General features: G+C 37.7%; 6 protein-coding genes across 11 annotated transcripts; 2 read left to right on the forward strand and 4 right to left on the reverse strand.

The window, feature by feature from the left end:
- Positions 1 to 17,667: 17,667 nt before the first annotated feature.
- LOC110733308 (protein CHLOROPLAST IMPORT APPARATUS 2-like) lies at positions 17,668 to 29,620 on the forward strand. Of its 5 annotated transcripts, none has more exons than XM_021913323.1 (6): positions 17,668 to 17,844; positions 17,976 to 18,073; positions 22,102 to 22,216; positions 26,401 to 27,524; positions 28,150 to 28,329; positions 29,116 to 29,620. In XM_021913323.1, the coding sequence occupies exons 4-6, from the start codon at positions 26,442 to 26,444 to the stop codon at positions 29,176 to 29,178; spliced, it is 1,326 nt and encodes a 441-aa protein (XP_021769015.1). In that variant the 5' UTR covers positions 17,668 to 17,844; positions 17,976 to 18,073; positions 22,102 to 22,216; positions 26,401 to 26,441; the 3' UTR covers positions 29,179 to 29,620. The 5 variants fall into 5 exon arrangements, with proteins under 5 accessions (XP_021769015.1, XP_021769017.1, XP_021769018.1 ...); XM_021913325.1 differs by having other exon boundaries at positions 22,159 to 22,216; XM_021913326.1 differs by lacking the exons at positions 17,668 to 17,844; positions 17,976 to 18,073 and having other exon boundaries at positions 19,559 to 22,216.
- Positions 29,621 to 31,322: 1,702 nt separating this feature from the next.
- LOC110733310 (peptidyl-prolyl cis-trans isomerase FKBP20-1-like) lies at positions 31,323 to 38,171 on the forward strand. Its single transcript, XM_021913329.1, has 7 exons — positions 31,323 to 31,582; positions 31,903 to 32,032; positions 33,681 to 33,814; positions 33,910 to 33,989; positions 34,196 to 34,288; positions 34,373 to 34,523; positions 37,746 to 38,171. Exons 2-6 carry the CDS (start codon positions 31,924 to 31,926, stop codon positions 34,521 to 34,523), a joined length of 567 nt encoding a protein of 188 aa, XP_021769021.1. The 5' UTR covers positions 31,323 to 31,582; positions 31,903 to 31,923; the 3' UTR covers positions 37,746 to 38,171.
- On the reverse strand, positions 34,834 to 37,735 carry LOC110733309 (laccase-17-like). Its single transcript, XM_021913328.1, has 6 exons — positions 37,106 to 37,735; positions 36,844 to 36,995; positions 36,516 to 36,760; positions 36,278 to 36,406; positions 35,231 to 36,193; positions 34,834 to 35,126 (listed from the first exon to the last, which is right to left on the reverse strand). Exons 1-6 carry the CDS (start codon positions 37,217 to 37,219, stop codon positions 34,996 to 34,998), a joined length of 1,734 nt encoding a protein of 577 aa, XP_021769020.1. The 5' UTR covers positions 37,220 to 37,735; the 3' UTR covers positions 34,834 to 34,995.
- Positions 38,172 to 40,174: 2,003 nt separating the features above from the next.
- Positions 40,175 to 42,790, reverse strand: LOC110733311 (laccase-17-like). The gene is made up of 6 exons (XM_021913330.1): positions 42,639 to 42,790; positions 42,361 to 42,512; positions 42,027 to 42,271; positions 41,792 to 41,920; positions 40,756 to 41,718; positions 40,175 to 40,627 (listed from the first exon to the last, which is right to left on the reverse strand). Exons 1-6 carry the CDS (start codon positions 42,753 to 42,755, stop codon positions 40,497 to 40,499), a joined length of 1,737 nt encoding a protein of 578 aa, XP_021769022.1. The 5' UTR covers positions 42,756 to 42,790; the 3' UTR covers positions 40,175 to 40,496.
- Positions 42,791 to 54,867: 12,077 nt separating this feature from the next.
- Positions 54,868 to 57,397, reverse strand: LOC110733312 (laccase-17-like). Its single transcript, XM_021913331.1, has 6 exons — positions 57,234 to 57,397; positions 56,978 to 57,129; positions 56,649 to 56,893; positions 56,412 to 56,540; positions 55,374 to 56,336; positions 54,868 to 55,276 (listed from the first exon to the last, which is right to left on the reverse strand). The coding sequence occupies exons 1-6, from the start codon at positions 57,345 to 57,347 to the stop codon at positions 55,146 to 55,148; spliced, it is 1,734 nt and encodes a 577-aa protein (XP_021769023.1). The 5' UTR covers positions 57,348 to 57,397; the 3' UTR covers positions 54,868 to 55,145.
- A 1,160-nt stretch (positions 57,398 to 58,557) lies between these two features.
- Positions 58,558 to 64,076, reverse strand: LOC110733313 (E3 ubiquitin-protein ligase SDIR1-like). 2 transcript variants are annotated; one of them, XM_021913333.1, is made up of 9 exons: positions 63,604 to 64,076; positions 62,957 to 63,097; positions 62,675 to 62,729; positions 62,503 to 62,555; positions 62,183 to 62,411; positions 61,914 to 62,028; positions 61,349 to 61,394; positions 59,506 to 59,631; positions 58,558 to 59,095 (listed from the first exon to the last, which is right to left on the reverse strand). In XM_021913333.1, exons 2-9 carry the CDS (start codon positions 63,029 to 63,031, stop codon positions 58,976 to 58,978), a joined length of 819 nt encoding a protein of 272 aa, XP_021769025.1. In that variant the 5' UTR covers positions 63,032 to 63,097; positions 63,604 to 64,076; the 3' UTR covers positions 58,558 to 58,975. The 2 variants fall into 2 exon arrangements, with proteins under 2 accessions (XP_021769025.1, XP_021769026.1); XM_021913334.1 differs by having other exon boundaries at positions 59,506 to 59,628; positions 63,604 to 64,075.
- Between the last annotated feature and the right edge of the window lie 6,103 nt (positions 64,077 to 70,179).

Raw genomic sequence — 70,179 nt, forward strand, 5'->3', positions numbered from 1 at the left:
AATAGAGGCTAACTTTTGCTCGTATTAAGGGCATTTTCGAATAGGCAAGACAATACGAGCAAGACCTAAGGCAAGGCAAATCATGATTAAAGATTGTGTCTCATATTCATTTAAAGTTTATTTTCATCTTGGATGGAGCTTGAAACTTTATGGTGCAATCCACTGGTATAAGATTAGTCTCCAAAAAATTATGTGGAAAATAGCATGTCATAGAAAAGGACATGTGATTAGCTTATGATACTAAACTTTTTCATTTGGTTACTATATATAGGAGGAAGTATCCTCTTTTCTCTGTGCCCACCTTAGTTTCACAACCTTTCAAACTCCCATCATACATCTATTTTACAAGACAAGTTATCTATTCCTCTAAGAAATTCTAATTTGATTGTTTATTTTATTTTTCATTCTTAAAAACTTTATTTTCTTCCCTCAATCATGTATAGTGACAGAGTATGAGTCATAATTTTGACATTATGTTTATGAGGTGACAACAAGGTATTAAAAATTTTAAAACAGTTTATAACAATATTTTTATAAGAGAAATAGAAAGAACTTATTGTACTTCTTTTTATTTATTTAGGAACCTTTTATTTATATCAGGGTTACAATTACTAAATTACACCTTAATGCCTTCCACAATGACATACAAGAAAATTAAGAAATTTTTTGTGTTGCTTTAGTTAATTTTTAGCTCTTACTGTATAATTTATAGATGATGCAAAGTTCTAGATTTAATTTTATAAAATTTGGAGTTCATGCATTTTTAAATACAAAGTATATATTTATATATGATCAAATCATGGTTTATTTTAAACAGGGAGAATCATAAGTTAGACAAGATAGGCTACCAAATAAAGGGGCCCATAAACTTAAGAGAGTTGATATAATTAAAAAAGGGCCACATGCAGCAACCACGCCATGGTTGCAAATGTAACATATACAACCAATGTGACATGTCCACAATCAGGCATGAGCATTGGTGTGCGAATGAATACAAATTTGATATGCATGGAACTCGTAAGTTGTAACCTAACCAACGTTATTATTGCTACCATTCTAATCATTCTATAAACTACTCGTATTGTTTTCAACATACGAGTAACTATTAGTATCTCTAAAAATACATATTTAAATGAATCTAATATGATCTCGCAAGATTATGTTTTTGTTTATGTATTAGTAGCTACAACGATGATGAAAATAGATTTCATGACGAGTGCCAAAAGTCAAAGTGTTGAAGAATTCTGGCAACAGAGGTAGTACTCCGTAATCCGTATTATTGATTAGGTCTACACTCTACAGTATAGAGAAAGTTCAAGGGAAGGAGGGCCAGCTCCCTAAACAGCAAAGCTCCAGCTAAATACATTAGTAGTTGCACTTATTTATCTGTATACTAGCCAGATCTCAAAATTACAAAAAAGATAAAACTAAGAAGAAGGCCCACGATCTGGGCTTTTGCCTTTCTTTTGTTCGCCATGAACTAATTGTTCACGTGAAGTCCAGGTCAACTATTCAACATGGCCTTGAGGCCCTTGACCCAATCAGAAAAAGCGTTTTGTAGGCCCACTTTACACCAACCAAGGTTTTCTTGATAGCTACTAAACACCCATTTCCCTCTTTAATTAGTCTCTGTTTGGGTCCAATTTAGTCCAATTGGACTTAGGCATTAAATGATCCAATTAAAAGCCCAAGGTCAAGGTTCATCTCTCCAATTGTGCTAAAGTCAAAGATCAGTCCTCAAGGCAAGCCAATTGGGCTAAGGCCCAACTTCTCCATGTATGCAGAGGTATAAAAGCCATCAATATTACATTTGTACATTCATTCAAGCAAAGCCTCAAGCAATTAATTCTCTTGCATAGTGTTCTCTTTCTACGCACTGTACTGACTTTAGCATCGGAGGGGTCTTCCTCGGCAACACCCCCGAGGCTAGTTTACGTGTGTTTACTGTGCAGGAAACCTTCGGCCCAACATTACTTGGATCGAATCTAGTTTTCTCCACTTCATCGGACCTTCGACAAGGTCCCATTGTTTTCACCCGAAACAATTTGGCGCCATCTGTGGGGAACGACTTTCAAAAATCTTTAAGCCAAATTTCTAACCAAGATCATCTTGCAATTATCTTAGTAGCAATGGCTAAGAACCGCAAGAGCAAAGGCCTCCGTCAAGGAGCGGGCGAAAAGCCTAAAACCCCTACACCATCACCCTCGCCGGACCGGAACTCTCCCAAGGGTGCCAGCTCGGGGGGAGGATCATACAGGGAGGATTCCCTTTCTCCCGTAATTCATAACTCTCATCATAGGCCGAGTCACTCTCGGTCTAGCAGGGGTGAGTCCGATCATAGGACACATTCAGTGCCCCAAAGCCAACCATCGACTGTGCGCCCTCATTCCCATACTCGGCCGAGGACCCCTTTGACGGGGCCCAGCTCGGAGGAGGTGGCAAGAGCGCTGGCAGTGCTCATGGAGGCAATGAGGGCACAAAATATGCCACCACCTCGTGATCGAACTCCTCCGCATACCCGGCATCAACGGAGGAAGGTAAACCATGATGGTGGGAAGATTCCTACCTTCCGGGAACTGGAAGAGTGGGAAGAGGATACCTGGAAAAATGAAAAAGAGAGGAAAAAGAACCCTCAATTTTTCAAAGGATCCTCATCCTCCCGACCAGAAACGCATAAGAGCAGCAGCTCAGCTTCTCGGCCAGAATCTACTCACCGAGAACAACCTGAGACTGTTCGCCGAAGCGTCCTCGACCGACTCGGCGGCAAGGAACCGAGCGTGCACAGTCGCCTCTCGTTCCCTGTGGCCGAGGCCCAGACTTCCCAGTCAGGGACGAAAACCACTCCTACCTCTCTAAGAGGGCGGAGCGCGGTCCCATCGGCCAGGAACAAGGGCTAGGCCGTTATGCTACCTGCCAGTTCGCCATTCGAGCAATGGATACTGGAAGAGCACGTGCCCACGGTTAAAATACCGTCGCACATCACATATGACGGGACCTCGGATCCGAAGGACCACGTGGCCTCGTATGAGACTCATATGCATCTTTGCCCCAGATTCGAAGCGACTTGGTGCAAATATTTCCCAACCACTCTCAAGGGGGTCGCGCAAGCGTGGATCTCCAAGGGAGTAAAGCAAGGCTCCATAACAGGGTGGGATGACCTGTCCTCCAAATTTAGGAGCAAGTTTTCCACGGCAAACCGCCGAGAGAAGACTACTGCAGAACTCATGAGTCTGCAACAGGGGGAAACCGAAAGCCTCCGAGACTATCTGACCCGTTTCAGTAACGAGTCATCCAGCGTCTCTCAGCTGGACCAGGGGCTAGCCGTTTTTGCAATGCAGAATGGCCTTCAGCCCGGGAAGTTCCTAGACTTCATGGTCATGCATACCCCGCAGACCTTGGAGAAAGCTCTGAATGCCTCGGATAAGTTCATCCGAGCCGAAGAATGGAACAAAGCGAAAACCCAACCTCAATTCGGGGGAGGGAAACAAAGAACAAATACCCTTGTCTGAAGGCCAAGGCCATAAGGAAAAGGGAAAGTCAAAGGCCTCGGAGCAATCTTCGGCCAGCGACCCAAAGAAGGAAAAATCTGCCTCATACACAGGCAGATACGAGTCCTACACTCCGCTCTCTCTTCCACGCGCCAAAATTTACAGCGTGACGAAGGAGGAGCAGAGTTACCGAAAGCCGAGACCACTCCCAGAGTGGTATCAGCGAAAAAATAAAAATCAGTGGTGCGAGTTCCACGAGTCTCCGGGACACAACACTGAGGAGTGTATCCAACTGAAGGACCAGATAGAGGACATGGTCCGGAAGGGATACTTGAAAAAATACATCGCGGATCACCGCGAGAAAAAAGAGTTCGAGAAGTCAGCAAAGGACTCTCGGCAAGACCTCGACTTCCCCCGGAAGAACAGTAAAAAGCCGGAGGGGAAATTCTCTCCGATCAATGTTATCTCGGGAGGAATATGCTCTCGGAGGGAGCACAAGCGACACCTTAGGGCTTTGACTCACCAGGTGAACAACGCTGACATTCAGTCTCCCCAATCGCCGGTGCCGAACATGACGTTCACAGCCGCCGACTGCCGGGGGATAACGTTCCCTCACGAGGATCCGTTGGTGATCATCGCCACGGTGGCCAACCACGACGTCAGTAAGGTCCTTGTTGACGGTGGCAGCGGAGAAAACATTCTGTTCCGAAAGGCCTACAATCAAATCAAGCTGAAGCCCAAGCACCTTACGCCGGTACCCTACCCGGTTTCCGGGTTCAACGGGGCTTCAACTTATCCAGATGGGAAGGTGACACTTCCTATCACCATCGGCTGCGATGAGGCAGCCAGGAACATCATGATTGAATTTTTGGTCATTGACGCTCCTTCAGTGTACAACGTGATTTTGGGGAGACCCATAATTCATGAGATCCAAGGGGTCGTCTCAACTTATCATCAGCTGATGATTTACGTCTCAGACGCCGGCTTCCCCGAAAGGATACAGGGCAACCAAAAGGACGCCCGAAGGTGCAACTACCTCAAGCCATCCAGTAGTCTCCCAGATGACGACAAGGATGAGGAGGAGAAAGAAAAAGAAAGAGAGCCAAGCACAAAAAAGCCGAAAGGCCTAAGTGCTTCGGCCCAAGGATCTGTACCCAGAGGTAAAGGGCCCGAAAGGGAAAAGGCTAGATCTTCAGCTGAACAGCAAGACTCAGAGAGCCAGCCGAAGAACAAAAAGACTGGGACACCTGCTGACATAGGCAGCAGGCCAGATTATGAAGAGTCCAGTCCATCAGCAATGGACATGGACCAACAGACTAAAACAGTTGAGTTGGCCGAAGGAGACGTTGAGAATTGTGTAACAATCGGGATGGACCTTGATCCGAACACCCGTTGTGAACTTATTCAGCTCCTTCGGGACAACAGAGATGTGTTTGCTTTCTCGGCAGCTGATATGCCCGGGATAAGTCCAGACCTCATCTCCCATAAGCTTAATGTTGACCCAACGTGTCGACCAATTAAGCAAAAGAAGCGGAATTACTCCGCTAATAAGAACCGAGACATCGCAGCCGAGGTCAAAAAATTGCTGGAGGCAGGCTTCATCGAACCTTGCCAATATCCAGAATGGCTGGCAATTGTGGTGATGGTTCAGAAGGCCAATGGTACCTGGAGGATGTGCGTTGACTTCACGGACCTAAATAAGGCTTGTCCGAAGGATTTCTATCCCTTGCCGAGGATCGATCAGCTAGTTGATTCGACAAGTGGCCATGCCTTGATTAGTTTCATGGACGCATTCTCGGGGTATCATCAGATCTTCATGCACCCCGACGATCGAGCAAAGACAACATTCGTCACGAACGCTGGGGTGTACAATTACAAAATGATGCCCTTCGGATTGAAAAATGCGGGGGCAACCTATCAAAGGCTGGTGGATCAAGTTTTTGCCGATCAAAAGGGCCGAAACATGGAAGTCTATGTTGACGATTCGATCGTCAAAAGCAAAAAACCTGAGGACCATGTTAAGGACCTGGCTGAAACTTTCGCCACCTTAAGAAAGCATCAAATGAAGCTGAATCCGAAGAAGTGTGTCTTCGGCGTGAAGTCAGGGAAATTCCTTGGGTTCATAGTCAGCAAAAGGGGGATTGATGCCAATCCCTCCAAAGTCAAAGCAGCGCTCGGCCTTCCTGAGCCGAAAACAAAGCGGGATGTTCAGCGGCTCACCGGAAGAATGGCAGCCCTCTCGAGGTTCATTTCCAGAGCTTTGGATAAGGGGTTACCTTTCTTCAAAGCCCTGAAACTCCCGAAAACAAAAGAGCTCGTTTGGGAGGAAGAGCAAAAAGACGCCTTTAAACAGCTTCGGGAGCATCTGGCTCAACTCCCAACGCTGGCTAGCCCAGCAGAAGGAGAAACTTTGTACCTGTATGTGGCCGTTAGCCCAGCCACCATTAGTGCAGTACTGCTGAAGGAAGAAAGTAAAAGTCAGCAATCGATCTACTTTGTCAGTCATACACTGACGGATGCCGAGACTCGCTACCCTCTACTCGAGAAAGTCGCTTTCGCGGTAGTAGTAGCTGCTCGGAAGCTGAGGCCCTATTTTGATTGCCATCAGATAGTGGTCTTAACTGATCAGCCGTTGGAAAAAGTTCTTGGCAAGGTTGAAAAATCTGGTAGGCTAGCCAAGTGGGCTTTTGAGCTCACCGAATTCAGCATCAGCTACCGTCCGAGGGCTGCCATTAAGGCTCAAGCTCTAGCGGATTTCTTGGCCGAATGCTCATACCAAGAAGCGCTAGACAATGAAAAGAAAGTCTGGACTGTGTTTACGGATGGATCTTCCACCGAAAACGGTTCGGGGGCAGGAGTAGTGATAACTTCTCCCGAAGGAAAATCCTTTGAGTATGCACTAAAATTTTCTTTTAAGGCCTCGAACAACGAAGCCGAATATGAGGCAGCAATCGCCGGCCTAGAATTGTGCATCTCCCTGGAAGCCGATCATGTCTGCCTGAAAACAGACTCTCAGCTAGTTGCATATCAGATTAGCGGCAGCTACGAGGCCAAAGAGCCCTCCATGTTAGCTTATCTTGCCAAGACCAAGTCAGTTATTGCAGAGCTGAAAACTTTTGAGGTTCAGCTGATCCTAAGGGGTCAGAATACTCAAGCCGATGCACTCTCCAAACTTGCCAGTTCAACTCTTACCGAGCTGAACAGATCTGTATATGTAGAAGTGCGTCGAGAGAGAAGTGTCGACAAATCACCTGAAGTGTGCTGCGCTGACCCAGAGCCTAGTTGGATGGACCCCATCCTAGCTTTCAAGCTTCGGGGAGAAACTCCCGAAGATAAAGCTTTGGCCTCCAAGATGAAGAGAACCAGCTCAAGGTTCATTGTCTTCAGGGGGGACTTCTGAAAAAGTCCTTCTCAGCCCCATTGCTGAAATGCGTGGGACCAACAGATGCAGATTATATCCTACGGGAGATTCACCTCGGCATCTGTGGGAACCACATTGGGGGAAGGACCTTAGCCCACAAGGCATTGAGGGCTGGATATTACTGGCCCACCATGATCGCAGATGCTAAGGAGCTGGTCCGGAAATGCGAAAAATGTCAAAAATACGCTCCAGTTATCCACCAGCCAGCAAGGGATCTTCAACCGATCCTTAATCCACTCCCGTTTCCCCAATGGGGACTGGATATACTAGGACCATTTCTAGAGGCTTTGTACCAGAAAAAATGGCTGATAGTTGGTGTTGACTACTTCAGTAAATGGATCGAGGCCGAAGCAGCTTCGAACATTACAGAGCAAACTGTCAGAAAATTTATCTGGCAGAATATCATTACTTGTTTTGGCATCCCGAGAGTATTTGTCTTCGATCATGGGAGTCAATTTGATAACTTACCATTGAAGCGGTATACAGATCAGTTCGGCATCAAACTGGCATATTCAGCGGTATGCCACCCGCAAAGTAACGGACAAGCCGAAGCTGCAAATAAACAGATCCTAAATGCCCTCAAGAAGAGGGTGGAAGATCAAAAGTCTAAGTGGCTGGAGGAGCTCCATGGAACCCTTTGGTCCCTTCGGACAACTGAAAAAGAGGCAACGGGCTATTCACCTTTTGAACTGGTGTATGGTGCCGAAGCCGTTCTTCCAGTGGAAATTGGCTCTGAGAGCCTACGAGTGCACCACTTCTCGGCTGAGAATGAGCGACTGATGAGGGAATCTCTCGATTTCCTCGACGAAGTAAGAGACTCAGCCCGAGACAGAATGGCCGCTTATAAGCAGAGAATCAGCAAATTTTATAACCGAAGGGTCCATGCAAGGCCTCTTAAAATTAGAGACCTTGTCCTTCGAAATGCTGCTGCAGTTCAGAAAGGCCGAATCCATGGGAAACTCACAGCTGCATGGGAAGGGCCTTATGAAATCTGTGATGAGCTTCAGCCAGGGACATACCGACTTCGGCAGTTGGATGGAACTGAGTTGAAAAATCACTGGAACGCTGATGTACTGAAAAAATATCATGTGTAAACCCTTCGGGACAGGACAATCTTTGTAAGTACATTTTGAACTAATGAAAGGCCTTTGAGCCACCATTTATATAAATGTTTGCAACTTTTTATCCTTTCAAAGTTTTCTCGATTCTATCTACTCTTTAAGGGTTTTTTTTTATTCAGCCTCGTCTGAAACCTTCGCCTTCGGGTAACTGGGTTTCAGATTGCTGACAAAACTCGTCTTTTTAAAGAACACTGGTCTTTCAGCTGAAGTCAAACTTTAGTAAGACTTGTTCTCCAAAGACATGAGTCCATGGACAATTCAGGGATATTGCATTAACTGAGCCTTGTATCCCAGAAAGCCATTATCCGAAACATTGCCTTCAGTTGGCCCTGTGTTTCGGATATCCATTTTTCAATGATAGACAGAAAATCAAGGATAACAGCAACTGTTGGAAATTGTTTATTCAGCCTCGTCTAAAACCTTCGCCTTCGGGTAACTGGGTTTCTGATTGCGTTGGCCCTGTGTTTCGAATAACCATTTTTAAGAAATAAAGAAATTGTTTATTCAGCTGAAGCCATACTTCAATTTCTGGGGGGGGGGGGGCAAGAAGCACTACCAGTGCAAGTTTATGTTCAGCAGAATTGAAGAAACAGTAAAGCACTAAAAAACAAAGCAGCTGAAGAAAAGAACATCAAATTAATAATTTATGCTCAGAAATTGAGCTACAAGTTCAAATAAGTTGAGAAACTATATCGGCAGCCGCCCACAAGCGGAAAATAACAGCTGCCGAAATACGTACAGAAGCAAAAAAAACTAAACTGTTTTGTACGACAAGGCAAGCTGAAGCAAAAAACAAACAAGGCAAAAATTCAGAAAGCGACAAGTCTAAAGTTGAGCGCATGATGAACGGCAAGATTCTGAAGACGACTGCCCGAGTTCCTATGCTTCAGCCCGAGGATCAGACTGGTCAGCAATGTTGGGCCCCATGGTGGTCTCAGCCCCAGCAGCAGAAGAAACAGGCTTTGCACTCTGCCGAGCCTCCCTTTCCCTCTGTTCAGCCTCCAACTCCATTCTCTCAGCTTCTTCTTCGGCTTCCTCATCCTTAAGGATTTCAGCTTCGACTGGAGTTGCATACTTCATATGAGGGTCTTCGGGATCCTGGACCCATTCAGCACATTTGGATCAGTCCAACTTCGGCTCAGCATGAAGGCAGACTCTTCGGCACACTCTGAACCTGTTTCTGAAACCCATTTCATATTCTTCCTGGGTATAGACACGGACTTTGAGTAGAGCCTCAGCATCAGCCAACTTCTTCTTTGTCTCCTCCAAGTCTTCCTTGGATTTCTTCAGCTCATCGGCGAGCTTGGAGGAGGAACCTTTCAGCTCATTCAGCTCCTGCTGAACTTGGGAAACCTCTGTCTGAGCCTGGGCCACTTCTTCCTTTTTGGCCATCAGCTGATCCTCAGCTTCTTGGAGCTTAGCTCTCTGAGCTTCAGCAGCAGCAGCAGCCTCTGAGAGTTGGACATCCCGGGCTTGGAGCATCTCTTCAGCAGCCATTCCGCTGGCTTCAAGAGCTTCTAGCTGTTGCTGCACTTTAGCTTGTGCAGCAGCTCCTTCCTGGATTCGGCTCTCAATGGTAGCCTTGAATTTGGAGATGTCCACTCCCATGTGCTCTTGGAGGAATTTTTCCCCTTCCATCAGTGGGGGAAAAACTTCCTTCTCCATAGCATCGCAGAAGGTTTTGAAGGCTTCAACAGCTTTTTTCTTGTATTCTTCACCCTTCTGCTGCTTCTCTTCAGCTGCTGCTTGCTTCAGCTTAGCAAGCTTTAACTCCTCTTCGGCTACCTTTTTGTCGTGCTCGGCAGCGTCTACCCTATCTTGTAGGGTATCTATCAGCTCTACAGTGAGAGTCTGATTGTGCACGAACTGAAAACAGGAGCACAAGTTAAAATAAAAAATTGAGCTGAATTTTAGAGGAGATAAAGGCAAGGAAAATCACCTGCATCATCAGCAGTTGGTTAGACCTGGCTGGGTCAGGAACTGATCTGCTGGATTCGCCCATCCCAGCAGTGGCCTTCAGCGACCAGATTCTTTCCCTATCGACTTCGGATGTGCCAGCAAAATCGCCGAAGTAGGCTGCAGCACCTTCTCGGTTCTGACCCCATATGAGGTCCCAGATGTGATCTAGGATTGGAATTCGGGGGGCCGAGAAACCCATTTCTCCAGATTGCAGAGTCTGGAAGGAAGGAAAGGATGACGACGGAGCTTCTTTAACTTTGGATGGCTCAGCATCCTCCTTCTCAGAAGAGTAAATTATTATGACCTCTTCTTCTTCAGGGGTGAGGACGAAAGCCTCAACCTCTCTTTCAATGTCTGCCGTGAAACCCTCAGCACTGGGCATCACGACATCCTCATTCTTGTGCTCAGCAGCACTCTCTTGAACTTCTTCTTGGACCCCTCCCTTAGGTTCGGGAGTTTTCTGATCCACCTCCATCTCGGGAGGTGGCAGAGGGGTCTTTGGAGGTGATTGAGGTGGTGGCCGGGGAACCCTCGGCGATCCATTGCCTTCCTCGGGTTCCCTTATTTCGATGCCGATGGTCATCGGCCTCCGCTGAAAGTCATGGGGGCCGATGATGGCCATTCTTCAGCGCCTTTTCTGAAGCGGCTGCTCGTCCATGTCTGATTCTGAGGACTCTTCTTGTATCTGGTCTTCGGGACGAATAGGGGCTTTCCCTTCTCTGTGTCTATTACTCTCTTCAGACTGTAAAAGACAGGGGGGAGGAAGAATGTGAGTAAAAACAAAACAACAAACAGAAACAGACAAAATTAAGTCTGAAAGCTCACCGAGGTCTTCAACAAAGCCTCGTCTTCTTCAGCTGCCCTAGCTGCAGCTTCTTCTTCAGCAGCCCTGGAGGACCCTTCTCCTCCTTCACAAGCTTCAATAACCCGTGCAACCTCTTCGGCCGTACGGGCAGCTTCAGCTTCTTCGTCCAGCAGCTGAAACCAGGGATCTCTCTTCTTCCACCAAGGCTTCTGCCTTTGATACAGAGCAACAGCCTCAATTTGGAAGTGGGAAGAGTCTAGATGAACTTCTCTATGCCGCGGTTCAGTGATAGAGGGGGCCCGATCAGTTACAACTCGTTCTCGGTTGACGCCAAGACGAGCGTAGTTAATGTCGACGTTGGTCTCGTCCCGCTCTGAAAAAGAAAAGGGGAAAGGTCAGTTCAGTTAGGTTGGCACAGCATAAAAAAGCGAAGGGAGAGGAGAAAAAGAGATAATTAAAAAGCCTCGGCCCCAGCCGAAGAAGCTTACCATCCTTAAACTTTCGGCTGAGGCCGACAACTGCTAGTATGTTCTCTTGGAAAACATAATGCGTATCGGGGAGCCAAGTCTCCGGGATATGCTGCATTCGGCCGCTGCCCCCCCGGTTCGGCAGCTTGCCGAAGATATTTTGTTGATTAAGGTTTGGATCTGGGCCGTTATCTGCGGGGGGACCTAAACTTCCCATGTCGGGATCAGGCTCAGCAAGGTACCGGGGAGCGCTGAAGACGCAAGGGTGGCCCGGGTCCGTGGGTGCCCTAACCCAAATCCATTGACCTCTCTAGTCCTTGTCTGAAGAGTCGTTCAGCCACATGGTTAGGTACTGGGGCCAAGACTCAATCCGATACCACCCAGAACCATGACTTCCGTGCCCACTTTGAATATTTGGCACTAGCCGATGAAGCTTTTTGAAGCAGTGCAGGTTCGGCACATACCTGAAGAACTTGCAGACCCATAAGTATGTCATCACCCTTCGGATGCTAGTAGGAGTTAGCTGACATAGGGAAATATTGTAATGGATCAGCAAGTCTCGGACGAATACGTCCAAAGGGAACCTCAGCCCATACTGAAGTTGTCTTGTGTACACCCCCACATACCCCGGGGGTGGACGATGGATTCTATCGGATGCCACGGGCATTCGGCACCAATACCCATCAGCTTCAAGGATGCCGTAATGCAACTCAATTTGTTCGCCAAACCGATACTGTTCGGCATTCTCCACCCACCATAAGTAGGGGCGGTTCTTTATCATGGCCGAAGCTACTTCGGCATCCTCCCACTCTGAAAACCCGGGAAGGATATCCCAAAGGACAGCGGGAACTTCATCGTCGCGCCCAGAAGCGCTCGGCCCCTCCGTTCTCTGAGGGGGAGCCGAGGAAACTGGAGTCGCCCTGATCCCTTCAGCAGGGTCAGACTCTGCTCTTTGTCCATTCCAGGTCCCAATCCTGTTCCTGGGATCCGGAATTGGCCTTGCTCTTCTTGGAGCACGGGCTCTACCCCCAACTCCTCTCGCCATTGATAATTTCGAAGAAAAAAGTCGAAAAAAAAAGGGAAGGAGTTCAAATTCGAAGAAAAATAAACTAAAATAAAAGGAATTTACCTTAATCTGAAGCGAAAGTTGCCGATTTACGAATTGGTAGTGGCAAGTATCAGTTTCTAAGCTTAATGCTCGGGGAATTTGCGAAGTTTTGATGCGGGTTCTTGGGTTCTCTCGAGAATTCTGGGTTTGTGTTGGTGAATAAGTGAGGAGAGATGACGCGCCTCTAATTATATCTCCAGAAATGGGAATACGGGGAGTCCGCGTTTCAATTTCTCTTAAATACCCCACTAAGTAACCGTTAAACACACGACCTTGCGATTAAACTGCCCATTATCCGTCCAACTTCCACAATTATCCGCCTTAACTGTTGTTATCTCATTAATTACGGTTTAATTACGGTTTAAATTCAAATTTTTGGATTAATTAAATCATTCACTTCCCTCCTTTTCTGATTAAATCAAACCCGACCCGTCATCCTTCCAAATCGGGTCTGGGGGCAAGTTGTTTGGGTCCAATTTAGTCCAATTGGACTTAGGCATTAAATGATCCAATTAGAAGCCCAAGGTCAAGGTTCATCTCTCCAATTGTGCTAAAGTCAAAGATCAGTCCTCAAGGCAAGCCAATTGGGCTAAGGCCCAACTTCTCCATGTATGCAGAGGTATAAAAGCCATCAATATTACATTTGTACATTCATTCAAGCAAAGCCTCAAGCAATTAATTCTCTTGCATAGTGTTCTCTTTCTACGCACTGTACTGACTTTAGCATCGGAGGGGCCTTCCTCGGCAACACCCCCGAGGCTAGTTTACGTGTGTTTACTGTGCAGGAAACCTTCGGCCCAACATTACTTGGATCGAATCTAGTTTTCTCCACTTCATCGGACCTTCGACAAGGTCCCATTGTTTTCACCCGAAACAGTCTCTAACACTGTAACACACACATCATACTATCGACTATTCTAGTATAAGTGACGGTAAGTGTAGTAGAAATCTTTGAAATGGCTATGGGGCCAGTCCTCGTGACGAGCTCGTGAGCTATGAGGATGACTAGGTCCTGCGCATGGCTTGACGCCTAAGTGTCGTATTAAGATTTATAAAATGACCACTCAAGCTTACATGATACTATGCCCTGTTTAAGAGTTATTAATTTATCGTGTTAAGTCATATTGTGTGATTTAAAAGTTGTGGCCCATGGCCCGATGATAATAATAGTGTGTTGTGTCGTGTCGTGTTTAGTCCATTGCATGTATCATGTTGAGCATTGATTTTTAACATTTGAAGTACCTAATTGTTGGCAATATATAGAAAAATAATCATAACTACTAGTAAAACAATTATTTGATCCATTACTACAATCACTACAATATTTTATTGTATAGCGTGGCTACAAACTTGTTGAGTCTAGGTTTAATGGAGCTAGGTTTAGGACATGAGCATGCATGGGCAACTAAGCAGACGAAGTAGGAACAATGTGCACCAACATCACCATACGCTCACGAATCACGATCAATAATTGTTCATTGGGAACTCTTCCATAACAATCAAAAAATTGGCTCAAGCTCCTAATACACTTGGACTTGACTAGGGTGGTCCCAAAGTATACGGAGGCCCTGTGCGATTAAAAATAAATGGGCCCCCATCCAATTTATAATTATGTCACCCAAAAAAAAAAAAAAAAAAAAGAAACGCACAACAGTCATTGAACTTTGAACCACTTGTAAATATTCTCCAACATTTGACCATTGAGCTACCTACGGAAATTCTCAATAATAATGCTAGCTTATTCTTATATTCTTAAATTGATATGAGGCCCCATTAAGTTTTGGGCCATGTGCAGTTGCTCACCCTGCACACCTTAAGGGTTGGGCCTGCTAGTCACTTGACCTTGTAAAAGGCGTCTTTATTAGTCTCATTGTGTTTAACTTCACTTTTGTTCATTGAATATTAATTTTTCTTGGATATGCTTGAAATTATTAAGTAATGTTAATGGTTAGCACCACATAGAAGACATGGCAAGCTAGTTCAAAATTGGACTTTGATTGAGCAAGGCTTTGGTGAAGTAAATTTGTAATAATCTATTGCATGCTTGGTTGTCGGGATCAGGCTCAGCAAGGTACCGGGGAGCGCTGAAGACGCAAGGGTGGCCCGGGTCCGTGGGTGCCCTAACCCAAATCCATTGACCTCTCTAGTCCTTGTCTGAAGAGTCGTTCAGCCACATGGTTAGGTACTGGGGCCAAGACTCAATCCGATACCACCCAGAACCATGACTTCCGTGCCCACTTTGAATATTTGGCACTAGCTGATGAAGCTTTTTGAAGCAGTGCAGGTTCGGCACATACCTGAAGAACTTGCAGACCCATAAGTATGTCATCACCCTTCGGATGCTAGTAGGAGTTAGCTGACATAGGGAAATATTGTAATGGATCAGCAAGTCTCGGACGAATACGTCCAAAGGGAACCTCAGCCCATACTGAAGTTGTCTTGTGTACACCCCCACATACCCCGGGGGTGGACGATGGATTCTATCGGATGCCACGGGCATTCGGCACCAATACCCATCAGCTTCAAGGATGCCGTAATGCAACTCAATTTGTTCGCCAAACCGATACTGTTCGGCATTCTCCACCCACCATAAGTAGGGGCGGTTCTTTATCATGGCCGAAGCTACTTCGGCATCCTCCCACTCTGAAAACCCGGGAAGGATATCCCAAAGGACAGCGGGAACTTCATCGTCGCGCCCAGAAGCGCTCGGCCCCTCCGTTCTCTGAGGGGGAGCCGAGGAAACTGGAGTCGCCCTGATCCCTTCAGCAGGGTCAGACTCTGCTCTTTGTCCATTCCAGGTCCCAATCCTGTTCCTGGGATCCGGAATTGGCCTTGCTCTTCTTGGAGCACGGGCTCTACCCCCAACTCCTCTCGCCATTGATAATTTCGAAGAAAAAAGTCGAAAAAAAAAGGGAAGGAGTTCAAATTCGAAGAAAAATAAACTAAAATAAAAGGAATTTACCTTAATCTGAAGCGAAAGTTGCCGATTTACGAATTGGTAGTGGCAAGTATCAGTTTCTAAGCTTAATGCTCGGGGAATTTGCGAAGTTTTGATGCGGGTTCTTGGGTTCTCTCGAGAATTCTGGGTTTGTGTTGGTGAATAAGTGAGGAGAGATGACGCGCCTCTAATTATATCTCCAGAAATGGGAATACGGGGAGTCCGCGTTTCAATTTCTCTTAAATACCCCACTAAGTAACCGTTAAACACACGACCTTGCGATTAAACTGCCCATTATCCGTCCAACTTCCACAATTATCCGCCTTAACTGTTGTTATCTCATTAATTACGGTTTAATTACGGTTTAAATTCAAATTTTTGGATTAATTAAATCATTCACTTCCCTCCTTTTCTGATTAAATCAAACCCGACCCGTCATCCTTCCAAATCGGGTCTGGGGGGCAAGTTGTTTGGGTCCAATTTAGTCCAATTGGACTTAGGCATTAAATGATCCAATTAGAAGCCCAAGGTCAAGGTTCATCTCTCCAATTGTGCTAAAGTCAAAGATCAGTCCTCAAGGCAAGCCAATTGGGCTAAGGCCCAACTTCTCCATGTATGCAGAGGTATAAAAGCCATCAATATTACATTTGTACATTCATTCAAGCAAAGCCTCAAGCAATTAATTCTCTTGCATAGTGTTCTCTTTCTACGCACTGTACTGACTTTAGCATCGGAGGGGCCTTCCTCGGCAACACCCCCGAGGCTAGTTTACGTGTGTTTACTGTGCAGGAAACCTTCGGCCCAACATTACTTGGATCGAATCTAGTTTTCTCCACTTCATCGGACCTTCGACAAGGTCCCATTGTTTTCACCCGAAACAGTCTCTAACACTGTAACACACACATCATACTATCGACTATTCTAGTATAAGTGACGGTAAGTGTAGTAGAAATCTTTGAAATGGCTATGGGGCCAGTCCTCGTGACGAGCTCGTGAGCTATGAGGATGACTAGGTCCTGCGCATGGCTTGACGCCTAAGTGTCGTATTAAGATTTATAAAATGACCACTCAAGCTTACATGATACTATGCCCTGTTTAAGAGTTATTAATTTATCGTGTTAAGTCATATTGTGTGATTTAAAAGTTGTGGCCCATGGCCCGATGATAATAATAGTGTGTTGTGTCGTGTCGTGTTTAGTCCATTGCATGTATCATGTTGAGCATTGATTTTTAACATTTGAAGTACCTAATTGTTGGCAATATATAGAAAAATAATCATAACTACTAGTAAAACAATTATTTGATCCATTACTACAATCACTACAATATTTTATTGTATAGCGTGGCTACAAACTTGTTGAGTCTAGGTTTAATGGAGCTAGGTTTAGGACATGAGCATGCATGGGCAACTAAGCAGACGAAGTAGGAACAATGTGCACCAACATCACCATACGCTCACGAATCACGATCAATAATTGTTCATTGGGAACTCTTCCATAACAATCAAAAAATTGGCTCAAGCTCCTAATACACTTGGACTTGACTAGGGTGGTCCCAAAGTATACGGAGGCCCTGTGCGATTAAAAATAAATGGGCCCCCATCCAATTTATAATTATGTCACCCAAAAAAAAAAAAAAAAAAGAAACGCACAACAGTCATTGAACTTTGAACCACTTGTAAATATTCTCCAACATTTGCCATTGAGCTACCTACGGAAATTCTCAATAATAATGCTAGCTTATTCTTATATTCTTAAATTGATATGAGGCCCCATTAAGTTTTGGGCCATGTGCAGTTGCTCACCCTGCACACCTTAAGGGTTGGGCCTGCTAGTCACTTGACCTTGTAAAAGGCGTCTTTATTAGTCTCATTGTGTTTAACTTCACTTTTGTTCATTGAATATTAATTTTTCTTGGATATGCTTGAAATTATTAAGTAATGTTAATGGTTAGCACCACATAGAAGACATGGCAAGCTAGTTCAAAATTGGACTTTGATTGAGCAAGGCTTTGGTGAAGTAAATTTGTAATAATCTATTGCATGCTTGGTTGTCTTTGAATATACCGAGCATCCCCATAGAAACACGAGTAAGCAAATTTAACCCAATATTTATCCGAAGAGTGCTTTAACATTTAAATTAAACAATTCAAATCTTATGTGACCTTAGCTAAACTTGATTACGCTTCGTGTGAAAGTTTGGAGTTGCATATAACCTAACTCAATTGAATAACTAATCACCGGAATATGATCCGAGTCCTCTTGTCCAACAAATGACACGTATGAAGTAGGAGGTCAAGTTCACATTGGCTAGTGCCACATAAGAGATTGTAAGATCTTTATGCTCAATCCAATTGGGCAAAGATGGCAAACCCCAACTACCTTTTATTTCTGTTCCTGATCTCCTTCCCTCCTTTCTTCCAACGGACTTCTCATTTCCCGCAATCTCACTCTCTCTCCTCCTGTTCTCCATACACCTTCTGTAAACAACCAATTTTGATCCGAGCTTTCTCTCTCACCTTCAATGGCGGATTCTCAGGTATCTCATACTTCCTGTTTTTCTCTCTCCCATCTATTTCATCCTATTCTGTTTTATCTATAAAGTTTTAATCTGATTTTACGCTGTTTTTCGGCAATTAGGGCTTACTAATTCGAAATTTTGATTTCTAGGGCAAATTAACTTGCGGTTTTGATCGATCATGCCTTGTTGTTTCGAGAATTCAGCTAGAAGAGTGCAGAATTTGGCATTATTTTGAGATTTCACTTGGGTAATGGTTTGAATTATTGCGCTAATTTTAGTTCAAATTTTGAAAATTTTCGTTTACGAGTTCTGGAAAATTGAATGAAATTACTAATTAGTTGTGTGCAATGAGAGTTTGTCGATCATTTATCTTCTCATTATGCTGATGACTAAGTTTTTGCCAGAATTCTACTTGTTTAACTGTGAATTTGTTGGTAGTTCTTGGTACATAGTGCTCATTTTGTTCTAATGTATCGTCTCATTTCGATATGCCTTTTCCTTGTGGCTTTTTGAGGTTGAGCTTTGTTGATTGTATACAACGTTCTAGAATTATTATATACTAAGTACTCCATAATTTTTACCAAAATTTAGTGATGAAAAGCATTGGTCAAACTTATGGTTATTCATTATTTGATGCGAAGGTGACCATTTCATTGTTGGAGTGATCAAGGGAAAGGAATCAAGGATATAGTGAATCTCAGACATTACTTTTTAGTTTTCTAAACCTCTGTAGGAAAAAGCTACTTATGACAATTTTAACTCTCAATAGCGATGCCCTATTCCATGTTTTTATCTGTCATTTATGCTGGCTTCTGTTACAATGGTAAATGCAGCCAACATTATGTATACGACATGTGTCCTATATTCAGTACTAGTAGAGAGTTGATGCAGGAGCATCCATTTAATCACTCAACCCAATTTTTATTTTTTACAAATAACTCTTTTAGTGCTTGGGTCTGGCTAGATTATTAGGTAAGGATTTAAGGAACATTGGAGCAGTTGAGCTCTTATGGATTAAGAAGTTAAGATTATATGGGATTGTAATTGGGCTTGTGTTTGGGGAATCATGCAAGGGTTTGGTGTTTAAAGGAGCAGGAGCAATCGAGGTTGTATTTGTGGCTTTGTGCAGTGCTCTGGCTAGTTGATTAAGTTTGGACTTTGGAGAATAAACTCAGTTCCGGAAAAGCATTTGCTTATGAACTGATATATGCCGGCTAGTTAGGCAAACCAAGAATTCATGCTAGATAAGTTCTGCTAGCTGCTGGGCTGTTAAATCAATTTGCTAAGTTTTCCCTTTTCCTTTAGGAAATATTTCGCATTGTTAGCACAATGATGAAGTGTTTGGTCTACTGAAGGTGATTTTATTTATATTTCTATTGGCTTTGAAGCTAACTTAAGCTAACTTCGTATTGTTGTAACAGGGAGAGTGTATAATTGCCCTGAAATTAGCTTTATTATTCTGTAACATTATGTTTATATCTAGCATCAATGATCCTGGGATACTATTAGCTTGGGTAGAGGTGCTAACATGTACTAATTGTTTGAATAGAGGAAGAGAAGATATTTGTGATGATAATAAATTTTTTCTGTTATATTTCATGAGATAAAGAAATATAAGATTAAGAAGTTGCTTTTATGTTTCACGATGCGCCTTGATATCAGAAGACTTTGTCTTTTAAAGAGTCAGCTAGCCTCCAATAATGCATATATGACTGATTATAGCAATGTGGTTACATAATTCTTATAAGTTTTCTACGGTTAGCATATGTGTCCATGGTACATCTTCAGATTTCTGAAATCAAGAACTTTCTGTTCCTGATTATCGGGTGATTTTAGGAACATGTAGTCAATACCCCTATGCTACTTTCAGAAGTCCTTGCTCTACTCTTCACTTTATTGATATCCTGCCCACTAGTAATCTTTATTAAATGGATTATGTTGATTTATTAAGCATTTCTTAGGTTGCTTGCAAACTTGTGTGTTGTGTCATTTTGGATTGGAAGACAATAGCTCATGTCTTTTCTAACTTCTAACTTTCTAGCATCAGATTTTCGTCTAAGCACACAGAGTCTGAACCCTTGGGGCTGTAAATGCTTAATTTATGTTCAATAGTTTACATATCGCTGCCTCATTGATACTTATAAATGCTTGCCCTGCTAGTCCAAAACCCTCAGAACAGTCCATCCATTTAATATACAGCTTTCCTTCTCTTACATGTTGTCTTTTTGTTCTTCCTCTTTCTTTTGTTTATTTTTTTTAGGGGATAAGCAAAATATTACGAGTACTGAACTTTGTGAACAGAGTATACATCGATAGAGGATTAGCCCTCCACCATGAAGATGATTGCATGCCACCCAAGCGTTGTATATATCAAATGATAATATTGGAAAATCCTCATATAACAACACTAACGTGGTGAATGGAAAATTTCTCTAACCACAAATATCCTTTCTTAGTTTCTTTCCAGTCACATAAAACCCTCAGAATGATCCTGTATATTCCAAGTATCCTCCATTCTTTCTCACTTAGATAACATACCAGAATGCAAATGCAATAATATAGATGGCTGGCACACCCACTGCATGCTCAAAATTTTGAACGTACTACACTGTATTCGTACTATACTTAACCAGTTCTTGTCTCCTATTATTCATTCTTCGTCCCTAAAAGCAGTGGAAAGCTATCATGTTGGTTAGTAGAACAAACATTGGGGTGAGTGCTAAGTTGGAACGATAAAGACAAAAGTTCAAATCTGGAGGTTAAGTTGGAGTAATACAGAGTATCATTTTAGTATTCAGAGGAGGAGAAGTGAGATGTACTGAGTTCTATTGAGTGAGATGTACCGAGTTCTATTGACTTTAGATGGCAAGGAGTTACATGTTAGTGAATGTTTTACATATCTCAAATCGGATTTTTAGAGAAATGGTGATTTCGATCAGGATATAACTCAACAGGGTTATGTCTAGGTGGTAAAAAATGGAGAATAATGCCTGGGTTATTTCATGATTGTAGTTTGCTAAGGTTGAAAGAAATATTCTATAGGACAACAATTTGACTGGTGTTACTGTACAGGTGAGAATTATTGGCATATAGGAAGGATCATATGAAGAAAATAAGTGTAGCAGAGTTGTGTATATTGAAATGTTTGTGTGGGAACACCTTGATGGATAAGATTAGGAGTTTAGATATTTAAAGGAAAGAAGGAGTTGAAGAATAAGATAAGGGAAAATCAGCTATGTGGTTTTGGCATGTAAGATGTCAACCAAAGTATATGCTGGACTGTTGGTAAGGATGTTGAAGCTTAGAATAATGGAGATTTCGTAATAAGCCGAGGGAGGCCAAATATGATTTGGATAGAGGGAGTTTTGAATGACATGAAGAAAAATACTATAAGTGAATGGAGGAAGAGAGGATCATCATGGATAAGGCTTGAGGAGGTTTTGCTAGCGGTCAACTAAAAATTGAATTTGCTTATGTCAAAGTTTTGTTTGCTCAAGAGTGATCAATTTATACTTAATTTTAATCAAATTTTCTCTAAGTGAATTGATGTGTTTTACCTGAGCTGAATGATCAATTAAGTTCCAGCCAAGCTGCTCAAAATATTGACGAAGGAATTGTGAAGTGGTATCTTACCACTGCCTCATTTGTCCCCTTTATTCTTGACAACTGGGCGTAGCTTAGAGAAGCAGGTGGGAAAGGGGCTTCAGATGATTTTCTTTCACAATACAGAATTACAGACCCTCTTGTGGACAGCCTGCTTTCAATTAATCTTGTTTTTATTTATATTTTATTAGTAATTTATGCGGTTATGCCTAGGGGCCTGCATGCGTTGCTGAGTATGGGAATTCTAGAATGATTTTGTAAGTTTTATGGTAAGTTAATTAACTGTCATCAGAACATATCAGTCTGTTTTGTGATATGCTAACATAGGTTTTTGGCAATAAAAGGACCCATCTTTATTACCTGTTTTCTGGAGAAAAGGGTTTGCCTGATGAAGTGTTACTATTGCATTTCTAGTATAGAAACACTTTCAACAATTTCTCTCATCATTCAGCATATTGCAGAACAAAGAGTTCTGCATATTTGCACCGTACCACTGTATTCATTGGACGGAATTCTTTTCCTTGTCTTTCATGATGACTGTTGTAGACAACGGCAGTTGAAATGTGTGAATGTGTCACTGTGATTACTGATTCTATTATAGACGATGCAAAAAAATTTCTTTCTATTTCTATCGTTCAGCATGTGACTTCAGTCACACGCAACTTTACTCAGGAATTCAGGATAACTTAGCACTTGGAAGTCACTGTTGAAGACTGTCTCCATTACCAGGTACAACAGCATGAGCTCATAAGCAAAGGACCTCAACAACTCACGGTTCTCTATCGAGGTAAGCTCGACTTTGGTGCTTCCTTATTTTTCCAAAAATATTTTATCTGGTTTTCATTATATTTCTGGGTAAGATAGAAGCTCATGATTCAAGCGTTTTTTCTTTATGGTGCCCCTGCGTTTTCCTTGTGGTGTCTTAACTTCTAAAATTAATGTCCAAGGTACTTTGTATTTACATCTTATATGACTTCAGCAACTAGTTTCATTTACCTTTAAATATGTTGGCTAAACTGCCCCTTCATCAAAATCTTTATGTTTCTGTCTACCCGTTCCCTCCCAACTAAACAACCCAACTATTGATGGTTCAAACATATGGAGCATTTTTTGAGCTTTAATTGCTGTGCGGCATTAAAGATATATTTTCATATTAGTTAACTATCTATAAGATGTCCAAGATTTTTCAAAATCATTGGAGTTTGAATGTTGTATGAATATTTCCTAAAAGGGTTAAAAATTCAAAATTACATGTCATATGCTTTTGTTTCATATGTTGTGTCCACTGTCCATGTCCCATCTTGTTTGCCAACCTCTTTAGATTTGGACACTTATCAACTTAATGATAATTATTACTAGTAGTGTTTAAAGCTGACAAGCAAAATAAGAAATGTTAGGATTATTATCATTGATAATAAAAGAGGATCCTTATCCGTGTATGCTAATTTCAATTCATCACGTACATTTCATTAGAAAAGTATTCACAAAATATGGAGGGATTCAAATATATCTTCTTTATAAAAATGAGTAGTAGTTATATACTTCTTATATTTGATTATTTCATTATTACCTATACATTAAAGTCACAGTGGTGTATTTAGAATTTCCAAACAGGGTGTTATATATATATATATATATATATATATATATATATATATATATATATATATATATATATATATATATATATATATATATATATATATATATATATATATATATATATATAAACGTATTACAATGTTACGTATATAGGATATTTAAGTACTACAAAAAGATTAGGAAAGTCTAGCAAATTTTTTCTTAGGTATGAATATACCATCTATATTGAAACATGCGTGTAATACAAAAATAAATACCACTACTCTACGACTTGGTTTATTTATTTATTTATTTTGGTGAAATCTACGACTTGGTTTATGACACAACTAAATAAAAAGTCAGTCTAGTGTCTACCCTTTTCATGTAGATATGCCCATGATACTAAAAGATGTACCCTTTTCATGTAGATATGCCCATGATACTAAAAGATGTACTTCATACTACGTATAGAGAGATAGTATATCTAATCCGATTCTTCGTTCTCTTCTTTATGCTCACTAATTATATAGTAAGTGTCCATTATCCTTTCTATACTAATGGATTCACCTTGAAATATTATCATAATCTTCCAAAATTTACATCAAATATTTTGATATACTCGCTTACTTGGCATATTTATTTTGGTTGCTCTCCAATTGATCACATATTCACATTGCAACCTATGCTCAATATCATCTCTTAATAAGTCACTAATTAAATCACTACGTGGAGTATTTGTAAACTTGGAACTTCAATTTATCAAATGGTTAATATCTTAGATAATGTTAAAGTGTAGGGTTAGAATAATCTTGAGTCTCCATCATACGGGATTCAATCTTTGTAATAGTGGTGGAATTTTGTTACATGCTAAATTGTATAGACAAAAGCCTCACATTTTCATGAAATACGACTCTTGGCTTCGCTGTAAGCTTAAAAGGATAACGATTGCAAAATGATGTGCAAGTAGTAGTATTCCAATATCACGAAACCTTGGCTTTTTTCTAAATTCTAATCCGAAATCTGAAGGAGCTTTTTAGTGCAACGTTTAGGGGTCATCTGCCACACATAAATTTGGACACAACACACCAAAAAGTTGCAAATCATTTCGCTGCCGCGTTGAGGGAAATTTTTTTTAATTTAGTTTCCCAAAAGTTATTTATTTAATTTTTTTTTCTCTCTCTCCTTTCTAGATACACGTGAAAGTGCCACCAACCTATAAAAGTATCCTCCAGGTCAGCCGTAAAAAATCCGGACAACCAATAGTTTTTTGCCATGTCATCGGATAAGAGAACTTCCAATATAAATGGGCAATAAATGACTGGATTGATTACTTTAGTAGATCCGTTGGGTAGCTAATTCAGTAATTCAGCAAAAATCTACCTAGCCCACCATACTTGCCCATGATTAGGATAGATTCATATAGAGCCACAATCTTCAATTTTTATTTTTTATTTTTTATGCCCTTCTCATTTAACTATAATTATTACTCTGTGTTATTCTTGCTATTATATGAATAATAATAATAATAATAATAATAATAATAATAATAATAATAATAATCAGTAATAATAATAATTATAATAATAAGAGAGAAGGTGAATTATTTGGGTTATGCACCCTAGACATTTTATTATTCCATGGGGAAGGATTGACTTATTAAACTTCTGACAATAGGAAAAAAAAAAAGAAGAGTTTTACATAGTCAATCTTTATTAGGGAGTTTGTTTTCCGTGAAATATATTTTAATTCACATGTTTGATTATTATATCATGAATATAGCATATGGAGTAATAAATAAGGATTATTGTTAGGCCAACAAAAAAGAACCGATCTTTATTTAGAATTTGGACTGAAATATTTGGAATTTTAATTTTACTTTGAAAATATCTAGGGATTTTTACAATTTTTAGAATTCAGTAATCGGTGTGCAGAAAATTTGGCTGCATCACATATGTTACTACAAATCTGCAAGCTCTCTGGAAAGTTGATGGGGCCAATTAATTCAGAAAGCTCTGCAAATTTCTCTGAAATATAAAACATCATCAAGAAATGAGTTAGGCATCCAATATTCCTTATAGTGGTTGATCGCCAAAAATGTGATTATATACACTTTGAACATGTCTGATACTTTTGGCAGCTTGATTAATAAGCCGTATTTTCCTCAGATAAAATTTAATAAAGGTTACCCGAGTTTAAATCATGATCAAGATTACGAGAATAAGTTTGGGAGAGCTGAGAACACACCCCTTAGTGTGTTGGCACTTGGCAATCAATCTCCTTCTGGATGATAATTTTTTCTGCAGTGAAAAAAGAATTCTGTGATGGTAACATAGTACCTTTGAGAAGTGAGAATGTACTTCAAATTCAAGGGCATTATAGTCAATGCCGCTGGTTAAATTATTGTAAATACTTTGGTGTAGACAGTAGAGGAAGAGAGAGAGAATAGTGGTCCAGTAACTATTGTTGGCATATGAAAGAAAAGGTTGGCTCTTGCCCTGTTTTCTTAACCATCAGTTCATTACTCATAAGAACACATAATCCCACCTCTCTGTTTCTGAGAGTCCCACTCTTCTGCTTTTGCAATCTTCAGAGCTTCTTTAACGGATTTTTTTTTACTACCTCTTATCTCATCCCCCGTGACCTGCTCATATACACAAATCGCCCATCAACTCTCTCTCCTCCCCCATTCCCCTCCATTCCAACTCCCCTCAGTTTTCATTGTGGGGCTAGATTTCTCTTTTGAATTCTCAGCGGGTATATTTTCATCTTGCTGACTTCTGATTCTTCACTGCAAAACCCATCCACTGTTCAGTTTGTGATTTTTGAGCTTTGTGCCTTCCTTCCTTGCTTCTGTATAAATTAGAAAGAGAATACATTGTCTTCCTACACAACCAATTTAGCAATACACATTTTTAGAATTGCTTCTTGTGGTCAATTCATATATGGGGTTTTTCAGGGTTTAAGCTTAGGACTCAGAAACTTTCCTTGTTTTTGCAAACTGGGTTTGGTGTACTCTAGACATCCTTTTGCTTTTCACCTTGATAGTAAGTGCTTTTCTAGGGTTCAGGGTTTTGGCCTTTTGCCTAGTTTGGTACAAAGCTTGAAGCTTGGTTTTCACTCTCTTTGCTTTGCTATTCCTTTGGTAAAGTTTTGAATTTGCCTGTCAAAAGCTTACTAAATCTAACAACTTTGCTGAGTCCAAAGCTCTACTTTTTTTTATTTTTTATTTTCTTAGTTCGGTGCCACTGTCAGATAACTGATGTTTTGAAATTGAGTCTTCTTCATCCAATCCCTGATTCTGGCACCTTTGAATTTGCTAAGCTTCTTGAAGCTAATGAGGATTAATTCAATCTTGTTCAGTCTCTCATCTTTGAGTTCTAATTGAATTAGGCCTGTTTGATTGAAGTTCAGCCAGGAGATTCATTTCAACAATGAGCTCCTGCTTGAGTGGAGGTGGACGGGCTGCCTATGCAATTGACCTTGATATTATTAAATCTCCCTCTACTTCAACCCGTACCTCTCATTCTTCATCGCCTTCTTCGACTATATCAGAATCAAGCAATTCCCCACTAGCCATCTCAACTCGTAAACCACGGACTCCTCGGAAACGCCCAAATCAGACCTACAATGAGGCAGCTGCTCTGCTTTCCACAGCATATCCAAATATTTTCCCTGCCAAGGATATGTGTAAGCCTGGCAAATTCATCAAACCTCGTGAGTATTCTTCCTTTTCCTGTGAAGAACCCTCTGGTGAATTGCTCCTACAATTCCCAGTTGAGAAACCAGTTTTTCAGCTAGATTCAACTGCCTATGGTAAGTCATGCTCATATGACATGGATGAAATTGGTTGCCAAACGAATTCCTCTGATTTATGTGATGGATACGAGGATTTCGATGCGGAATCAATCCTTGATGAAGAGATCGGGGAGGGTGCCATAGACAGCATAATGGGGGATGTGAATGTGTGTGTTGAAGGGGAATCCACTGCTTGCTCCAATGATGCTAGTGTTGGCCCGGTTAGTTTCTGTTATGGGTATCCAGTGGGGTTAGGATTAGGATTAGGATTAGGATTAGGTGGGAGATTTGATTTCGGATTCGGATTGATGAGAGGTGGAGTGGCCAAGGCATTTAGACAAAAAGACGAAGGAGACTGGTGGAGATTTCCTGCTGTTGATGTTGGTGAAATTTCACCAAGGTTAAGCAAGCCTTTGCCAGCTGAAAAGAAGAAAAAATTGGAAAAAGTGAACACTAAATCCTCTCCTTCAACCTTAAAGAAAGAAAATTCAGTGTCGGTTCCCAAATCCAGTTCAGGCTTGAGCAAGGAAAATTCGTCTTCAAGTCCTAAATCCAGTTCAACATCATCAGGCAAGGAAAATTCAACTCCAAATTCTAAATCCAGCCCTGGGGTGCTCTTGAAATTGAATTATGATGAGGTTTTGGATGCCTGGTCAAATCGAGGCTCGCCTTTCTCCGATGACATTGTGGGCTCCGAGCTTTCTGGAAGTGATGCCTTGGTATGTTCTAGATTTACCTCTGTTTCATTTAAGTTCTTCAAGGTTTCATTGCTCATATATAGAACTATTGTTCAATTAGAGATTTATGAATGAAGTGTTTATTCAGAGTCCAAAAAACTCTATTCCTGCTCTTTTTAGACTGACTAATATTATGAGGGCATATAGACTATAGCGAAGGGGAAATAGACGCTCTCTTGTATGGATTGAGAAAATTAGTTGGACAGTGTTTGGCGCCTAATGATACTTGACGTTTGGATTAAACGGTCACCAAACTTTTCTTTCCTAATTAAAAAGTTCCGGTTTTGGAGTTTTCCAGACTTCCAGTTTTGATGTTTCTTCTTTGGGCAATACCTCAGCTGCAAATGATTAATTTAATCAAGTGAGACAAAATGAAGAATATTTGTTTTATGTATTATAATACATATTATATTATTCCGTTTTTACTTAAATATTTATTTAATCAGTGCAGGCCTCTAAATTAGGGTTTGCATAGATGCTTTTTTTGCTAACATTTTTGTCTAACACAGTTAATCTTCTAGATAGAAGCGTTTTGCATGCTTGTATTCACTTATGATGGAATAATTAATAAAACAATAGAAACTAAAGGATTGAACTGTTTTTATAGCAAGCAAGATTGGCGCAAATAGATCTATTCGGTGAGCCTGGAGCCTTGAGAGAAGCAAGTGTTCAGCGGTATAAGGAGAAAAGGCGAACACGTTTCTTCTCAAAGAAGATTAGATATCAAGTTAGAAAAGTTAATGCCGATCAACGACCAAGAATGAAGGTATGCAACTATGCCAATTCGGTCAGTGCTCAATCTCAGTCATGTCAAAGTTATATATATGTGGGTGTGCATTTGTTCATGGTGCTTTGTGCCTTTTTTGGCTCTTCTACCTTACGTGGATGTAAATAAGAGAAATATGTTTGTTTAGATGTGTTTGTGCTTGTTTTGGTTAGTTTTTCTGAACTTATATGTAATGTGCTCCATCCATCCTTCAAACAGTATGCCATAAGCCCATAATTCTGCTTCATTATTAATATGTTTGCAATTTCAAAGCCTTTTGCTTTATGCTCTCCTGTTTAAGGATACTGATGAAGGCATATGATAATTTATAAAGCCCAAATTTGGTTTGTAATCTTGTAAGGAGGCAATTATTTTGAATGATTTTAAATAGTTGTCACTTTTTTTTACAAGGACAGAGGGAGTATGTTGTTTGAGACCTATGGTCGTGCGTGCGACTTGTACTGAAGTTGTACTTGTAGCTTTTGCTGATTGATTATTTGATGTTCATGTTCTATTCACAATTCTTAGAAAGTTTCAGTCAATTCTTTGTAATATAACTGTTCTTTCCTGCAACTGCGAAGATTTTCTACTTCTTGAAAATGCAATACAAATCTTCCTGCACTTTTTCACTAATTTTCTCTTTTAATCAGACAGTCCATTTGTTCATGTGACCGAGTTTCCTTAGGTTACATGTTTTGCATCTGTATGCAGTGTATGCTGTGATCATTCTAGGTTAACCGTTGATATCTTGCATTTCTCTCCATAATTATATCTCTTACTTAAATCAGGATTCATGTCATGTTGCAGGGGCGATTTGTTAGGAGGCCGAATTCATCCGGGAGTGAAGAAAACGAAGTAGCGAATGAGTAGTTTTGCCTTTGGCCTCTCAGGTCCTTTTAGCTGTTATGAGTACCTTATAGGACATTACACTTTTTGTAAGAATTTTGCCAAATTTCACACACCAAACTGTAGCTAAGGCTAGGTAATAGGGATGATTGAAGAGCTGTAGTGTTATTATTCCCTCAATTTTTTGTAGTCTTAAATCAACGGTTACCCTTTTTCTGTTATTTTGTATCTGTACTTAGCAGCTTCTTTCAATAAGAAGATTTGTTGGTGAGAACTGTTAGGTGCATACGAGAGTTTGCGCTTTTCAATTGGTATGAGAATAATTTAAATGAGAAAGAAACCACATCTAAATTATCATCATATTAGTTGAGAAGGCATGCTTTCATGTATACTTGAATAAGTTGCACAAGTTGTTAATAAGTACGTACATGAGGTTATATATTTACAATGCAAAGTTATTATGATACGGAGTACTCACTTTATAATTTTATTTTTTAAAAATTCTGTTTCAAATCTTTATAAATTTTTACAAAATTATCATAGACGAACTTTGCATCTACGAACTATGAGTGAATCCAAATTGATTGAATTTTAAATTTGATTAACTTAATTTTCTTTGGAGCTAGGAGTAAAAAGATTAACATTTTAACTACCAAATCAAATTTTTAAATGAAGGTGAAAATGTCTAAAATTAAAGAGTTGGGCTTAATTTTCTAAAACATTATAATTGGATGCGTCTACGAAATTAGTCACAGTTTGTTTTTGAATGGCTATTCTAATGTCCCTAGTTTAGAAGTCACAAATTTACAATTCCATATTGCTTATAAAAGTCACAATTCGATTTTGTGTTGTAGATTATGGAATTGTGACTTCTTTTATAAACCTTAATCAAATTGTGACTTCTTAGATTATGGAAATCCATAAGAAGTCAAAATGAATTGTGAATTTTTCTTTAATTTGGATGACTATGCTTAATTTTCTAAAACTTTAAAATATGCACAAGTCAAATTTGGTATGGGTGTCTAGTTGGTTATCTTGATGGCTTGACATTGTTGTAGAGTCCCCAACTTGATGAAGTAAATGTCCCTAGCTAGTCCATCTACATTTCTCCATACCTCTTTAGCTGCTCACAATCCAAAAAAAAAAAAAAAAAAAAAAAAAAAAACATGTACAAAGATGTCTGTTTTGCACTAGACTGCTTGCATTGAGGATCATCGACTGAGTTACTTTAACTCGATTCATATTTTTCATTAGCCTATACCACTTGTAAAATCATGATGAAAATATCTACTATACGTACTCCTTGTAAATAAGCCCACTACATTAAATCCCAATTCTTGTCGCAAATTGCACCATCATCACACCTAATTCTTTGTAAAGTTGGTGAGTTGCTTCCTCTTCCTTTCCTTCCTTCCTCCCTTTAATAATACATGATCAAGTATTGGATAACCAAACTTAGATGAAATCATCCTAAATTCCAATTGATTTCCTCATTATATATATATATATATATATATATATATATATATATATATATATATATATATATATATATATATATATATATATATATATATATATATATATACGAAGTAAAACTTATACAAATACTTTCATTTTAATCAACTAAGGGCATGTTCTCATTGACTAAACTCGGCTGAACTAAACTGAACTGAGCTGAATTGAATTGAATTGAACTGAACTGAGTTGAGTTGAACTGAACTGAATTGAACTGAAATGAATATTTTATAAGAGAAGGAAATTAGGAGTTGAACTAAGCTGAGCTGAACTAAACTGAATTTCAACGTAAGAGAACAAACCCTAAATATGATTATAATTATAATTATTGTATGATTTGAAGGATGCTAATTATTTAAAGTTATGAAAGACACTCATATAAATGGAGGATGATAAAGTAATGATTGATGACATATGAACTTAACTGATTGGGGGCATATTAAACCTTTCGTGTAATGTCACTACTACACATTTGACTCAATAAATAGCCCATTTTCCAACTAAAGATTCCATATTTTCCCCTCCTTTTTAATGATTTTCACAAAATAATTAAATCTTCACCCCTCTTTTTCTTTCTTTCCTAACAAAAAATTAAAATAAATCTTCACCTCCTTTTTTAAAAAAAAAAAAAATTGAAAAAATTGACTTTTTTGACTTTTAAAAAATATGATGAGAGATTTTTTTACAAAAAAAGATGATGAGATAAGATAAAGTTCTTTATAAAAAAAATGTTATTCCCCTCTTTTAAAAATTAGAGTATTCCACAATTCTCACATAAATCGTGCTCTTTCTACTGCTATGGCCTTCAAATTTCTCGGTTTATATAGTTTCTCTCTCCTAATTTTCTCCGCCGCCGTCGCCGCCGATAACTCCGCCGTCTCTTTCTGTCGCCCTCCTCACTATTATATCGGTTAGCTCTCTTTCTCTCTCCTCTGATACTCAATTCTGTGAAAAAATGGCGTCAATTTTAATTTGTTTTAACCTAATTTTTGTGAAATTGCGATTTTTTTTTTTATCTAAATTTGGCTTATTTATGTTCGATTATTGTTGAATTTTAGTTTTTTTCGTATGTCGAATTGAGATGAATTTGAGTATTTTTGGTGTTGATTGATTGGAAATTAACAAGTTTGGATATTTATGAGTATGTTTTGAATTATATAAGTGCATTTTTATGTATTTACATTACTAATTAAGAATTAGTAATTTTGTGATTACTGTTTGGTTCATCAGGTGTTTGAAACAATCGAAAGTATGGGGGATGTAATTGATTTAACTGGTGATGGTGGTGTTTTGAAGACTTTTGTAAGGCGGCCTAAGGATAATGCTGTTGGTCCAACTGATGAACTTCCTCTTGTAGATGGTATATTCACTGAGATTACTTATCATTAATCTGTACTTATGATGTCTTTTTTTATTGTGTTTGTGTCCTTATATTCCTTAGAGCGGCATTGTCATGGCGAAACATTTTACGAGTTTATAGAAGATAACTAGTTATGATTTGAGTTGTTACTGCAGCCTGTGGTGGCATGACATTTTGTGAGATATAGAAGATAACTAGAGATTAATGATTTCATAGCTTGTAGAGTTGTAGTGGCGAAAATTTTTACGAGCTATAGAAGATAACTATAGAAGTAGAGATGATCAGCCTGTTCTTGCAAAACATTTTATGAAATATAGAAGACAACTAGAGATTAATGATTTTTGCAGCTTGTAGAGCTGTAGTGGCGAATTGTTTTTTGAGCCATAGAAGATTATCAGGGATTTAAAAATTTAATGATGTAAGTTGTTCGGACAGATTGTGGAGAGACTCGTAAATCGATTCTTGAATAAGATAATCTTTTGTTTCTGACTTGGCTGCTGTTAGCCTGTCACTGAATTAATAGTGTTGTTATGTGGGATAGACACAAACGCACACAAAACTAGATATTATGGTAGTTATCTCATACTTCCTCCGTTCTTTATTACTTGACCTGTTTTGACTTTTACACTATTTACCACCCCTCCTTTGACCATCTTTTGTGAATAATATGTAAGGAAAAATATATTCATGTATGATCTTTTTGGATTCGTCTCAATAAGTACTATTATAATATATAACTTTTATAATTTTTACTTATGGAGAATTTAAGTTATTGATCGTTAAAGTTTTGCATTGGAAAGCGTGATAAAAGAAACAGGTCAAGTTAAAAAGAACAGAGAAAGTATTTCTTTTGCTTTTTTCCCGCTATGGTAGTATATACCACATTACAAGAAATACCCTGAGAAGATAGAAGAGAACAATGACTCATGAATCTGTTGTGGTAGCTTGATAATAAATGCACATCACTATTATGGGACACTCATACATTTGTTTGTTTAACAAACTCAGCAATAGCTTGATAATAATGAGGAAGCCCCAGTTAATCTCTGAAATAAACAAAATTTGTTTATCACATGACATTTTGGTAAATAAATCAATTATCCAGTCGTCATCATCACTGTAGGACCCACTTTTATGGAAAAAGTTGTTGATTTATTTACAAAATTGCCATGTGATAAACAAATTTTGTAAATCTCAGAGATTAACTTGTATTTACCCGATAATAATTGTACATCATTATTATGGAAGATTTGAGTTTAAGATTTGAGTGACTCTTTTTTTTTGGATAGTCAACATATACACCGTTCTTTCTTCAACCTTGAGGTGGTTGATTCATTGCTCTTTTTTTTCACTGTCTTTTAGGAAGGATATCTGTTGGTTTTTCTTTTCTTACTTGTATTAAGAGCCTCTTGTTTGTATCTTTTTCTGATATAGAGAAGCTTGATATGGGTTACTCAAACTTTTAGTATTAAGTATAGAACTGTGTTATACTTGTAATTTCGACTTGAACAAATTGAAGGAAGGGAAATCTGTATCAAGAGGGTAATGGAAATGAAGAATTTTCCTCGTATGCTGTCTGTTCTTTGTAAAAGGTTGTTACAGCAATGAAATTCTATAGCTGTTACTTAGACAATTTTGGGTGTGGCAGTTCGTTATGAAGGCATTCTGGCTGAAACAGAGGAAGTCTTTGATAGTACACACGAAGACAATACAATCTTTTCATTTGAGATAGGACAGGGCACAGTGATCAAAGCATGGGATATTGCAGTCAAAACTATGAAGGTGAATGTCACTGATTTGCTTATTCATAAGCTCTGTCACAGAATTATGCGTATCATCTAGATCTAGTTGTAATTTGACAATCGGTTTTATAACAGGTTGGTGAAATAGCTAAGATTACTTGCAAGCCCGAGTATGCATATGGAAGTGCAGGTTCACCTCCAGATATTCCTCCAGGGTATGTCACTGCTCACTGCCTTTTCGACTTCACTGATACCTGTCAAAACCTTTTGATTTGGTTTTAATCAACGTTCATAATGTTTTTTGAAAAAAAATTGGTGGGGGTGGGGGTTGTGTGTTTGGGGGATCAGAAATTTGTCTTCTGAAATTCTTAATTGTTGTCTCCTTTTGTTAATTTTATCGACTTGATCTTGTATTATGTAGTGCAACCTTAATATTTGAGGTGGAGTTGGTAGCCTGTCGACCACGCAAGGGTATGAGTGTTGGTGGTGCTGCAGATGAGAGGGCTAGGCTTGAGTAAGTTGCTTATTTCTATTCACAATTAGTCTTTTAGCCAGTGTATTATTGTTCATTACTTGCTGTTGTATAATCACAAAATAGGGAGTTGAAAAAGCAGAGAGAGATGGCAGCTGCAATGAAAGAAGAAGAGAAGAAGAAGCGAGAGGAAGCTAAAGCAGCTGCTGCTGCTCGTATCCAGGCCAAGATGGAGGCGAAGAAAGGCCAGGGGAAGGGAAAGGGCAAAGGAAAATAGGTACTGTTTCTGGCCTTTCATTAGCCATCCTTCAGACATGTAGAAAGTAGAACATATCTCTGCCTTTCCGTGTCAATTTACTATAATAATAGGAGGCATATGAATGCTCCAGTAAGACCATTTTCTGTTAGCAAGTATACAAATTCAGTGTGAGATAATTTAATAGACATCTTTTTCTTTAATGAAATTGGATGTTTGCGTCTCGCAAAAAAATTATGAATTTCATTGTGTATCTTGTCCTTTACATGATTATTAAACTAGGAAAATTAAATGAAAAAACAATGCAGAATGGGAAAAATTGATAAGAAAACTTTCTACAGCTAACTGTCCACTCTATCCTGTTTAGGGTTTGACAAAGTAGAAAATGAGTGGCAGTGTAATAGATTTAGCAGAAACTTGGAGTGGGGTTGTTTGGAAGAGGGGGATGAGAAACCATTCTCAGGAGTTGTAGATAATATTCCTGGTGAAGCACTTAGCATTTCGGGAGATCAGATGGGGGTGGTGGCAGCTTCTGGTTTGGCAGCTTTCCATCTTCAACTACCCAGGCCATCTTCAAGCCCCAGCTTGTGTGAACTTCCAAATGGCAATGCATGAACCATACTCCTATAGATTAGGCAAATCACAAAAATTATTATTAGTTTTAGTTACCTTCAAAATTCTTGTAGAGACTATTTTTAATAATGATCCCAAAAGTGGATGTAGCATACCTGGATTGTCTGCAAGGAAACGAATGGCAACCCACCCTCCTGCAGGCACTCCAACAGTGTTTCTCTCTACGGGGTCAACAAGGTTGTACTTCGCTGGGTCTTTTTTAGGATCAAAGTTTCCAAAGCCTTGTCCAACTACAAAGAAGTTATACCCATGAAGGTGAAGTGGGTGGCTCTCTGCCTCAAGAACGCTGGTGCCTTGCAGAACCAGCTCAACACTGGTGTTGAATGGAACCGACACCACCTTTGTCCCGTCTATTACATTCGTGTTATTAGGTGGTTTACCAGTGTAGTTGAAGGGGATTAGTGGTGCGGTGGGAAGATTAGTTGTGAAAACCCCATTTGATTGTCGGAGGAAGTGTGATTGCAGGAGAGCTTTTGTAGGCATGACAAAAGAGACATTGTTAATAGCAGCTGCAAACATGGTGGTATTAGTTGGGCCTTGACATGTGTGGTTTTTGGGACATGGATTGGTTCCTAACCCCACTGTGAAGAAGAAGTGTTTGTCGACATTCTTTGGTACATTGGCCGGATATTTGACATTTGCTAGGCTTCTAAGTTTGTTGGTGAAGTTGGCTACAAAAGAAGTGTCATTAAGGGCTGGAAGGGTGGGCTTGAAGAGAGGAAGTTTTTTGATTGAGGTTGATGGCTTTGGTTGGTGGTATTCAAGGATTCCAGCAACAGTAGAGTTGTCAAAGGTGCCGCTTCCTGTAACATAAGGCCGAGCCATCATAAGGAAGGTAGCGCCAGGGTAATGAGGCTTTGTCTTGAGGAGGACATTGGTAGTTTGCCCAGGAGTTATGATAACTGTATCCGATTCAAAGGGCTTAACATAGACAGCATCGACATCCACTGTTGTGAGAGTGTGATTGGCAATGCTAAAGAAGAGATCTTCATTGAGTGCAGCATTAACCAGCCTTAGGAGATAAGTTTTGCCAGGTTTTACACCCAATTTGAAGGTTTCTGCAAATAAACTTTTGTGATCAGTCACAGTTTATATATACAGTAGAATAAGTCAAGACAATGTTAAATTTTGCTTGCATATACCTTTAGCTGAGCAGTTGTATAATAGTCCAGGAAGCCCATTGATGGTGTAGGCATCTGATACATTTGGACCGCCTCCTGTTTTTGTTGCTTGGTTAATGACTGCCTCAGTGTCTGCATTCCACCATTCTCCTGCAAGCCCACATAAAATTTGATTAATTTAACACAATGATTTGTTTTTAGTCATTCTATAGAATGTTTGATATTGAAATATAGCTTACAGTAGAGATGGAAGCATTACCGAAGATAAGAGGAACTTCCTTATAGGGTTGGGGAAATGGGTATGGAACGCCACGCTTAGGGAGAATAATGATTGGTCCGTAAAGGGTTGATCTTAGCCAAGAAATGTGGGCATGCCACCATAGTGTGCCCCTCTGACCAACAATGGTGAAATGGTATACATAAGTCTGTCCTGTTTGTATGGGGCATTGTGTTATATATGCTGGTCCATCTGCCCATCCACTTCGGAGCTGCCTGATCCCATGCCTGTGTACACATTCGCACATCAGTTTGAAATTGTTTTGATGTCATTTCAAATAATTATATAAAACTTGTTGACGAAAGGATACCAATGGATGGTAATATTGTTTTGGACATGGTTGACAACTTTAATATTGAGTCGATCACCCTCTCGAGCAACGATACGAGGCCCTGGAAACTGCCCATTTACTGTGACAATGCTCTTGGTGTGGCATAATCTTGTCACATTTTTCAACTTTATCTACAATGTACATAATAATGAAAATGAGAATAGTTAGTAAAATAAGTATAATGTCTAAACTGTTTATGAATTGAATTTTCAAGGCGACTTTATAAAGTTTATTCATGTACATTGAACGTGTAGTGCCTAGTGATGCCTGTGTAAGCTGCATTGGCGACATTGTTGGAAAGCATGTAGCAGGAAATGCTAAAAAGGGCAATAAGCAATCTGTTGAAAATTGCCATTTTTGGCAAACTTAGTAGCTAAGAGATTGTATTTGTGAGTGATACTACCAAATTAAGAATGATGATGGAACTTTTAAGAGATGAGCTTATATAGGGTACATCTCAGATGATTAGGTAGGAAAATTGGATATTGAAATTTTCAGCATTGTGACCAATTTGGTTGTTACATTGTTGGTTTTAGAGTGATTTTGAAGTCTATTGTTACTCTTTAAAATCTAGGGTTAATGTTTGTAATGTTAAATTAAGTGACAATTATGTCTTGGTTCTGAATGTACTACTACAACAAAACTAGGGACATTTATGCACATAGGTTATTTCCTTATTTCATCTCAGCTTTATTATTGGTTTAGCAAAACCCTGGTTAATTTTGCCTTCAGATATTAGAGGTTAGCAAAGTCTGTGCTCGTAATTGTTGTTCATCCCAACATTTGAATTCTGTTTATTGTTTAAGACTATTTTGTATATTGATAATCTGGCAAGTTTGGGTAGTCGTAGGCTAATTATTGTCTACTGAACACTTTTGTAGGCGCTCTGATGCAGTTCCATTTGCTTAATGAAGGAAGCCCTAGCAGAGCTGCAGAGGGATAAAGAGTAATATGCTGCAAATGGTTCTCAAAATTAATGATTTAATAGGTAAATTAGTTTAACCTATTAGTAGCTGTCAAAATATAATGTAGCCCATTTCCAAATATTCCAATTAATAGATTGATTTTTCCCAGTTTGAAATTACTACTAAATAGTACCCCAAAGTTGTAACTAAAAAAAATTGGAGGTAGCATTTAATTTTTTATTTTAGTGTTTAGAGCGCCATAAGGGCAGGGTGAGAATCAATCCCAATATCTCTTGAAATCGGGGAGGAAAGCTCTAACCACTTGAGCTATCCCCCTCACTCTCTGAAATTACTATTTCATAATTTGTCTTGAGACTTGTTTAAGAAAGAAAATGACACCAAGCCTACTCTTCTTCTACAAGTTTAGCTGGTAATATTAAAATGATTATTGTATTAGTTTAAATTCATGATAATGTAGTCACGTCATTACTTAACAGTGTGGTTAGTAGCAGTGAGTTAGTAAATGGTTAGTGGAAATATGGTGTAAAATGAGTTGACAATAGAAGCAAATAGTAGCTGTATTTGAATGTACCCTAAAAAGCTTCACTTGAAGGGTACTCCTGTTCAAAGGTCTTCCTTGTAAACGTATGCATACACAGTTGCACGGTCAATCTCCACAAAAGAGTGCATTACAAAATACTAATACTTCCTGAGCAAGGCCTTTTATAAACCAGGATAAGTTTAAAAATTTGAGGGCAAAAAGTATAGAATACATTGCCTATTAAGACAATAGACTTTTAATTTTGTTTCATAGGAGTGATGTGGAGATGTGGAGATATGGATCTTAATTTACATATTGAATTAATGTTGAGACCGAGTTGATCAATCATAGTCCCTCGTCACATCACATTTTTAAGGGAAATTCTACACGGCAATCTTATCATATTATTATGTTCCCATCATTTAAAAAAAAAAAAAAAAAAAAAAAATCTTAACCCCCTCCCCTCTCCTTCCACTACCATCCCTAGGACCACCTACGTACACTCTGTCCAGACCACTGCTTCGCAGCCCTATTCCTCATTTTATTTCTGTGTGGCTGTGCTAATTCTAATCCTTGTCACAGCCACCACCACCAATGTCCACAAAAACACCACTTTGACTAAACATGCCCCCCCCCCCCCCCAACAACATAAAAAAAAAAGGTTGGATGTAAAAGGAAGGGGTTAAGGCTCTGGGAATGAGAAAGGAAACGGATAGATAGAGCCGTAGAAAGCTTATGAGAGAGAGGGAGAGAGGTAGGCAGAACAACTCCGGCTGCTAGGGCAACTAGGCATCGTAATTAAATGGTTACGTTGGCTGAAGGACACAATTGATAGAGTAGGATCGGGTTACAGCAATGTGAAGAGAGGAAAGACATTGCAGTGAGGGTTTAAGAAAAGCTACCACCAAAAGCAACATGAGTCGAGTCATCAGAACATATGGGCACTTGGCCGGCCGGCCTTAAAGATCCCTATTGATTTGTTGGGGATTGACTGTGACATAGAAGTTGGGTGTTTTTATTTTTTGGGTAACTTAGCCACATTTTTATGTCTTCCGACTTCCATATCTAAAAGCACAAAAATCTTGTACTGTAAACATTAGCACTGGATGATAAAGATCTGTAAATTCTAAAATCTATATTTCTAAATAGAAAGTGCAAAAACAAAGGGCTCCATATTAATTCTCTTACATGGAGTATTTTTTTTTTTATTTAGAAAAATGGAGTATGTTGCATAACTACAGTCTAATTATAATAACGTGCTACATGATCAAATTACTGAATAAGGGTTTTTATAATTCAAGTCTAAAATGGTCTCTGATTTAATTTTTTTTTTATTATTATTTTTTTATTAGAGCGTGGCTGATATTGGCATTCATAATTAAGAAAATTTTGACCGACTATATATATTAATTTTCTGTAGACTTTCAAAGGAAGAGAATGTTGATGCTGATATATTGGCATTGTACCATATTATAATTCTGTTAAAATATAATATTATGTCGTTCAATTCTCTATCATTTTAAAATTTAAGTGCTTTGATTGTATGAGCAATGAGCATGGTAAGGAAAATTTTACCTTGAGTTTGATCTCTATATTGCTCAGTCACACCTAAAAAGTAAAAACCACAATGTTTCTGCATATTTTTTGTAAGCATTATACTGCACCTATCATTCATAAATGTCTAGGATCAACTTCCTTCATAAGGTTTTAAGCTAGGTGTGAAACGAAGTGTCGAAGTCTTCATCATAATATAGCTGTTGGATTATGAAGTGTTTTGGCTCCTTTAACTTTATTAGAGGGTGTTAGATACGATAATAAGTGATGTTGTTATTGATCGAAACCTATTAGAAAGATAACTGTAAACTGAGTGAAAAATACTCGATATTATTTCATACTTGAAGTTTGTTGTTGTAAGCAAAGTATGAAATACATTCAAGAAGTTTTCCTTACACTTGGTTGTCAAACAAAGACTTTCATAAGATCAAGATACAATTTTAAAGTAGAAAAAAATCCAATTAAATCCTGCTACATCTATCAGGCCGATCTTCCTTGTTGACAAGCTAAGGAAGATTGTGACATAGTATGAAATTTATGTAACAGATATTTGCGAAAATAACAAAAGATTTCCTAGGAAAAACTTATAATCAATCTCTGTTAGTGCAGAAAATTTTATCAGTGAAGTATTTTCAACACTTAGGATAATCGGCTGGGGGTGGTGGCAGCTTCTGATTAGGCAGTTTTCCGTCTTCGACTACCCAAGCCATCTTCAAGCCCCAACTTGTATGAACTTCCAAATGGCAGTGCATGAACCATACTCCTATAAAAAATGCATCCAAAATAATAATAAAAAAAAAATGTTTATATATAATCTTGGTTACCTTTACTAATTAAGCAAATTATTTTATACAATCTCAAAAATGGATTTATCAATCTTAATAATCATACCTGGATTGTCTGCAAGGAAGCGAATGGCGACCCACCCTCCTGCAGGCACACCAACTGTGTTCCTCTCAACAGGATCAACAAGGTTGTATTTAGCAGGGTCTTGTTTGGAATCAAAGTTTCCGAAGCCTTGTCCGACAACAAAGAAGTTAAACCCATGAAGGTGAAGTGGGTGGCTCTCTGCCCCTAGAATACTTGTGCCTTGCATCACCAGTTCCACGCTGGTGTTGAATGGAATCGATACCACCTTAGTTCCGTCTATTACATTTGTGTTGTTAGGTGGTGTACCGGTGTAGTTGAAGGGGATTAGCGGTGAGGTGGGAAGATTGGCAGTGAAAACCCCGTTTGATTGACGTTGGAAGTGTGATTGCAGAAGGGCTTTTGTAGGCATGACAAAGGAGACATTGTTAATAGAAGCCGCGAACATGGTGGTATTGGTTGGGCCTTGACAAGTATGGTTTTTGGGACACGGATTGGTTCCTAACCCCACTGTGAAGAAGAAGTGTCTGTCAACATTCTTTGGTACATTGGCCGGATATTTGACATTTGCTAGGCTTCTAAGTTTGTTGGTGAAGTTGGCTACAAAAGAACTGTCATTGAGATCTGGAAGAGTGGGCTTGAAGAGAGGAAGCTTCTTGATTGAAATCGACGGTTTTGGGTGTTGGTATTCAAGCATACCGGCAACAGTAGAGTTGTCAAAGGTACCGCTTCCTGTAGCATAAGGCCGAGCCATCATGAGGTAGGTAGCACCAGGGTAACTAGGCTTTGTCTTGAGGAGGACATTGGTAGTTTGACCGGGAGTTATAATGATTGTATCGGTCTCAAAGGGCTTAACATAGACAGCATCGACATCCACTGTTGTGAGAGTGTGATTGGCAATGCTAAAGAAAAGATCGTCATTGAGCGCAGCATTAATAAGCCTTAGGAGATAAGTTTTTCCAGGTTTTACGCTCAATTTGAAGGTGTCTGCACATAGACTTTTGTGATTAGTCACAGTTTGTATATTCAGTGAGATAATTATATATCTTCTTGCATATACCTTTAGCTGAACAGTTGTATAATAGTCCAGGAAGGCCGTTGATGGTGTAGGCATCTGATACATTTGGACCGCCTCCTGTTTTCGTTGCTTGGTTAATGACTGCCTCAGTGTCTGCATTCCACCATTCTCCTGCAAGCCAACATACGATTGATAAATTTCACAATATGTTTAATTTTAGTATTCTTAGTAATGTTTGAAACTGAAGTGTAGTATACAATAGAGGTGGAAGCATTACCAAAGATAAGGGGAACTTCCTTATAGGGCTCGGGAAATGGGTATGGAACACCGCGCTTAGGTAGAATAATTATAGGTCCGTAAAGGGTTGATCTTAGCCAAGAAATGTGTGCATGCCACCAAAGTGTTCCTCTTTGTCCAACGACGGTGAAGTTGTATACATATGTCTGTCCAGTTTGTATGGGGCACTGTGTTATGTAAGCCGGTCCATCTGCCCATCCACTTTGGATCTGCCTAATCCCATGCCTGCTCATAGTCGCATAAATCAGTATGACATTGTTTGAAGTCATTAGCAAAAAAAAATTAATGAAACTTGAAGATGGAGCTTAAATTACCAATGGAGTGTAATATTGTTCTTGACATGGTTGACAACTTTGATAACAAGTCGATCACCCTCTCTAGCAACAATACGAGGCCCTGGAAACTGCCCGTTCACTGTCACAATGCTCTTAGTGTGGCATAATCTTGTCACATTTTGCATCTTAATCTACAAACAAAATTTTGCAATAAAATTGATTAGCATTAGATAATGCTGCAGCCTGCATGTATGATATATAAGTTCAAAACTATGTTGAATTTCGGAGGAAACTTAATATGTGAATATTTCATGTACATCGAATTTGTAGTGTCTGGTGATGCTAGTAGAAGTAGCAGCGGAGACATTGTACGAAAGCATTGAGCAAGCGATGCTAAAAAGAGCAATGATGAGCAAACTGTGGGAAGTTGCCATATTTGTCGAACTAAGAAGCTTAAGAGAATGTAATATGAGAATGAGAATGATGATTGGAGTCTAAAACATTGGAGGTTATATAGAGTGTATCTTCTATGATTAGGTAGTGCAAAAAATTGAATATTGAAGTTCCAGCACAATGGACCACATTGTTTGTTACATTGTTGGTTTTAGAGTGATCCTAAAGTCAATGCATAATCTTTCAGATTTTTGTTTATTATTAGTGATGTTATGTAAATTAAGATTAAATGTTATCAAAGTGAACTTCTCAAGTGAAAAGTGAAGTAATCTTCCTTTGTTTATCCTATGTTATGTTATAATATTGTTACCTATAAGAAGATTAGCAGAGCCCTCGCCGATTAGGCTCAAGCAAAGCTAATCTCAAAAGTTTAATCTCAATAATTCAAGCTAGCTTAATTGAGTTATATGTTGCACATTGGTGTTAGCTACTGTTAGATTAAAATATGTATGTAGTTCAATCTTAATTAATAAAATCGATTTCCTACATAAAAATAAAATATTAGCACAATAAAGCACTTTCCGATTAGGTTAAAATTTAATTTTGACAGTAACTTCTCTAATAATTTTTTTGATTGTGTAGAGGAAGGACACCAATAAGCCTATTCTTCATTAAAAAGTTGGACCAGTGAATGTACGTATAATGCTATGTTGTTTTGGTTTGATTTCGAGAATACGATAGATATTAATGCAATGTTAGTTGTTTTGGTTCGATTTCATGAACACAATAGATGTTATGCCTCAACTTTATCATAGTACTGATAAGTAAATATTTAGAGGAAGTAGAACAATATAAGCATGGTATAAACTGTTATGTTATGAAAATGTACCCTAAAATATAAAACGCGTCACTTAAAGGGTACTCCTGTTGAAAGGCTTTTCTTGTAGACGTCTGCATGCATGGTTGTAAGGTCTACTTCCGTAAAAGAGTGCATTACAAAATACTGCTACTTCTCGAGCAAGTCATTTTAGAAAGAATTTCATTATAATTTTGAAGATATTTAATTTGACTATTTGAGGATATTATTATATGATAAAGTATAGGATGTGTATACTTTACAGGTTCATGAGAATCTCGACACGATGTTGTTTGGTGCGTTAAAGAGCATTATTCTTGATATTGATTGACACTTAGAAAGTTACAATAAAGATTATTGTAATGTCCATTATAATTTAAAGAATGAAAGTTACCTTAGACGGAGTATTGTCTAGGTGAGGTTTCGCAAATTCTCGTTGTTGGTATATGTTACACTTTTCCATTTTACATTAGCACGTATACATTTTAGTGAACTATTAGTAGTCTTTAAAAATAGTACAAAGTATTTCGTATAGTGTATAATTGAAAAATTGATTGGTAAGTGTGGTATGAATATTGCAATTAACAAGGTTGACATGATATCATCTCCAATAATAATTTGCGGTTTAGAATTAAGTCGGGTCATTCTCGGTTTAAAGTCGGGTTCAGTTCAAGTCAATAATTTGCGGGTTATAATCAGGTTGAGTCATTTCCAAGCCTGGTCATTCTCGGATTCAAGTCGGGTTATGTTCAAGTCAATAATTTGCATGTTACAATCAGGTCGGGTCATTTCCAAGTCAGGTTATATTTGAGTTCAACTAACTATAAATAGATAATTATCATTTTAAACAAGCAAATTATTTCCTTTGACTATAATATATATGGCAATATACTAAGGAATAGTTTATAATTTAGGAAGATAATTATCTCCTTTGACCATACAACAAATATATACTATTTAACTATTAAATTTGAGGATGATGCTCCTTTCTTTTGCTGGCCTGGACCGACTTGTTCTCCCTAGACAAAATGCTTTAATCAACAATAATAAGGTGGTATAAATTGCATTTAAGGTGATTTAAAATCGGGTTAGGAACAATTTATGTTGAATTTAAGTCGGGTCAATAAAAAGTAGTGTTAATTTCGAGTCGGTTTAGTAACAAATCGGGTTGAATTTTTGGTTTGGGTAAGTAATAGGTCTGGTAAAATTCGGGTCGGGTTAATAACAAGTCGGGTTGAATTTGGGTCAGGTCAATAACAAGTTGGGTTGATTTCGGGTCAGGTTTGCAATAGGTTGTGTTAAATTCAGATCAGTTTAAGAACGGATCGGGTTGAATTCAGGTCAGGTTAGTAACAAGTCGGATTAAATTCGGGTTTTGACGGGATAAAACGGGTTTGGGTCAATTTCGATTCAAGTCGGGTTCGGTACAAGTTAATTAAATTGGCCGTTGTAAATCGATAAATCAGTGCAAGTTGTAAACCGGTAAATTGGCCGTTTAAAAGCAAATTGGACGGTTCCACACACCCAATTGGAATCCCAGAGGGTATTAGGGATCACGGTAAACATTTCGGCAATTTTTATTTCCGGGCGTAAAAGAATTAAAAAAATTCCAAAATTGAAGGCTAATATCCACGTTTTTTTAGAAAAATTGGAGGTTTCGGGGCCCAGTGTCGAAAAGACTTGAAATTCTATGTGATACATCTCAGGGTCATATAATGCTGTTTGGAACCATATATGATCATTATTTAATTTGTTGTCATAAATGTTCGTGGAATGCTAGAATTAATTAAATCGGTGCAAGTTGTAAACCGGTAAATTGGTCATTTAAAGGCAAATAGGACGGTTCCACCCACCCAATTTGACTCTCAGAGGGTATAAGGGACCATGGTAAAAATTTCGGCAATTTTTATTTTCAGGCGAAAAAAAGTCAAAAAATTTCAAAATTGAAGGCTAATAATATCCACGCTTTTTGAGAAACTTTGGAGGTTTTGGGGCTTGATGTAGAAAACTCTTAATATTTTAGGGGATAAATCTCGGCGTCATATAATGCCGTTTGGAACCATATATGATCATTATTTGTTGTCATAAATGTTCGTAGAAGGCTTGAGTTAATGAACTCTGTGCAAGTTGAAAATCGGTAAATTGGCCGTTTAAAGGCAAATTGGATTGTTTTACCAACCCAATTGGACTCCCGGAGGATATTAGGGACGTGGTAAATATTTCGGAAATTTTTATTTCAAGGCGATAAAAGTCAAAAAAAAATTCAAAATTGAAAACTAATATCCACGCTTTTTGAGAAATTTTGGAGGTTTCGGGGCCCGGTGTCGAAAAGTATGGAAATTTTAGAGATGCATCTCAGGGTCATATAATACAGTTTGGAACAATATATGATCATTATTTGTTTGTCAAAAATGTTCGTGGTAGGCTTGAGTTGATGAAATCTACAAATTGTAAACCGGTAAATTGGTCGTTTAAAGGCAAATTGGATGGTTCCACCCACCCAGTGGGACTCCCGGACGGTATTAGGGATAATGGTAAACATTTCGACAATTTTTATATCCACGCTTTTTGAGAAATTTTGGAGGATTCAGGCCCGGTGTCGAAAAGTCTTTATATTTTAGGGGATACATCTCAGGGTCATATAATGCCATTCGGAACCATATATGATCATTATATGTTGTCATAAATGTTCGTGGTAGGCTTGAGTTAATGAAATCGGTGTAAGTTGTAAATCGGTAAATTGGTCGTTTAAAGGCAAATTGGATGGTTCCACACACCCAATTGAAATCCCAAAGGGTATTAGTGACCATAGTAAACATTTTGGCAATTTTTATTTTCGGGCGAAAAAAAGTTAAAAAATTCTAAAATTGAAGTCCTATATCTACGCTTTTTGAGAAATTTTGGAGGTTTCGGGCTCGGTATCGCCTTGAAATTTTAGGAAATACATTTCGGGGTCATATAATGTTGTTTGGAACCATACATGATCATTATTTGTTGTCATAAATATTCGTTGTAGGCTTGAGTTAATGAAATCGGTGCATGTTGTGTACCGATAAATCGGTTGTTTAAAGGCAACTTGGATTGTTCCACCCAGTCAGGTGGACTCCCCGAGGGTATCATTGTAAACGTCACAACAATTTTTTTTGTGCGAAAATTTAAGTCTAATATCCACGCATTTGTGATCTTTTGGAGGTTTAAGGGTCCGGTGTCGAAAAGTATTGAAATTCTATCAGATACATCTCAAGATCATATTATGCCGTTTGGAACCATATATGTTTGTTATATGTTGACATAAATGTTCGTGGTAGATTTGAATTAATGAAATCAGTGCAAGTTGTAAACCGATAAATTAGACGTTTAAGGGAAAATTGGATAGTTCCACCTATCCAATTGGACGTCCGGAGGGTAATAGAGACAATGGTAAATAATATATTTCGAAATTTTTTTATTTTCGGGCGAAAATATGTCAAAAAATTCCAAAATTGAAGGCTAATATCCACGCTTTTTGAGTAATTTTAGAGGTTTTAGGGCTCGGTGTCGAAAAGCCTTAAGATTTTAGGGGATACATCTTTGGGTCATATAATGCCGTTTGGAACCATATATGATCACTATACATTGTCATAAATGTTCGTGGTAGGCTTGAATTAATGAAATCGGTGCAACTTGTAAACCGATAATTGGCCATTTAAATACAAAATGGATGGTTTCACCCATCCAATTGGATTCCCGAAGAGTATTACGGACCATGGTAAACATTTCGGAAATTTTTATTTTCCGGCAAAAAAAAAAAAATCAAAAAATTCTAAAATTGAAGGGACCATGGTAAACATTATATCCACGCTTTTTGAGAAATTTTGGAGTCTTCGAGGCCTGTTGTCTAAAAGTCTTGAAATTCTAGGTAATACGTCTCGAGGTCTCATCATATAATACCGTTTGGAACCATATATGATTATTATTTATTGTCATAAATGTTCGTGATAGGCTTGAATTAATGAAATCAGTGCAAGTTGTAAACCGGTAAATTGGTCGTTTTAAGGAAAATTTGATTGTTCCACCCACCTAATTGGACTCCCGGAGGGTATTAGGGACCATGGTAAACATTTCAGCAGTTTTTATTTTCGGGCGAAAAAAAAAATAAAAAGTTAAAGTTGAAGGTTATTTCGAAGGTTTCTGGGCCCGATGTCGAAAAAATGAGATTTTAAGGGATACATCTCGAGGCCCTATAATTTTGTTTGGAACCATAAATGACAATTATATGTTTTCATAAATGTTTGTGGTAAACTTGAATTAATGAAATCGGTGCAAGTTGTAAATTTGTAAATTGGACGTTTAAAGGCAAATTAAATGGTTTCCATCCAGGCAATTGGACTGTCGGAGCCCCTCGGAGGGTATTAGAGACCATGGTAAACATTTCGACATTTTTATTTCTGGGCGAAAAAAGTAAAAAAATTCCAAAATTGAATTCTAATATCCACAATTTTTGAGAAATTTTGTAGGTTTTAGGGCCCGGTGTCGTAAATATTTGAGATTTTATGGGATACATATCGGGGTCATATAATTCCGTTTAGAACCATATGTGATCATTATATGTTGTCATAAATGTCCGTGGTAGGCTTGATTTAATGAAATCGGTGCAAGTTGTAAACCGGTAAATTAGGCGTTAAAAGGCAAATTGAATGGTTCCATTCACCTAATTAGACTCCCGAATGATATTAGGGACCATGGTAAACATTTTGGCAATTTTTATTTTTGGACGAAAAAAAGTCAAAAAATTCCAAAATTAAAGGCTAATATCCACGTTTTTTGAGAAATTTTTAAGGTTTTGGGGCCTGGTGTCAAAAATTTTGAAATTCTAGGGGATAAATCTTGGTGTTATATAATGTCGTTTGGAACCATATATGATCATTATTTGTTGTCATAAATGTTCGTGGTGGGCTTGAGTTAATGAAATCGGTGCAAGTTGTAAACCGGTAAATTAGGCGTTTAAAGGCAAATTGAATGGTTCCACCCAACTAATTGGACTCCCGAAGGATATTAGGGACCATGGTAAACATTTTGACAATTTTTTTATTTTTGGGCGGAAAAAAGTCAAAAAAATCCAAAATTGAAGGCTAATATCCACGCTTTTTGAGAAATTTTGGTGGTTTCGGGGCCCGGTATCGAAAAGTTTTGAAATTCTAGGGGATACATCTCGATGTCATATAATGTCGTTTGGAACCATATATGATCATTATTTGTTGTCACAAATGTTCGTGCTATGCTCTAGTTAATGAAATCGGTGCAAGTTGTAAACCGGTAAATTGGACGTTTAAATGCAAATTGGTTAGCTCCACCCAACTAATGGTCTCCTAGACGTTATTAGGGATCATGGTAAACATTTTGGCAATTTTTATTTTCGAGTAAAAAAAAAGTCAAAATTTTCAAAATTGAATGCTAATATCCAAGGTTCGTTTTTGAGAAATTTTGGAGGTTTCAGGGCCCGGTGTTGAAAGTCTTGAAAGTTTAGGAAATACATCTCATGATCATATAATGTCGTTTGGAACCATATATGATCATTATTTTTTTTCATAAATGTTCGTGGTAGGCTTGAGTTAATGAAAGCGGTGCAAATTGTAAACCGGTGAATTGGCCATTTAAAGGCAAATTGGAAAATTCAACCCACCCAAATGACTCATGGAGGGTATTACAGACCATGGTAAAAATTTCGACAATTTTTATTTTCGAGAAAAAATAAGTCTAAAATTTCCATAATTTAAGGCTAATATCCACGCTTTTTGAGAAATTTTGGAGATTTTGGGACCCGGTGTCGAAAAGTTTTAAGATTTTAGGAGATATATATCTTGGGGTCATATAATTTCGTTTAGAATCATATATGATCATTATATGTTGTCATAAATGTTCGTGGTAGGCTTGAGTTAATAAAATCAGTGAAAGTTTTAAACTGGTAAACAGGTCGTTTAAAGACGAATTGGATGGTTCCACCAACCCAATTGGACTCTTGAAGGGTATTAGGAACCATGGTAAACATTTTCGGAGGTTTTTATTTCCGGACAAAAAAAAGTCAAAAAAATTAAAAATTGAATTCTAATATCCACCTTTTTAAGAAATTTTGGAGTATTCGGGGCCTGGTGTCTATACTTCTAAAAATTCTAAGAAATACATCTCGGGATCATAAAATGTCATTTGAAACCATAACTGATCATTATTTGTTGTCATAAATGTTCGTGGTAGGTTTGAGTTAATGAAATCAATGCAAGTTGTAAACCGGTAAATTGGTCGTTTAAAGGAAAATTGAATGGTTCCACCCAACAAATCGGACTCCCCGATAAACATTTCGGCAATTATTATTTTCGGATGAAAAAAAGTCAAAAAATTCCAAAATTAAAGGCTAATATCCACACTTTTTGAGAAATTTTTGAGGTTTTGGGAACCAATGTCGAAAAGCTTAGAGATTTTAGGGGATACATCTCAGGGTTATATAATACTCTTTTGAAACATAAATGATCATTATATGTTGTCATAAATGTTTGTGGTAGACTTAAGTTAATGAAATAAGTGCAAGATGTAAACCGGTAAATTCACCATTTAAAGGCAAATTGGATGGTTTCACCTACCTAATTGGACTTCGGAGGGTATTAGGGATCATGGTATTCATTTCTGCAATTTTTATTTAATTTGTAAGCGAAAAAAAAAATCAAAAAATTCAAAAATTTAAGGCTAATATCCACGTTTTTTTAAGAAATTTTGGAGGTTACGGGACACGATGTCGAAAAGACTTGAGATTTTTGGGAATACATCTCGGGGTCATATAATGTTGTTAGGAACCATATATGATCATTATTTGTAGTCTTAAATGTTCGTAGTAATCTTGAGTCGATGAAATCAGTGCAAGTTGTAAATCGGTAAATTCGTCGTTTAAATGCAAATTGAATAGTTCCACCCACCCAATTGGACTACCTGAGGGTATAAGGGACCATGGTAAATATTTCGGCAATTTTTATTTTCGGGCGAAAAAAGTCAAAAATTCCAAAATTGAAGACTAATATCCACGTTTTTTGAGAAATTTATGAGGTTTCCAGGGCTAGAGCCAAAAAGCTTAGAGATTTTAGAGGATATATCTCAGGGTCATATAACACTATTATAAACCATAAATGATTATTATATGTTGTCATAAATGTTCGTGGTAGGATTGAGTTAATGAAATCAGTGCAAGTTGTAAACAAGTAAATTGGTCGTTTAATGGAAAATTTAATGGTTCCACCCAACCAATCGGACTCCCGAAGGGTTTAAGGACTACGGTAAACATTTCGGAAATTTTTATTTTCGGGCGAAAAAAGTCAAAAAATTCCAAAATTGAAGACTAATATCCACACTTTTTGAGAAAATTTTGAGGTTTTGGGAACCGATGTCGAAAAGGTTAGAGATTTTAGGGGATAAATCACGAGGCCATATAATACTTTTATAAACCATAAATGATCATTATATGTTGTCATAAATGATCGTGGTAGGCTTGAGTGAAATCGGTACAAGTTGTAAACCGGTAAATTGGTCGTTTAAAGGAAAATTGGATGGTTCCACCCATCTAGTTGGACTCACGGAGGGTATAAGGAACCATGGTTAACTTTTCGGCAACTTTTATTTATAGGCGAAAAAAAGTAAAAAAAAATTCAATAATTGAAATCTATAATCCATGTTTTTTGTGAAAAGAAATTTTTGAGATTTCAAGACCTGGTGTCGAAAAGATTTGAGCTTTTAGGGAATATATCTCGGGGTCATATAATATCGTTTGGAACCATTTATGATCATTATTTGTTGTTATAAATTTCCGTGGTAGGCTTGAGTTAATGAAATCAGTGCAAGTTGTAAACCGGTAAATTGGTTTTAAAGGCAAATTGGATGGTTCCACCCAGCCAATTATACCCAATTGGACTACCGTAGGGTACTAGGGACCATGGTAAACATTTCGGCTATTTTTATTTTCGGGCGAAAAAAAGTCAAAAAATTCCTAAATTGAAGGCTAATATGCACGCTTTTTGAAAAATTTTATAGGTTTCGAGACCTGGTGTCGAAAAGTTTTGAGATTTTAGGGGATACATATTTGGGTCATATAATACTGTTTTAAACCATAAATGATCCTTATATGTTGTCATAAATGTTTGTGATAGATTTGAATTAATGAGATCGATGCAAGTTGTAAACCGGTAAATTCTTGTTTAAAGGCAAATTGGATGGTTGCACCCACCTAATTAGACTCCCGGAGGTTATTAGGGAACATGGTAAATATTTCGTCAATTCTTATTTACAGGAGAAAAAAAAAAGTCAAAAAAATTCCAAAGTTTAAGGCTAATATCCACGCTTTTTGAGAAATTTTGGAGGTTTTGAGACCAGCGTCGAAAATCTTTGAGATTTTAGGGGATACATCTGGGGTCATATAATGACGTTTGGAACCATATATGATCATTATATATTGTTATGAATGTTCGTGGTAGGCTTGAGTTAATGAAATCGGTGCATGTTGTAAATCAGTAAATTGGTTGTTTAAAGGCAAATAGGTTGGTTCCACCTACCCAATTGGACTTCGGGAGGGTATTAGGGATCATGGTAAACGTTTCGGCAATTTTTATTTCCAGGAGAAAAAAATAGTCAAAATTTTCAAAATTTGAAGTCTAATATCCACGCTTTTTGAGAAATTTTAGAGTCTTTGGGGCCCGATGTCTAAAAGTTTTTAAATTCTAGGGTATACATCTCGGGGTCATATAATATCGTTTTGAACCATATATGATCATTATTTGTTATTATAAATTTTTGTGGTAGGCTTGAGTTGATGAAATCGGTGCAAGTTGTAAACCGGTAAATTGGTCGTTTAAAGGCAAATAGGATGTTTCCACTCACCCAATTGAACTCCCGAGGAGTATTAGGGATCGTGGTAAATATTTCGGAAATTTTTATTTCCGTGCGAAAAAAGTCAAAAATTCAAAAATTGAAGGCTAATATCCATGCTTTTTGAGAAATTTCGATGGTTTCGGGGACCAGTGTCGAATAGAAATGAGATTTTAGGGGATACATCTCGGGGTCATATATATATATAATGTCGTTTGGAACCATATATGATCATTATATGTTTGTCATAAATGTTCGTGGTAGGCTTGAATTAATGAAATCGTTGCAAGTTGTAAATCGGTAAATTGGTCGTATAAAGGCAAATTGGATGGTTCCACCTACCCAATTTCAATCCCAAAGGGTATTAGGGACCATGGTAAACATTTCGGAAATTTTTATTTTCGGGAAAAAATAGTCAAAAAATTCCAAAATTAAAGGCTAATATCCACGCTTTTTGAGAAATTTTGAAGGTTTCGGGTAGAGTTGTCAATTCGGGTAAACGGGTCAACTCGGGTCGGGTCAATTAGAATTAATGCCATAACCTATGGAGGTCAGGTTTGGGTTGGGTCATGCTTGAGTCGGGTCACATCGGGTCATACTTCTTATCGGGTTTAGGTCGGGATTAGGTCGGGTTAATAACAGGTCGGGTTACATTCGTGTCGGGTTTAATTCGGGTTTTCAAGGGTTAAAACGTGTTAGGGTAATACTCGAGTTCGAGTGGGATTCGGTTCAAGTCAATAATTTGCGGGTTAAAATCAAGTCGGGTCATTCTCCTTTGACCATACAACAAATATATACTATATTTAACTCATAAATTTGAGAATAATGCTCCTTTCTTTTGTTGGCCTGGACAGACTTGGTCTTCCAAGACAAAATGCTCTGATGAACAATAATAAGATGGTCTAAATTGCATTTAAGGTGATTTAAAATCTGGTCAGGAATAATTTGGATTGAATTTGGGTCGGATCAATAACAAGTCGTGTTGTTTTCGAGTCGGGTTAGTAACAGATCGGGTCTAATTTTTGGGTCGGGTTAGTTAGTAATAGGTCCGGTAAAATTCAAGTTGGGTCAATAACAAGTCGGGTTGAATTTGGGTCAGGTCAATAACCAGTTCTCTTGATTTCGGGTCGGGTTTGTAACATGTTGGGTTATATTCGGGTCGGGTTAGGAATGAGTCGGGTTGAATTCAGGTCAGGTTAGTAACAAGTCGAGTTAAATTAGGGTTTTGATGGGTTATAACAGGTTTGGGTCAATTTCGTTTCAAGTCGAGTTCGGTTCAAGCCAATAATTTACGGGTCACATTCGAGTCTAGTCATCTTCAGGTCAGTTCATGTTCGGGTTCGGGTTCGGGTTTCACATACTTGGGTCAACTCGGGTCTAGGATTGGTTTCGGGTCGGGTTTGGGTCACCCTTTTTTCGGGTTCAGATGGGTCAGTTAATAATCGAGTTTGAGTCGGTATTTCGGATCGGGTCAACTTTTGACAGCTATAATGATGAGTACTTCAAAATTCATTTCATTTACATGTTCATTACAATACTTGATTTATTTTAGTAATAAATAGAAGTCCCATAACCATTATTATTAACTTTTTATTTCATTAGCACATTTTAATATACAGTAGCTAGGGTCAAAGAAAGGTGATATAGTAGTATAATTAAACAATTCAAACCTTAAATATTAGGTGACCAATACAAAAAGCAATGATCTAATAATGAGTAACTTTATCAAACTTCAAAGCTCCAAATGACAATGATTTCATTCATCAACATCAAAATTCAAAAGGTAATACCGAGTATTTAAGATCTAGCTTAACATATCTTAAGGATATCATTAAGGGTGTTAATGTTATGTTAATAAACTAGCACACACATCAAGTTAAATTGCAGTGTAAAATCCTATGGCAACAGTTCAATTTAGAGCCTAATACTATGACATTTATCTTTGTAGCATTTTGTAAATTATTAGGACAGTCAAAAGCAAGCTACGTACATCTAACGGTACTGTTTATCATTATAGTGATGCTAAAAACTAAAGCTGCACAGCCTCATTGAGTCGATGTTAGCCATTGTGGCATACCTATACCTCGTTCACCTATCATACATTCATACCTATGTTGTTAACTGTACTCTTGACAATAAGTTTGGTGCCATGTTATACATGGACTCGGTGTTGGTTAGTTGCTATTGTGTTTAAAACGCGGTTGCCTATATTCAATACAAAATAATAAAATAAATCATGGGAAGGGAAGGTTGCTTTGTCATACATTCCATATACCCCTAGAAGGATGTGTGCAGCTTAAGGCGCGGTTGGTTATATATAATTACTAAGAATTAAGAGAGTTCAACACTCAATGCAATAAGAATTTGACATTTCATGTTTTTAGTCCATATGTCGTAGTTGAATCGAGATGTAATGAACATTTTGAGCAATTTCTCTTGAAAAATATACTAGATAAAAATTCATACAGAAGTTCAACTTACATTTGATCAATAGAAAACAATACAAAATGATAAACTTTATAACAAGAAATCATTCTACGGCTAATTGGACACTCATCCTATCCTTCATAAGGAATAACAAGTTAGAAATTGAGCCGCACTTAAAGACATTATAAACAAACTTAAAGGAAAAAAAAAAAAACAGTCATTTTCTGTTAGTCATTGCAGGAAAAAATTCTCAGGTGAAGCATTTTGATCAACACTTGGGATAATCGGCTGGTGGTGGTGGCAGCTTCTGATTAGGAAGCTTTCCGTCTTCGACTACCCAAGCCATCTTCAAGCCCCAACTTGTGTGAACTTCCAAATGGCAGTGCATAAACCATACTCCTGTATAGATTGCATCCAAATTTTCATAATCAATTAGGACAGTAAAAAAAAATGTGTTGAAAATGATATATAGTCTCAAAATTGGTTGTTATTATACCTGGATTGTCTGCAAGAAATCGAATGGCAACCCACCCTCCAGCAGGCACACCAACTGTGTTCCTTTCAACAGGATCAACAAGGTTGTACTTAGCAGGGTCTTTTTTAGAATCGAAGTTTCCGAATCCTTGTCCAACAACAAAGAAGTTAAACCCATGAAGGTGAAGTGGGTGGCTCTCTGCCCCTAGAATACTAGTGCCCTGCATCACAAGCTCAACGCTTGTGTTGAACGGAATTGACACTACCTTAGTCCCATCTATCACGTTCGTGTTGTTAGGTGGTGTGCCGGTGTAGTTGAAGGGGATTAGTGGTGATGTAGGAAGATTGGTGGTAAACACACCATTAGATTGACGGGAGTAATGTGATTGCAACAGAGCTTTTGTAGGCATGACAAAGGATACATTGTTGATAGCAGCCGCAAACATGGTGGTATTGATTGGGCCTTGGCATGTTTTGTTTTTAGGACATGGATTGGTTCCTAACCCCACTGTAAAGAAGAAGTGTCTATCGACATTCTTTGGTACATTCGCCGGGTATTTAACATTTGCTAGGCTTCTAAGTTTGTTGGTGAAGTTGGCTACAAAAGAAGTGTCATTAAGGGCTGGAAGGGTGGGCTTGAAGAGAGGAAGCTTCTTGATTGATGTCGATGGTTTTGGGTGTTGGTATTCAAGCATACCGGCAACAGTAGAGTTGTCAAAGGTACCGCTTCCTGTGGCATAAGGCCGAGCCATCATGAGGAAAGTAGCACCAGGGTAAGCAGGCTTTGTCTTGAGGAGGACATTGGTAGTTTGACCGGGAGTTATGATGATTGTATCGCTCTCAAAGGGCTTAACATAGACAGCATCGACATCTACTGTTGTGAGAGTGTGATTGGCAATGCTAAAGAAGAGATCGTCATTGAGTGCAGCATTAATAATCCTAAGGAGATAAGTTTTGCCGGGTTTTACACTCAATTTGAAGGTGTCTGCACATACACTTTCGCAATTAGTCACAATTTATATGTTCATTTCAAATAATACTTCAATTTGCTTGCATATACCTTTAGCTGAGCAGTTGTATAGTAGTCCAGGAAGACCATTGATGGTGTAGGCATCTGATACATTTGGACCGCCTCCTGTTTTTGTAGCTTGGTTAATAACTGCCTCAGTGTCTGCATTCCACCATTCCCCTGCAAGCCCACATACAATTTGATAAATTTAACCAAAATTTTCGTTTTATTCATTCTATATAATTATTGAAATTGAAGTGTAGCATGTAGTAGAGCTTGTAGCATTACCAAAGATAAGAGGAACTTCCTTGTAAGGATGAGGAAAAGGGTAAGGAACACCGCGCTTAGGAAGAATAATGATAGGTCCGTAAAGGGTTGCTCTGAGCCAAGAAATATGAGCATGCCACCAAAGTGTGCCTCTCTGCCCAACAATGGTGAAGTTATACACATAAGTCTGTCCTGTTTGTATGGGACACTGCGCTATGTAAGCCGGTCCATCTGCCCATCCACTTCGTATCTGCCTAATCCCATGCCTGCATATATAGTCACACAAATCAGTACAGCATTTTTTTGATGTCAAATTTCAAAAATAAATAAACTTTATGACATTAGTATACCAATGAAGGGTAATGTTGTTTTGGACATGGTTGACAACTTTGATAACAAGTCGATCACCCTCTCTAGCAACAATACGAGGCCCTGGAAACTCTCCATTAACTGTAACAATGCTCTTAGTATGGCATAATCTTGTCACATTTTGCATCTTGATCTACAAACATAATATTGCAGCGCAACAAGAATATACATCGAGTTAGAACACAATGTTGCATATAATATTAGAACAAAACTAATAAATAGAGTTGTTTCATGTACATCAAACTTGTAGTGCCTAGTGATGCCAGTGTCAGCTGCATCAACAACATTGTTGGAAAGAATCGAGCACACGAAGCTGAAAAGGACAAAGAATAATCTGTAGGAAGTTGCCATGTTTTGCAACTTGATAAGCTTGAGAGAGTGTATTAGAAAGATATTACCAAGTTGAGAATGATTTTGGAGTTTGCAATGAACTGAGAAGCTTATATAGGGTGTATTTTGAAAAATTAGGTGGGAGGGAAAACAAAAGTAATGGTAATCGAAGCTCCAGCAAGTACTAATGGATTAATCTAATATGTTTGTTAGATTGTTGGTTTTAGAGTAATCCCAAAGTATGTAGATTTTCTCATGTATTTTTATTTTAATTATACAAAAAGAACAAATATTAACTAAGTAAATTGTTACTTGTTCCTATTTGCTATTCTTGATTATTACTATTAGCAAAGCCTTGTTTAGTTTATCCTAGCTAGTGCTCTTGTGATAATGAAGTTAATCTTCATCTTGTGAATGTATTCATCGCAAAATGATGATCATATGCTAAAGTAACCAGTAGTAGCAAGATGTACTTATTAATCAACACACCAGCACGAGTATGTGTTCATGTGTCAAATAAGGCCATTTATGAGAATTTGTATCATAAATGACCTTATTGTAAGTCCAATCTAGTCGATCTTGTAAACATATACTCGTAATGATAAATTGTTAATTGACTACCTCGTTAGTAAATGACTTGTAAGCATGTAGCAAAAAAAAAAAAAAGCGTCACTTAGAGGGTACTCCTGTTGATAGGCTTTCCTTATAAACGTATGCATGCATGGTTGCAAAGTCCATTTCAATTCTGTATACAAGAGTGCATTACAAAATACGTACTTCTGCTAACCATTTATAATACGATGAATAATACAGTATAATTTGAGAGGGATAAATGAAGATACATTACAGATGATACGAGATTAGACATTTAATTTAGCTTGGTATGCAATCAACGATGCACTTGATCTCCCGTAAAAAAGAGACGAAACCAACAAACATAAAAAGAAGCTCTTGATTATTGTCTTTTAGGACGATCGATCAATATTTTGTGCACTCGGAAACATGATATACATTATGCTCTTGATTATTGTCTTTTTTTTATTATACTTGAATGTTCTTTAATGTTGGAAATTCAATAATGGCCTCAATCTTTACTGCAATACTTCGTATTCAATATTATATAAACCAATAATATTAATATTACCAGCTCTTATAAACAATTAAATCCCAAGCTAATCTCAATTTGCATCAGCAATTAATAGACTTTGAAGGAAATCAGATTCACAATAAATGAAAAATGTAATAATGCAAGTTCTCTAATAAAGCTAATAAATTTACAAAGCAAAGCAAGAGGCTTAACTTCACGACTTGTTTGGTACAACTATAAAATAAAGAGTGGGGCAATTTTACATGTAACTTTCATACAATAGCCCAACGAAGAACATCTTCAGTTGTATTTTTCAGTACCCACACATATAGGCCATACTGTAGTGCATGTTCACATGAAACATCATTACCATTCTGTCTATTCTATTATATTGTACCGAGCATGCCGTGTATAAACTTTCTAACAATGTATCAGCAAATACTCCTACTACTGGTACGTTCCGGGATGAGCTAAATTTTCACATGAATGTAGAGGCACCCAGCTTAACACTTAAGCTACATATAACCATAAACTGGCTGAATGCAATGTTTACAGAGCTTTTTTAAACCATATATGAAGCATCATCATGGCTGTCTTCGTGCCAGCCAGTCCCAACCTTATACTTACATACAGGGCACGTTCCCTGCTGTTTAAGCCATGGGTCAATGCAACTAGCATGGTACTGCACGAACAAGAAAAGAATAGAGTAAGATTTCTAAAATGAGATGACAAAAAACTTTAAACATGCAATCATTAATCAGTTTAGCCACTCTCGTTAAAAGCTTTCTAATAGTTTGAAGCACCATAACCAATTAACCATTGTGGTCATACAGAGAGAAACTGAACCACTCTTGCATGGAACAACAATTTCAAGTTTAAAGACTGACTATAAAAATAAATAAAAAATAAAAAATAAAAAAACAAACAAAACAAAACAGAAAATCAACTTACTACTTACCGACCTTGTGAAATACTGTATTATCAGTAATGGACAACAATATATCAATCTCATTTTCTCACAACATAATGTAAACCAACAGAGGACTCAAAACACAAGTAAGAAAAGCAAAGAAAACCTCTAATAGCACTCACCTGGTGCAAACATGGCAAGCTACGAATGAGTTCTCCAACATTTACTTGCTCCAAACATACAGTACAAGTTAGTTCATCTTCTGAGCTTCCCTTGGAGCTGCCAATATTGATAGAAATGTCCTGCTGCTTCAGGTTTAGGAGAAAGTTACCCAACAAAAGATATCAATATAATGTAGTGAATACTGAATAGACAAGAGAGACATCAATTACATTCTTTAAAAAAGTTCAGAACTAAATCAGCTATTATTGATTCAAGCTCAATAGTCATATATTCAAGTAACTAAAAAGCTAGTATAGGCCTAATCTAAACAGAATATAAATGAATATTGGAAACACTTATCTAAACAGACACTAGAGATTTGACCTACTCCGCAGATATAAATGAATCAGAATGAATCACATAAACAAGAACCCTGAGTATATTCAGTTTCTAAATCTAAACAGAAAAGATTTCACCCTTAAACAAATCACGAAAATATGCACAAAAGTGCTGGAGTTAAAAAGAAAACAAGACCTCAGACAAAATTATCATGCTCCAAAGACAAATTGCTTCATATAGAAGAGCAACCCATTGGCCATTCATCAAAGAAGACCTTCAGATGATAAACAACTATCAAAATCCATTTAAGAAATAATTTCTTCTCAATTGACGAGTCTCTTGAGCAGATGATATATGCCCATCCCCCTAAACAGTTCCTCCCTTTTTGCAACTGATTTTAACTACAGCACACAGGTATCTTTACATCATAACAACGGGAACATGAAACAGAAAATATCCTATTACAAGGATATACAACTGTTCTTGAGCAGATGAGAGCAAATCAGGTTCATTTATGACTTGCTATCTCAGTCAAATTAAAGTAATCTGTACATAACCACAATCAATGGAAACACTTATCGGTATATAGACTACAATGAGATGGTCGTTATTTACACCCCAACCCACCCCAACCCACCCCACCCCACCCCCACCCCTCTTGTTGCTTCCCTTTCACAGAGCACTTGAATGAAATGGAAGATTCATATAATCATCCAATGACCTTTAGTAGACGTTTCAAGGTAGAATTATGGCCCAAAGATAATGGAGATGCCTACATATCCGAAGCTCTAAAAAATTAATGATTCCTAATAAATGAAATAAGGATTTTCAAGAAAAACTAGTGACAAAGATAGGAAGAAGATACAAAAGGAAAAAGGTAAACATGAAGGGAGGAAGTACTGTTTACTGAGTAAAGTAAAACAACTAGAGATAGAGCCAGGACTAAACAGAGGCCTGATGAAAAGGTTGAATATTCAGTGCTCAGTAACCACAAATACACATAATGTTGGACTACAATAGCTCGTTCATCTGGTGTGAAAAAAAAAAAAAAAAAATTGTGAATTCAGTAGCAGGGAAGAAACAGATCTATCACACCATCATATATCATTTCAACCTATTAGACCTAAAAAGTTACTTAACTGTGTCAAGATTTTAAAATAAAAAATGCAATCAAGACTCAAGAGGATCAATATTTGATTCAGAGCTGCCTGGAATATTGTTAGCTCCACTACACAAAATATATACGAGAACCAAGATCTTTCTAATTCTCAAGGAATGCTTAATTAAACATATAATTGTAAGCTCTGTTGGATTGCAAAGGCTAAGGGAGACTGTTATTACTTGTTAAGTAATTGATAAAATTGACCTTGTATCTCTCTTCCTTCTTAAGAAACTAATAAGATGGCCTATAAAGCTATTAAACTCACTGAACTTATCTTCATCTAGGCTGTGGTATAGTAGTGATCCACACAGCATCTTACGGAATTCAAGCCAACAAAAATCAAGCACACAGAAGTAGAATACCTCAGAAGACGCAGAAGATGATGCCTGCTTATTTGATACCATATCACTGTCTCAAAAGAAAACAAAATGTCAATATTCATATGCTAGCAAAATTTAACAACAACAGATAAGCAGGATAACCTATTCCAAAGAAAAATACAGAAATAAATTTACATAAACAAAAGATTAAAATGCAAAAGTAGAAGCTTCAAACTGGAAATCGACAAGTGCATGCACAAACATGAAGATTAAGTTTAAGAATACTATCACTTCATGCACACCAAGAAAATTTATAATAAAGACAGTTAAGAGCTTCAATCTTTCCAATGAGATGATGTTTGTTATAAATCTGCTTACCTGACACAGTTCACGTATCACAGCAACCTAATAGCCATGTTTAGCAGTTGATATGTGTGTGTGTGTGTGTGCATGTCATTTTTCATGGAAGAATACTTGCATATCCAAAATATAGGCCACAAATTGATAGTGATGTGAAACTTCTATAACACTTGTTGAAGACATTTAAATAAAGAAACTAATACATAGGGAACCTTCTTGTTGAAAACAAGATCAAACAAAATCTCACCCTTCTACATCGGTAACTTTATATTTGTGAACAGGAAGAGAATTTATTTCATCCTCGCTCATTGAAGGAACAGCAGGTGCATTGTCAGCATCCAGCGCTCTTAAAGTTTCATAATCTGCAGATGATAACTTTATTTTAGAAGAAAGAACACAAGGAAAATGGACAGTTAAAAAAAAAACAATTTGAATATTCGTGAATCATCAGCATCATTCCACCAGTAAACTACTTAAATTATAGGCAAGCGCAAAAGGCAACTCAATTCACTATACCAAGATCATCAAACTCCCGATCAAGAAGAGCAAGCTGCAGCCTAAGGCCATGCAGACGTCCTCTAGTGGCAAATGCAATAGATGGTGGCATCTGCAAACGGAGCTCAGTATGGCGAAGTAGGCCACTGGCTGCTACAGCATGTGCTTGTGCCTGTGCTTGAAGTTGCTGACATGTGGCATACATTCTTAGGCTAGTAGCCATCAAAAAGAAGCCAAATACCAGCCAGAGCTTCATGTAGAGTAAAAACACATCATGTTACCACTTAAAATAACTGGATTTACTAAACACAAATCTACTTGCATATCTCAAACATATATACCAAAAAATTCGGTGACATTTGATGTGAATTTAGTATCATGAAGATCAAGAGTACTGCAACAAAGAAAAATGTATAAGAATTAGCCTAATCCAAAATTGATCAATAGAAACATATATAATATAATCAAAAACGAAAGCTGCAAATATTACAAAGATAGAAGCAAGTAATATACCAGTAACAAGAAAAGCAAGTGAATTGGTATTCACTGGCCGTGCTGCATGAATGCGCTGATAAACAAAAACAACAGAAGAAACGAATGTTTGTATTAGTGTCAATATCATAAAACAAGAAGTGTCAAGTTTGACAATGTAAATTTTATTAAACCAGGCCATTTTATATCAGTGAAACTTTAACACAGGGATATGGAACTTTGAACTGTTGTGCTAAACTGCTAATCCTAAAATTTTCCATAAATAAGGATATGCAACTTGAAATCAAGCTATATGAAATGTACCACGCGCCGTTCAGGGATCATTCCTGGAAAAGCATTCTCGATATCAGCTCGAGACCCTCGAAACACAAAGCTCATGATTGTATAATTTCACAAAACGAACTCCAGTACAAAATTAATCTGTATGTTGTATGAAGAGCTTCCCTTCAAAAATTCAAAACAAATAACAAGAAAAATGTCAATATAAAACTACAAACATCCAATAAATTTGCCCCAATACACAATCTCATATATATTTGCATTCTGCAATACATACAAATATACAATTCTCCATAAACTGTCCAAATAAACCCACATTATAAACCCTTTTTGAAAACATGCCAGTAAACTAATTACACACAAAATGATCTTAAATTACTCAAAAAAAAATCCCTAAATTAATTGTCGTGAAATTAGGGCCTAATTCATAACCTACAAATCATAAAGCCACAAAATGTAAACGTTTTAGCACATCAATTTAGAAATGAAACCCTAAAATTACCAAACACAGCTCAAATTCTTGATTCTTTAACTAAAACAATTCCCAATTAAAGAAAAACAGAAAACATAACGCTTATTTAACTCTAATTTACCTAATAAACCCTAAAAATTATATAAAAAGACAAATCAAACAAAATTATACAGAATCAATGAAAAAAAGAGGAACTTACGAAAATTCGCGTCAGAAATTGTGAGTAAAACCGAACAAAATGAACTCAAAATTTGATCAAAATCAAAATGATCAATTATTTTTTAGTATACTAAATCCTAAATTAGAAATGCGAGTAAAAAATTGAAAGAATTTAGAGAGCAAAAGAATTGTAGGCAACGAAAGCCGGCGTTGTGACTCGGACGCGTTGAGAGTCGGAGACCGAGTTGCGCACAACGTTTTGACTCGGGAGGTCTCTCGTCAGCTCTAATTTTCCAGAATTTTTTTACAAATTAATTTTGTGGTGTAAAACTTGATGTTTTGTTAAAACGCAGCGTTTGGAGTTGGGTAATACAAGTAACAGGAATTGCTTCAAAAAAAAAAATACAAGTAACAGGAATTACGGAATTACCTTGTCAATCCTAACATTTATTTTGTCAATCCAACTACATTCTGTTTTTTAATGGATAATAATGATACCCCCGATGTAATTAAGGATTAGTCGTTAGAAGTTAGGCTATACGGAGTACATCCGTTTAAGAAAAAAAAAAAAAAGCCGCACTTGGTGTGGCACGGGTTACTTGTATTTTAGGGTTACGTGTATTTTGGGGTTACTTGTATGGGTTACTTGTATTATGAGGTTACTTGTATGGGTTACTTTTATCGTGGGGTTACTTTTATCGTGGGGTTACTTGTATGTGTTACCTGTATTCTAAGTAACTCCAGACCAAAATCCCATACCAAACCAGTAACACCTACAAGTAACCCCATATCAAAACCATTAACACCCATACAAGTAACCCTAGAATACAAGTAACACCTGACAAAACCAGTATCACCCTACAAGTAACCCCGATCAAAACCAGTAACACCCATACAATTAACCCCAGAATACAAGTAACAACTACAAGTAACCCATGACAAAACCAGTAACACCCTGCAAGTAACCCCGACCAAAACCAGTAATGTTTCGGGGTTTTCTGATGTCCTGCGGGAGAGTTACAATTCCGAGACTGGAACCGGACGCCTGTACCTGCAAAACAAACGGATGCTCCGGATGATTGGAGATCCGCCTCCGACGGTCAAGTTAGTACCTGATTAAGGAGTAATTAATGCGGAAATAAAAGTGATTGGGTCTCTCTAGGTGAGAGTGTTTAATGTGTGTAATCTCTCTTAATGAGGATTAAGGGAGGTATTTATAACCTTGGTAAACGTGTCAATCCTAGGTTTAGGTTAACCTAGGGCTGATTGGGCTTCCCTTGGAAGTTGGGCCTAGGTGGCCGGTTTCTCCATTAGGCATGGAGGATGCCACGTGTCATGACATAATAGGTCCAGGGTGGACGAATAGGCGTGTGCCACGTGGCAAGCCCTGACAGTTCCAACTGTGGGACACTTGGCAGGACCTGATTGGCCCACGTGGCGCATTCCGATTGGTGGGAGCAAAATCCCCTAATCAAGTAACACCTTACAAATAACCCTTGCCGCACCTTGTGGCCAGCCACATACAAAAATTTGTAAAAAAAATTGTTTTGGCTATACTCCGTACGTATCAATTTTTTTAAACATTTATTTATAGTAACCTACTTAAACTTTATCTACTTGATTTAGTTGTTACAATCCGAAAACTCAAAAAAATTCTCAAAAAACATGGATATTAGCCTTTAATTTTGAAATTTTTTGACTTTTTACGCCAGAAAATAAAAATTGCCGAAATATTTAGCGTGGTTCCTAATACCCTCGGGTAGTCCAATTAGGTGGGTGAAACCATCCAATTTGCATTTAAACGGCCAATTTACCGATTTACAACTTGCACTTATTGCATTAACTCAAGTTTACCACGAACATTTATGACAACATATAATGGTCAATTATAGTTTCAAACGTCATTATATGACCCCTAAATGTATCTAATAAAATCTCATTTCTTTTCGACACCTGGCCCCGAAACCTTCGAAATTTCTCAAAAAACGTGGATAATTAGCTTTCAATTTAGGAATTTTTTACTTTTGTTCGCCCAAAAATAAAATTGCCGAAATGTTTACCATGGTCCATAATAACCTCTGGAGGTCCAATTGGGTGGGTGGAACCATCCAATTTGCCCTTAAACGACCATTTTACCGGTTTACAACTTGCACCAATTTCATTAACTCAATCCTACAACGAACATTTATGACAACAAATAATGACCACATATGGTTCCAAACGGCATTATATGACCCCGAGATGTGTTTCCTAGAATTTCGAGACTTTTAGACACCGGGCCCCGAATACTCCCAAATTTCTCAAAAAACGTGGATATTAGCCTTCAATTTTTGAATTTTTTTGACTTTTTTTCTTTTATAAATAAAAATTGCCGAAATGTTTACCATGGCCCCTAATACTCTCCAGGAGTCCAATTGTGTAGGTGGAACTATCCAATTTGCCTTTAAACGGCCTATTTACCGGTTTACAACTTGTACTGATTTCATTAACTCAATCTTACCACGAACATTTATGAAAACATATAATGGTCATTTATATTTTCATACGTCATTATATGACCCCGAGATGCATGTATTCCCTATAATTTCGAGACTTTTAGAGACCGGGCCCGAAAACTCAAAAATTTCTAAAAAAGCGTGGATATTAGCCTTCAATTTTTGAATTTTTTGACTTTTTTTCGCCTGTAAATAAAAATTTCCGAAATGTTTACCATGGTCCCTAATATCCTTCGGGATCTAATTGTGTGGGTGGAACCATCCAATTTGCCTTTAAACGGTCTTTTTACCGGTTTAGAACTTGCACTGATTTCATTAACTCTAGCTTATGGCAACATATAATGATCATATATGGTTCCAAACGGCATTAAATGACCCTGAGATATATGTATCCTCTAGAATTTCAAGACTTTTCGACACCGAGCATCGAATCCTCCAAAATTTCTCAAAAAACGTAAATATTAGCCTTCAATTTTTAAATTTTTAACTTTTTTTTTCGCCCGAAAATAAAAATTGCCGAAATGTTTACCATAGTCCCTAATACCGTCCGGGAGTCCCATTGGGTGGAATGAACCATCCAATTTGCCTTTAAATGACCAATTTACCGGTTTACAACTTGCACTAATTTCATTAACTCAAGCCTACCACGAAAATTTATAGAAACAAATAATGATCATATATGGTTCCAAACGGCATTATATGATCCCAACATGTATCCCATATAGTTTCAAGACTTTTCGACAATGGGCCCCAAAACCTCCAAAATTTTTCAAAAAACGTGGATATTAGTGTTCAATTTTTGAATTTTTTTACTTTTTTTTGCTCGGAAATAAAAAATGTCGAAATGTTTACCATGGTCCCTAATACCCTCCGGGAGTCCAATTGAGTTGGTGGAACCATCCAATTTGTCTTTAAACGGTCAATTTAATTACCGGTTTACAACTTGCACGAATGAATTTCATTAACTTTAGCCTACTACGAACATTTATGACAACATATAATGATCATATATATTTCCAAACGACATTATATGACCCCGAGATGTATCCCCTAAAATATTAGTACTTTTCTACACCGGGCCCCGAAACTTCTAAATTTTTTCAAAAAACGTGGATATTAGCCTTCAATTTTGTTTGTTTTTTTTTTTATTATTATTTTTTTTCACCCGAAAATTAAAATTGCCGAAATTCTTACCATGGTCCCTAATACCCTCCTGGAGTCCAATTGGGTAGGTGGAACCATCTGATTTGCCTTTAAACGACCAATTTACCGGTTTACAATTTGCACGGATTTCATTAAGTCAAACCTTCTACGAACATTTATGCAACAAGTAATGATCATATATGGTTCCAAACGGCATTATATGATCCCAAAATGTATCCCATAGTGTTTAAAGACTTTTCGACAATGGGCCCTGAAACCTCCAAAATTTCTCAAAAAACGTGGATATTAGTCTTCAATTTTTGAATTTTTTGACTTTTTTTTTTGCCCGGAAATAAAAAATTCCGAAATATTTACCATGATCCCTAATATACTTCGGGAGTCCAATTGGGTTGGTGGAATCATCCAATTTGCCTTTAAACGGCCAATTTAATTACCGATTTACAACTTGCACGGATTTCATTTACTCAAGCCTACTACGAACATTTATGACAACATATAATGATCATATATATTTCCAAACGACATTATATGACCCCGAGATGTATCCCCAAAAATATTAATACTTTTCTACATCGCGCCCCGAAACTTCTAAAATTTCTCAAAAAACGTGGATATTAGCCTTCAATTTTGATTTTTTTTTGCCCGAAAATTAAAATTGTCGAAATATTTACCATGGTTCCTAATACCCTCCTGGAGTCCAACTGGGTAGGTGGAACCATCCGATTTGCCTTTAAACGACCAATTTACCAATTTACAATTTGCACGGATTTCACTAAGTCAAAGCTTCCGCGAACATTTATGCAACAAATAATGATCATATATGGTTCCAAATGGCATTATATGATCCCAACATGTGTCCCATAGAGTTTCAAGACTTTTCGACAATGGGCCCCGAAACCTCCAAAATTTCTCAAAAAACGTGGATATTAGCCTTTAATTTTGGATTTTTTTGACTTTTTTTTCGAATGAAAATAAAAATTATCGAAATGTTTACCATGGTCCCTAATACCCTCCGAGAGTTTAATTGGATGGGTGAAACCATTCAATTTGTTTTTAAACGGCCAATTTACCTGTTTGCAACTTGCACCGATTTACCGGTTTACAACGACCAATTTAATTAACTTGCACCGAACCCGACTTGAACCGAAATTGACCCAAACTCGTTTTAACCGGTCAAAACCCGAATTTAACCCAATAATAAACATCTATGTTTAACTTAAAATAATATTTGACTAATCATTACATGTCTCACCTTTCAATATTTGTCCTTCTTTGACCAGCCCTTACTAAAGCAATTTACTTAGATTTATTAGAAGATTCCATTCTATATGAAAATTCTTTACATGATGATAACTACTCCTTAAGAATATTGTTCAACAATAAAATTCAAATGAAAATAAAGTCCATATTAAAATTTAATTAACTACTCTGTATGCATTAAATTTATACTTGAAAATTATAAATAGTTAAAAAATCATAAAAATATAAACATTAATTACACTGATTTACGCGTGTTTTTGTCATGAATTATTAATTTTATACAATTTTCAAGAGTATATTTAATGCTTATATATAGCCCTTAGGACTACATATAACATTACCCTTAATACTATTCTTTTTCTTTTTTCCTATAAAAATAAACTTCCTACAATTTTACGCCTTTTTCTTTTGGCTTTATAAAAATTACTACGAAGTAAGTTTTATACAAGCCAAAAATCTGAAACCAGCAAAAAAAGAAGGGGAAAAATGGATGAGGGATCCACGGGCCCACGAGTAAACTGGATCCAACCCAGTCAAGAAGGATGGGCAGCACGAGGTATATTAGTATTGACTGTACAGTACAACCCATTATTGACCAACTTCTCTTCATGGTTGACTAGCTTCAACCCATACTATTTTTTTTAAGGTGACGTTTGGTTCTTTAAGGGAAAAGAGAAAGAGTTTAAGAAAGGGAATGAAGAGCAATGGAAAATAATTCCATTTCGTATAACATACAATACCCACTTGATATATTTTTTCCGTATAGATTATCGTATATTTAAGGTCAAAGTTTATTCAAATTTGGCATTCAGATCAGATAGACCAGACCAGACCATAGCAGATTAGATCAGACTAGACTAGTAAAAATAAGGTGAACCAAACAAGCCCTAAGGGCCTGTTCACATTTACTTAATTTTAATTCAGTTCAGTTCAGTTCAGCTCTAATCAGTTCAATTCAGTTCAGCTCCAATCAGTTCAGTTCAGTTCACTTCATCTCTTAATTTCCCTCATAAAATATTCAATTCAAATCAGTTTAGTTAAGTTTCAATCAGTTCAGTTCAGCTCAGTTCCGTAAATGTGGACAAACCCTAATTTTTTTTTTTATTAACTAAGAGGCTATTAACATTTATTGCCACAAGATATTTATAGAGGGGTGACAAAGTAATTTAACACGGCGCGTTGCTTGACATATGCGTTTGTATATGTATACACACAATGGTCACTACCGGATCAACTCACAATCAAACAATTCTCTCAACATTGAAGAGGACAAAAAGAAACAACATGAAATAAATGAATTTAACTTGTTCATTAATCTTAGGAGATAGTTGAGTAAAAAGAGGGACTTTATTGAGTCAGAAAATCACAAGATATATGTGATGAACAGCATGAATAATTACAGTAGTAAACGTACTGTTGCTTTGTTTACTTGTCACGATTACAAGCAACACTATCTTTTTGCTAATGAACCTGACAATTAATTAATTAAATTGGAGGTGTATAAAAAGGTGATGATCGATCTAGAAATTTATTAATGGTTGTGCACACGTGACAAGGACCAAAAACATACATCTGGCTCATATCTCACCTTATTTAATACTATTGGTCTTCTCTTTCTCACTGATAAAAATTGATGATGCTATGCAAATTACTACCAAGTACCAAGACAGTAAATTTTTTGTTTTTACCTCGCTGTT

This window comes from Chenopodium quinoa, unplaced genomic scaffold (genome assembly GCF_001683475.1).
Source record: "Chenopodium quinoa cultivar QQ74 unplaced genomic scaffold, ASM168347v1, whole genome shotgun sequence".
In the NCBI taxonomy this organism is placed as follows: Eukaryota; Viridiplantae; Streptophyta; class Magnoliopsida; order Caryophyllales; family Amaranthaceae; genus Chenopodium; species Chenopodium quinoa.

Excerpts from the sequence above, each read along its gene's own strand:
- LOC110733308 (XM_021913323.1), top strand. The coding sequence starts at position 26,442 with ATGAGCTCCTGCTTGAGTGGAGGTGGACGGGCTGCCTATGCAATTGAC. Across the intron at positions 27,525-28,149 it reads TTTCTGGAAGTGATGCCTTG|CAAGCAAGATTGGCGCAAAT; the intron begins GTATGTTCTAGA and ends CTGTTTTTATAG. Across the intron at positions 28,330-29,115 it reads TATGCAACTATGCCAATTCG|GGGCGATTTGTTAGGAGGCC; the intron begins GTCAGTGCTCAA and ends GTCATGTTGCAG.
- LOC110733313 (XM_021913333.1), bottom strand. The coding sequence starts at position 63,031 with ATGAGCTTTGTGTTTCGAGGGTCTCGAGCTGATATCGAGAATGCTTTT. Across the intron at positions 62,730-62,956 it reads TGATCCCTGAACGGCGCGTG|CGCATTCATGCAGCACGGCC; the intron begins GTACATTTCATA and ends TTTGTTTATCAG. Across the intron at positions 59,096-59,505 it reads GCTTGCCATGTTTGCACCAG|TACCATGCTAGTTGCATTGA; the intron begins GTGAGTGCTATT and ends TTGTTCGTGCAG.
- LOC110733309 (XM_021913328.1), bottom strand. The coding sequence starts at position 37,219 with ATGGCAATTTTCAACAGATTGCTTATTGCCCTTTTTAGCATTTCCTGC. Across the intron at positions 36,996-37,105 it reads CTAGGCACTACACGTTCAAT|ATAAAGTTGAAAAATGTGAC; the intron begins GTACATGAATAA and ends TGTACATTGTAG. Across the intron at positions 35,127-35,230 it reads TTTCCTTGCAGACAATCCAG|GAGTATGGTTCATGCATTGC; the intron begins GTATGCTACATC and ends CCTAATCTATAG.
- LOC110733310 (XM_021913329.1), top strand. The coding sequence starts at position 31,924 with ATGGGGGATGTAATTGATTTAACTGGTGATGGTGGTGTTTTGAAGACT. Across the intron at positions 33,990-34,195 it reads CCTCCAGATATTCCTCCAGG|TGCAACCTTAATATTTGAGG; the intron begins GTATGTCACTGC and ends TGTATTATGTAG. Across the intron at positions 34,289-34,372 it reads GATGAGAGGGCTAGGCTTGA|GGAGTTGAAAAAGCAGAGAG; the intron begins GTAAGTTGCTTA and ends ATCACAAAATAG.
- LOC110733312 (XM_021913331.1), bottom strand. The coding sequence starts at position 57,347 with ATGGCAACTTCCTACAGATTATTCTTTGTCCTTTTCAGCTTCGTGTGC. Across the intron at positions 57,130-57,233 it reads CTAGGCACTACAAGTTTGAT|ATCAAGATGCAAAATGTGAC; the intron begins GTACATGAAACA and ends TTATGTTTGTAG. Across the intron at positions 56,541-56,648 it reads GGAAGTTCCTCTTATCTTTG|GGGAATGGTGGAATGCAGAC; the intron begins GTAATGCTACAA and ends GTGGGCTTGCAG.
- LOC110733311 (XM_021913330.1), bottom strand. The coding sequence starts at position 42,755 with ATGGCAACTTCCCACAGTTTGCTCATCATTGCTCTTTTTAGCATCGCT. Across the intron at positions 42,513-42,638 it reads CCAGACACTACAAATTCGAT|ATTAAGATGCAAAATGTGAC; the intron begins GTACATGAAATA and ends TTTTGTTTGTAG. Across the intron at positions 40,628-40,755 it reads CTTCCTTGCAGACAATCCAG|GAGTATGGTTCATGCACTGC; the intron begins GTATGATTATTA and ends CATTTTTTATAG.